Raw genomic sequence first — 72,089 nt, 5'->3', positions numbered from 1 at the left:
CTAAGTCGCATCCAGCTAAAAAGTTATCCAACTAATGTAGCTGAAAAAATGCGGGTATTCAGCATTATTTGGTTTAGTTAGCCAGGTATTTGGCTGTCCTAAAGTTAGCTGGATAAACTTATCAGGCTAACTATAAGATAGCCAAGTATATTCAGCAGTGCTGCTGTGCTGCTTAGTTTTTGGGTACTTGCCAGGTTCTTGTGGCCTGGATTGGCCACTGTTGGAAACAGGATGCTGGGCTTGATGGACCCTTGGTCTGACCCAGTATGGCATGTTCTTATGTTCTTATCTGGATAACTTGACAGAAATATTTATCTAGATAATTTGCGCAGATAGCTAAATATCAGCTCCATATAAAATATTTCATGCAGGGTCAGACCAAACATCCATTGAGTCCAGCATCCTGTGTTTGACAGTGACAAGTCCAGATCTGTAGGAAGTACCTGGCAGATCCCAAAGAATAGATCCATTCTTTGTTGCTCATTTCCAGGGATAAGCAGTGGCTTTCCCAAGTCTGTCTGGCTAATAATGGTTTATTTAATTTTTCCTTTAATTCTAGCTATGCTGGATGCCTTGATCATATCTTCCTACAACAAATTCCACAGCTTGATTGTGCATTGAATGAAAATATACTTTCTCTGATTTGTTTTAAAACTACTACATGTTAGTTTCAGGGAGTGACCTCTGGTTTTATCTACCTATCAGGGCTGTTTACTCTAGGCTGGCGCTCTAGGAAAACAACTATCTGAGCCATGGAGGTTTGGGAGAAACAATGGCATCATCAGCTTCCCAGGGGTTGTGGGCTGGGTTACACCCAGCTAGGCACCCATTGGCTAATAGGTAGACCCACCCTTACCTCACAGCTGTTCAAAGGTTCCAGTCAGCCGAGAGTCCCTTGCTGGCACAACCTCTTCAAGGCTGCATTCAGACTGAATTAGGTTTTTCCTCCTGCTTCCTCAGTAAGGGAATTCACATTTTGAAGTTCTTTGGTTGTTTTCCCTGCACTCTGTAAGCCAGGAAATTTGTTATATCTTTTTCTTCATTAGACCTTGTTGCAAGCATGGTTCCTGAGTTGCATTAATAAGACCCCTGACACTACCTAGCCATCCTCCTTCACCCTCCAGTTCAAACAGAACCATGCTAAAATCTGGCACCATGTTCCTTAATTCACAACTACCTGGGGATATTGTGCTTATTTCATATCCCCTCCCAATTTAATTTTAGTCCAACTATTGCAGTGATGATTCTGAGCAGAGGGCCATACACCAAAGCTCCTTCCAGGACCCAGTAATTATGGGCCCTGAATCCAGTCATTATGTGTCACCTTTTAAGCAATGACCATGTCTCTCTCTGCCCAGGGGACTGTTAATGCTACCTCCAGCATCCAGCATCCAGATAACCTGATCCCAGGAAACTTTCAACCCATGTCAACTAAGATCTATGACTTTGCAAAAAGAAGCAAATGGGCAGATTGGATGTGCCTTACTGTCCTTATTTGCCATCTTAATTTCTGGTTTTCTAGTTGATGATTTGTTCCAGAAGCTGGGCCTCAGCAACTGCTTAGTCTGTGCTTCTAGGAGGTCACATGACTGTCAGATGAAGGGTTCTGTCTTCTGGTTATGCCTGAGGTACAATAGGCAGTTGTGAGAGTTCCTCTTTTGCCTCCTCTCTCCTTTTGGGTCCACATCTGCCTTCTATATGATACAGACTTTCAGATACTTGAAAGGTTTTAATGATCCAAAGACAACCACAAACCTTTTCCATCGGAAAAAAGTCAACAGAACCAGAGGTCACAATTTGAAGCTCCAGGGAGGAAGACTCAGAACCAATGTCAGGAAGTATTTCTTTCGGAGAAGGTGGTGGATGCCTGGAATGCCCTGCCGGAGGAAGTGGTGAAGACCAGAACTGTGAAGGACTTCAAAGGGGCGTGGGATAAACACTGTGGATCCATAAAGTCTAGAGGACGTGAATGAAGAGTGGGTGGCTCGCGGGTATGACGGCTACTACCTGGAGATAATAACCTTATTCAATAAGGGGCGGATTTTCAGCGCCCTGCTCGCCTAAATCCGCCCAAAACCGGGCGGATTTAGGCGAGCAGGGCCCTGCGCGCCGGTAAGCCTATTTTACATAGGCCTACCGGCGCGCGCAGACCCCGGGACTCGCGTACGTCCCGGGGTTCTCGGAGGGGGGCGTGTCGGGGGGCGGGGCCGGAGCCCGCGGCGTTGCGGGGGCGTGTCAGCAGCGTTTTGGGGGCGGGTACGGGGCGTGGCTACGGCCCGGGGGCGTGGCCGCGCCCTCCGTACCCGCCCCCAGGTCGCGGCCCGGCGCGCAGCAGGCCCGCTGGCGCGCGGGGATTTACGTCTCCCTCCGGGAGGCGTAAATCCCCCGACAAAGGTAAGGGGGGGGTGTAGACAGGGCCGGGTGGGTGGGTTAGGTAGGGGAAGGGAGGGTAAGGTGAGGGGAGGGCAAAGGAAAGTTCCCTCCGAGGCCGCTCCGATTTCGGAGCGGCCTTGGAGGGAACAGGGGGAGGCAGCGCGGCTCGGCGCGCGCAGGCTATACAAAATCGATAGCCTTGCGCGCGCCGATCCAGGATTTTAGTGGATACGCGCGGCTCCGCGCGTATCTACTAAAATCCAGCGTACTTTTGCTTGAGTCTGATGCGCAAGCAAAAGTAGGCTGATCGCGCTTCTTTTAAAATCTACCCCAAAACATACACATGGTTAATGTGACTCCAACATTGCTCTAAGCTTCAACGGCAAGAGGAAATGTGGAAAAAAGCATTTGCATTCACAAAAAAGCGGGGAGTAGCTTGCTTGTTTTGGCGGTTACTACCCCAAACCAAATAAGTCTGATACTACATCCAGTATAGCTCTCTGCTTCAACGGCAGGGGAGAAAGACCGATACTTCACTTTCAATGCATATCCAGCATAGCTCTCTGCTTCAACGGCAGGGGAGAAAGACCGATACTTCACACATATCCAGCATAGCTCTCTGATTCAACGGCAGGGGGAAAGAAGAAAAGTGGATCTATATACAGAGAACAACCAACAAGGACTGAATTACATAATCTGGGTAAACAAATAAGCATGGGTGTGGCTTGCTTGTTGTGGCGATTGCTACCCCTAACTAATTAAGCTTGATATTTTGCTTAGATGCGGTTCCACTACTGCTCTCTGCATTAATGGTGTGGGTGGAAGGGAAATAGAACCAAAAGGTTACTAAGAGCCAAGAGAAACAGATAAGTATGAGAAGAAAAAAAGTGTGAAGCTTGCTGGGCAGACTGGATGGGCCGTTTGGTCTTCTTCTGCCGTCATTTCTATATTTCTATGTTTCTATGGTTTCACAAAATCCTGTCCAGCCATTTAAAAGATCTATGTGGCTATCATACTAGGCACTACCGGTATCAATTACTTTCATTTGCCTTACATATAATCATCAGCCAATATTCAATAGTTACCTTGTCAATTTTTCAAGCTTTTTTTTAATGCACATAAAACTTATCTTCTGAGTTGAAACTCCCCAACATGGGTCTGTGTTTCCTTATCTGCATCAGGGAATGTTCACATAATAGCCACTCTCTTCTTATATAAATTCTTTCAAATGTCAGCCTGATACCTTCATTGCCATAATATTCCCTTGGTGCCAAAATCGGAAAGCCTGAAGTTGCCATCATATTGGCTGATGATTATATGTAAGGCAACTGAAGGTAACTGATATCGGGAGTGCCTAGTATGATGGCCACATAGATGGTTAAAAGTTGCTGCTTTGAAAGGTGGTTCATGGTTATTAGAAAAGATAAGGCCATCGCGGAAAGATTAAATTATTTCTTTGCTTTGGTGTTTACTGAGGAGGATGTTGGGGAGGTACCCATACCGGAGAAGGTTTTCATGGATAATGATTCAGATGGACTGAAACAAATCATGGTGAACCTAGAAGATGTGGTAGGCCTGATTGACAAACTGAAGCTTGGTAAATCACCTGGATCGGATGTTATACACCCCAGGGTTCTAAAGGAACTAAAAAATGAAATTTCAGACCTATTAGTAAAAATGTGTAACCTATCATTAAAATCATCCATTGTACCTGAAGACTGGAGGGCGGCTAACGTAACCCCAATATTTAAAAAGGGCTCCAGGGGTGATCCGGGAAACTACAGACCAGTTAGTCGGACTTCAGTGCCAGGAAAAATAGTGGAAAGTGTTCTAAATATCAAAATCACAGAACATATAGAAAGACATGGTTTAATGGAACAAAGGCAGCATGGCTTTACCCAGGGCAAGTCTTGCCTCACAAATCTTCACTTTTCTGAAGGAGTTAATAAACATGTGGATAAAGGTGAACCAGTAGATGTAGTGTATTTGGATTTTCAGAAGGCGTTTGACAAAGTTCCTCATGAGAGGCTTCTAGGAAAAGTACAAAGTCCTGGGATAGGTGGCAATGTACTTTCGTGGCTAAAAGACAGGAAACAGAGTAGGATTAAATGGACAATTTTCTCAGTGGAAGGGAGTGGGCAGTGGAGTGCCTTAAGGATCTGTATTGGGACCCGTATGTTTCAATCAACCTAATAAACGAAGGTTGACAGACGTGCCGCAAATGCGCAGTAGAGAGCAGCTCTACCGCGCATGCGAGCACGTCGGTCACAGTGTGCCTCTTAAAAATAAAAATGGTGCTGTAGGAGCGGCGGCCCGAAGACCCAGAGCGGCAGGAGCGGCGGCCCGAAGACCCGGAGCGGCAGGAGCGGCGGCGGCGGCACCGGCCCGAAGACCCGGAGCGGCGGCGGCGGCCCGAAGACCCGGAGCGGCGGTGGCACCGGCCCGAAGACCCGGAGCGGCGGCCCGAAGACCCGAAGACCCGGAGCGGCGGCGGCGGCCCGGAGCGGCGGGAGCGGCAGCGGCGGCCCGAAGAGCGGCGGCGGCGGTGGCACCAGCCCGAAGACCCGGGCAGGAGCGGCGGCCCGGAGCGGCAGGAGCGGCGGCCCGAAGACCCAGAGCGGCGGCGGCATGCGCGCGAGGGAGGGACAGACGGACGGAAGGAAGTCTGTCCCTCCCTCGCATGCCGCCGCCGCTCCGCGTCTTCGGCGGAGATCGACTGAGGGGAGGAGGGGAGAGAGGAGTGACTGAGGGGAGGGAGGAGGGAGGGGGGAGTGACTGAGGGGAGGAGGAGGGAGGGGGGAGAGAGGAGTGACTCAGGGGAGGAGGGAGGAGTGACTCAGGGGAGGGAGGAGGGAGGGAGGAGTGACTGAGGGGAGGAGGGAGGAGTGACTCAGGGGAGGGGGAGAGGGAGTGACTCAGGGGAGGAGGGAGGGGGGGAGAATAGTGACTGAGGGGGAGGGGGGAGGGAGGAGTGACTGAGGGGAGGGAGGAGTGACTGAGGGGTGGAGGGGGAGGGAGGAGTGACTCAGGGGAGGAGGGAGGGGGGGAGAGAGGAGTAACGTAACTGGGGGGAGGGGGGAGTGACTGAGGGGAGGAGGGGGGAGTGACTGAGGGGAGTGACTGGGGGGGGGAGGGGGAGATGGGAGAGGAATAGGAGGGATGGGGAGGAGAGGGGGGAGTGCCTGAGTGGGAGGAGGGAGGGAGAGAGAGGAGGGACTGAGGGGAGAGAGTGGGGGAGGGTGGGAGGGAGAATGAGGGGGAAGGAAATGATCCAAAAAAAATGTTAATGTAGCCCGTTTTAACGGGCTTAACGGCTTGTATATTTATAAATGATCTGGAAAGAAATACGACGAGTGAGGTAATCAAATTTGCAGGTGATACAAAATTGTTCAGAGTAGTTAAATCTCAAGCAGATTGTGATAAATTGCAGGAAGACCTTGTGAGACTGGGAAATTGGGCATCAAAATGGCAGATAAAATTTAATGAGGATAAGTGCAAGGTGATGCATTATAGGGAAAAATAACCCATGCTATAGTTACACAATGTTAGGTTCCATATTAGGAGCTACCATCCAAGAAAGAGATCTAGGTATCATAGTAGATAACACATTGAAATCATCGGTTCAGTGTGCTGCGGCAGTCAAAAAAGCAAACAGAATGTTGGGAATTATTAGAAAGGGAATGGTGAATAAAATGGAAAATGTCATCATGCCTCTGTATCGCTCCATGGTGAGACTGCACCTTGAATACTGTGTACAATTCTGGTTGCTGCATCTCAAAAAATATAGTTACGATGGAGAAGGTACAGAGAAGGGCGACCAAAATGATAAAAGGAATGGAACAGCTCCCCTATGAGGAAAGACTAAAGAGGTTAGGAATTTTCAGCTTGGAGAAGAGATGGCTGAGGGGGGATATGATAGAAGTGTTTAAAATCATGAGAGGTCTAGAATGGGTAAATGTGAATCGGTTAATTACTCTTTCGAATAATAGACTAGGGGGCACTCCATGAAGTTAGCATTTGGCACATTTAAAACTAATCGGAGCAAATTCTTTTTCACTCAACGCACAATTAAACTCTGGAATTTGTTGCCAGAGGATGTGGTTAGTGCAGTTAGTGTAGCTGTGTTTAAAAAAGGATTGGATAAGTTCGTGGAGGAGAAGTCCATTACCTGCTATTAATTAAGTTGACTTGGAAAATAGCCACTGCTATTACTAGCAACGGTAACATGGAATAGACTTAGTTTTTGGGTACTTGCCAGGTTCTTATGGCCTGGATTGGCCACTGTTGGAAACAGGATGCTGGGCTTGATGGACCCTTGGTCTGACCCAGTATGGCTATTTCTTATGTTCTGTCTTTTCCTAATAATAGGATTGTAATTATAAGAGTTTTTATCTGTTTCCCATTTGGTGGTATAGGCAGTGAGCATTAGGAAGGTCTCAGCAGCAGATGAATGTTTTGCTTTGACAGAAAACACAAGAGAAATGATCATGTGATGATATCCTGGCAGGATGAAAGCACCTGACATAGAGACCATAGAACGGATATTACAAGACAATGCAAGGCAATTGATTATAATCTTGGAGAGCAACTCCAGATTTGTGTACCATGAAAAGCTATACCAGTATTGCATTATTGTCACTGTGAAAAATTGGAATAAAATTGGACCCATGTAAATGAATGGCGATAGCAGTCATGGGAGCCAGAGTAAATATATTTGAGACTGATGGCTCTTAGAGATGAATAAAAAGCACATAGGTACATATTTGAGTAAATCTGCAGGCACAGTTTAGGGCATTAGTGAAACATCTGTACTGATCCTTCCTCAACAATAAGGTATGTTTTTTTTCAGGAAAATGCTTCCCTTCCTCTCCCCACCCCTTCTCCCCATGAATATCTTGATATTACAGCAGATGCAATTCCCTGATATTTTCCTTCCAGAGGCCAAAATAATGAATCTGGGCGAATTTATTTCATGGTTTGAGAAATATTGGCACACATGCATATAGGAGTCAATCATTCCAAATTCTTTTTGGCCTCTGGAAGAAAAAAAAAAGGAAAACAAATAGCACCTGCTGTAAAAAGATAATCAGAATATATTTGAGAAATATAGGAAAATATTTGTCATGGCCTGGGAAAAAATATTGAAGCAAATAGGAGAATGTGTCACCATATATGCTCCATTAATGCTTGCCATGCCCACAAACATCCATTTACCCAAATACATGTCTTTTTATTTTTAAATTTTCTTTTATTTTTGACCAGTAGTTTCCTCCTATTGCTTTGGGCAGGCAGCTCAGTCAGAACCGGGTTTGGGATCTGGCTCCATGATCTGGGGATTTTTTTTCCCCTATTCTATATTTGGGTTTGGATTTTTTTTTTTTTTTTTTTTATTACTCTCCTTTCCAAATCAAAGCTCAAGACAAATTACATTCAGATACAATAAGTAGTTCCCTACCCAAAGAGGGCTTACCATCTAAGGGGGTCATTCGCCAACCCACGTTAGCCATTAATCATGCAAAAAAATAGCTAATGCGGGGATAACGCTAGATATTTGTAATATCTTGCATTAAAAGAGCCCCAGTACCATGCATTTTAAAATGAGCTCACTCTAAACTATGCTAATCAATTTAATACGGCTTGCCGAAAAATTTGCAAGCCACCTTATTTGAAATTAAATTGAGTTTTAGCTAATTTCCCCTGGGTTCATCAGGTCCTGTGGGTCAGCCCTCCCCCCCGCCCCCAACCCCCTTCTGAGTAGAAAAACCCTTGGGGGATCTGAATAGATCCCCTGTCCCACCCCTCCCCTGCCACCTTTTGCAGGTAGCCTGTAGTTGTATTAAAAAAAAAAAAAAAAAAACATCTTTTAAAGAAGGATGCAAGGCATCCCCATCCCCAACCCTGTCTCTTCACTCAGAAAACCTTAACGCCTGGGATCCCCAACCCTCCCCCAACCTCTGCTGTGTTTGAAAAAATGCTCCCTAGTGTTCCAGTGGACTGCCCCGCCTCCACCCTTGGAACCTCCTCCTTACATCTAAAAAGATCCCTGCTGGTCTAGTGGACCACCAAACCCCACTCTCTCCTTTTACTTGCAAAAGTGGCATTGGTGGTGCAGTGGGGGCACAGAGCATTCCATAGGCTCTGAGCCCAGGGAGCAGCCATTTCCTAAAATGGCCCTGCCCGGCCTTTGAGGGGATGCTTACTCGGGGCCAAGTGGCCCCTTTATATATAGTGACCCCACAGTCCCAGGGCAGCCATCACACGTTGACTAGGGGGCTTTCACTGCAGTGGTATTTTTCCATGGGAAAATACTGCAGGCTGTCGTGTTTTACCATGGGAAAAAACCTACAGCAGCCACAAATCCTCAGGGTCGTTTACTGCAGCTTTGCCACTCCTGCAGTATTTTTCCCCAAGTGAAAATCCTATGGCTTAGTGAATGATCCCTTAAGTTTGTTCTTTGGAGGGTTTAGTGGCTTGCGCATGGTCACAATGTGCATCCGTGGGAGAAGCAGGATTTGAACCCACTGCTCTAACCACTAGGCTACTCCTTCACTCCCCTTATTTTAGTTTGTTCATTGCGGTGAATGTCCTCGGCCAGAGTCCATTTATGAGGGTTCTTTATGGAACCCTTCAATCTTAGGCCCTAAATCTGGTCAGTGGTGTTTTCTTTGCATAATGACTTATGACTCCCTCATCCTAATGGGTGGAAAAATTGAAAAGCAGTCTGGAACAAACCCTCTTCTTTTACTCTATCGGGTAATACCCCTAGAAATATTTTAACAACCCTCCACTATTTTTAAATCCTGAATAGTACCAATGTTCACTGTCAGGGTTGGTGGTGCTTGCCATTTAAAAGCTGCTTTGGTATACCTTATTCTCCTAGGTCAAGCAGGATTGTAGTTCTCACACATGGGTGACATCATCAGATGGAGCCCGGCACGAAAAATTTAAGTCAAAATTTCTAGAAACTTTGACTGGCACACTGAGCTTCTAGAAACTTTGACTACCACACTGAGCATGCCTAGCATGCCTCTATTCATGCGTCCACGCGGGGTCCCTCTCCAATTTCTTCTTTTCCGCGGAACTGTTGTCTCGCAGTTGTGGAGCTCATGTTTTTTCTGTGTGGAAAGCTTTTCCCGATTCGTTGATTTTCCTCTCCTTTCCCCCAGCTTACAGCCCGATCCAGTAAAGTCCGTGGGAGAGCGGACGAACGCCCGCTCTCCCGGCGCGCGCACCGGCCCCTCGCCGGTGCGAGCGATCCAGTATTTAAATGAGGCGACGCGGTGCAAACGAGGAAAAGGAGGCGCTAGGGACACTAGCTAGGGAGGGTTGGGGATCCCAGGCGTTAAGGTTAATATCGCTATGATATTAAGTCGGAGGGTGCACAGAAAAGCAGTTTTTACTGCTTTTCTGTGCACTTCCCTGGTGCCGGAAGAAATTAGCGCCGACCTTTGGGCAGCGCTAATTTCTTAGAGTAAAATGTGCGGCTTGGCTGCACATTTTACTTACTGGATTGCTCGGGCATACCTAATAGGGCCATCAACATGCATTTGCATGTTGAGGGCGCTATTAGGTGCCGCGGGTGGGCCGCGTGTTTTCCTCCCCTTACTGAATAAGGGGTAAGGGAAAACACGCGTCCAGAGCAGGGTGACAGTGCGCTCCGACGGAGCACACTTTACTGTATCGACCTGTTAGTTTGTTGGGCGGCATGGTAAGTTTTGGTTTTTTTTCTCCTTCTGTGCAGTCAATTCCTGATGGCGTTTCCCCTCAGTACCCGCTGCTCAGACTGCTCGCCAGGCTTTTTGGTTATGGTGTTGGGTTTTTGTCGGTGCCCCCAGTGCTCTGGGATCATGTCCCTCATGGATCCGCTCGGTGTGTGTATCTTTTCTCTGGGGGCATCGCACAACATTCGGGGGTGTCTTTTTTTTGCGACCAGATCACTCCCAAAAGCTGGTGCACCGGCCCGGATAAAATGAAGAAGCTCCTTGGTTCAAAGAAGATGAAATCCTCGACTCTGGCATCGGGGGCATCAATGCTGAGAGGCTGAGGAGAACCAATGGACAACGAGCCTTTGCTGTCTATCTCTCCACTGGGGCCCCCCGATGGAGAGAGATGCTGGGGAGCGGCCATCGTTGCTGTCTTCACGCTCCAGGACGTTGGGATCATCTCCTTCCTCCTCGGTGCTGGGGAAAGATGGGGCCGAGCACCTTGGGAAGTCCAGGAAACATCGCCACCAATCTCAGTCTACGCACAATGCAGGGCTCCGGTCAGCATCGGTGCCTTCTGTGATGCCCCTGAAGTGACCCCACAGAGAAGAGGCACCACCCTCTATCGAACCTGGGAGTCCCAGGCGTTCCTCACCGATATTTGTGCCAGGCACCGATCCCCCTTGGGTGGATCTGGTGATGCCTCCCCCTCCTCTGTCTGTCCTGTCTTCAGCAGATTTCCAGGAGGAGTTGGAACACAGAGTGCAACTGGTGGTCATCTGAGCCCTGTAGGGTATCGAGCTGCTGGCCCCACCGTTACTTACCGGTGCTGGAGCCTGTGCCCTTGATGCTGGCACTGCTGCTGGAGCTTGTCAATGTCCTTCTTGGCGTCCTCCCTACGCAGCTGCTGCCGGTTCCCGGGGGTCCATCGATACCCCGGCGGCCACCGTTGCCTCCTCCATCTGGTGCAATCCTCACTGTGGGTTTCTCAGAGGAGGAAGGCCCATTTTAGCCTGCAGCACTGTCGAGGTTCTTGGTGCTATGGCCAGCGTTGCCCTGTCTGGTCCCGGGTCCTTCAAGGGCCTGGGCGGGGAACCGCCATTGGTGTTTCCAAGTGATCTTTTTGAGGGCAATGCCCCATATGACCCATGGGGGGATGATAACTCTGAGTCTTCATCTGATGACTCAGGGGATCTTCCCTTGGATCAGTCTCCTCCGGAGGAGCGGCGTCTGTCTCCGCCCGAGGACCTGACCTTTGCAGGGTTTGTCTGGGCCATGGCAGAAACCATTCCATTTCAGCTTCTGATGGAAGAGAATGCCAGGCATAAGATGCTAGAGGTTCTCCAGTTTTTCAGTGCACTGAAGGAGGTGGTGGCTGTTCCTATCCATGAGATCTTCAGGGAGTTACTTCTTAGAATTTGGGAACATCCCATCTCTGTGCCTCCGGTGAATCGGAAGGCTGATGATGTTTATTTAGTGCAGCATGCCTTGGGGTTTGAGAGGCATCAACTCCCTCATCATTCAGTTGTAGTGGAGTCTGCCCTCAAAAAGGCCAAGCATTCCCGCACCCATGTCTCCACCCTTCTGGGTCGGGAGCACAGGGCACTGGATGCGCTGGGTAGAAAGGTGTTTCAGGGCACCAGGTTGAAAGCCCATATTGCTTCCTACCAGCTATACATGACACAATACTCTAGGAACCTCTGGAAACAGGTCCAGGAATTCTATGAATGCCTTCCCCAACAGCAGCAGGACGCTTTGTTGGCAGTTGTCCAGCAGGGCCTGGAATGCAGCAAACATGAGGTGCACTCCACTTATGATATGTTTGAAATGGTAGCTAGGGTAGCAGCAGCAGGCATTGGTGCCCGCCCGATGGCCTGGCTTACGAGCCTCTGATCTCTGGCCGGAGGTCCAGGAGAAGCTTGTAGATTTGCCATGTACTGGCGAGAACCTCTTTGGTGATAAGGTGAGGGATGCTGTGGCTCAGTTGAAGGATCACCATAAGACCCTTCAGCATCTCTCTGCCAGTACATCAGACTCGCTGTCCTCTGCCAGGAACTCCTTGCGGCAGGGAAAATATTATCCTCCTGCGTCTCAGCGTGTGGGCTCTAGGGGCTGCCCCAGAGAGCAGTGGACCCCTAGGCCTCAGCCTGCGCCCCAGCTGAACCCCACTATGGGGTTTTGACTGGCTGTGGGGGAGTATAAGCCAATCGGCCAGGCCCTCCACTTGGAGACAGGCTGCCCAGTGTCACCTTGGACCGGTGGGTCCTGTCTCATCGATCGTTCATCGAGGGTATCAGTTGAACTTCCTGGGTGTCCCTCTGTGCCCCTCCTGGGATCTGTCCTTGCATCAGGAAATACTCTTGACAGAACTCTCCACCCTCCTAACAGCCAGGGCATTCCCGAAAAAGGTAGTGGCTGTTCCCATCCTGCAAAGATCAGACAAAGACATTGCTTCCACCATGATGCTGCTGCTTCCAATCAGAAATGACAGCCTCTTGCTGCTGGGCAGTGGGACTAAACTCACTGCCACACACCAGATGGAAACCTTTCATGGGCTATAGTTTGCCCACCTCTGGTACAGATAAATTCGGGGGTACTGAGAGAGAGAGAGAAAATGGATCTGATTTAATTCATACATCTTTCATCCAGTTTTCCTAGGGTCGTTTTTCAATAGACAGTCTGCGCCTGCCTTCCAGAATGTGTATTTATTCTGGTACAATTGTCTATCAAAGCTATCTAAGCAATTAACTTCCCGATTAGGTGTCTAGATCATTTTTTAAAATTGTTTGCTTATAAATGAGTTTTCAAAAATGCTGCAGAACAAATGGTCTCAGAGTACAGCAAATATAAAAACTGCTGCAAATACTGATCGATTATAGAGCTGAGTCAGTGAATGTACTATGGTTTTGTGAAGTCAACTACGATATGTTCAACACCTGAGACATTTGTACATCTCAAAGGAGCCCTATCCAGACTGGGTGTTACTGAACTGAGTAGGGTAGAGACTAAGCAGTTGCTTCCAAAGGAAAAAATAATCCATTCATATTAAGATCTAGATGAGAAATGCTATTTTTAGCTTCACTTAAGTGGTACAAACTTCCTATTTCTTTTTAATTTAATTTTTCAAAATATTAAGCTACTTGTTGTTCTCTAAAATAAAGCAGAACCCTATAACTACTTATTAATGATAGAAGATGCAATTAGCTGGTTTCTAAAACTGTAAAATAGAAATGTGAGCTCTGGTTTAGTCCTAAATCCTGCCCATTGTCTCACTTAAATAGTGCAGTAGATACTGGATTCATGAGACCTTGCTGCCAGGAGTTACGGATCAATGGCAGCAAAAGGTTATACAATGTGTTTCTGTACTTACCAGCCTGCAAATGATACCAGCTATTAGACTCCACTGGGTGGTGATATTGTATGTTCTTGCTGGCACTGGTTGGACATTTCTTTAACTATTAGCATTGCAGAGGCTGCCGGTGATTGCTAGCACTCCCAAGATCATTTAACCTCCCTGACATAATTATAACATGTCAATGACTCAAGCTCCCGCAACTTGGTCATCTCTTGAGGTCCTTCCGGAGGGAGTTAAAGTTGCTAGTTTAGAATTAATTTGAGCTATTTGTTTTTTAGCTTTACAGCAAAATAGGTCTGTAGCTATATTACTTCCTCTCATTTTTTTAAAAGAATCTAGTATTTGTGAAATTAGGATAACAGATATATTGTAATATTTTAGCTTTCGGATTTGGATACAAAATCTTTCAACCCTGAAGAATGATACTATGTGCAGGTCAAAGGGCTAATATACAAGCTGGCATAATGAACTGATTTTATCCCATTAAGTCAATTGATATCTAATTTATATATATATATATATATATATATATATAATGAACTGTATGTCTGTATATACTGTATATGCTCAAGGACAGCCAGTTTTTATCTTCTCTGAGCTTACCAAAAATTACTGCATACCACCCAAAGAAAATTATAGAGTGGCATTTTTTTTTTTAACTTGAACCTTTTTGGGGCTTTCAATAACTGGGATTACTTTGCTTTTCAGAAAACACTCTTGTTACTGTTGTGTTCTTTCTAAATAATCTAGGCAAGAGGCAGTATTTGGGTGGATGTATTTGCTTGAATCAGCTAGCTGGTATAGAGGATTTGAGTGGAGTGGCTTGGTTTATCTCTATATACTGTTTTGTTGTATTGTCTTTTAATGATTTAATGGGCTATCTGAAATTGCTTTTATAAACTAGTTTGAATGATTTTTATATCAGGAAGGCGGTATATAAATTCTTTTAAATATAAGGCTGAGTAAGCTTCATTGGGGTTTTTTTTTTTGTTTTATTTTGTTTTTGTTTTTTTTGTAGAATGTGAAAAATTCCAGCAATGGGAGGTTCCAAGAGTGTAGACTCAAGGGTTGAGTGATAGTAAGGGTCCATCCTTTAACAGGATGGTTCACAGGTCCCCATCCATAAAGCTGACTCCATGAGTCACTGGGAGGAGGTCATCAGTGAAGGGAGCGGCAGCAAGGGCTGTGGCTGTTTTACCACCAGGAGGGGAAAGGAATGTTGCCTTTCCTTTCCATTGGGAAAGGTGCTCTCTCTCTTTTGAAGCAGTTGGAGGGATTCCAGGAGCAGGTCCTTAGTCCTCAGTGCTCTCAAAAGATGTTTGTCCCCAGGAGTCGGGGCAGAGCAGCTTGTCTGGGAGGCTGAAGATAAGATATTGCCAGACTTTAAATGCGGGTAAAGAGAATTCTCTGGTTTCTAAGGGGTGTGAGCTTACCCCATTGGAGGCTAGATGATGACCCATTTTCCTACTAATTGACTCAAGAGGCATGAGAATCTGCAGACTGAACTTTACAACTTGCCTTTTTATATTTTTGTATTGCTGACACAATTTATTCTGGAATTATACCCGGTTGTGGACATTCAATTTTTGAGAAACTGTGTGCATATTCTCCTTGGTGCCTTACAACTTTGCTGTCCCCCATGGAAGAATCCTGATCCGGAGCTGCAGCCCAATTTTCCTTCAGTCTCTGCCACGACTGTAGTTGACCCTTTGCGTGTTTTTAGGGAATGATTTGAGAAAGGAGGGGAGGGATTTATATAAATACATTTAAAATATATATATATATATTTTACTAAATTCTTTGAAAATAAACAAATTGAGAAATTAATTATCTGATAATTTCCTTTCCTTGATTTCTTTCACTGGTCCAGACAAAAGGGTTTTGCTTCCCAACCAGCACATGGAGACAGAGATGTTACCACTTATATATAGTGGCTTGCAAAAGTATTCAGCCCCCTAAATAATCAGATTTCTGTGCATTACAAATGACATTTGCACCGATTGTTCTAGACAGTATGTTTATTGCAAACTAGTATGCTCTTAAAGTAAATTTGCAAAGTCACAATTTATTATTTCTCTGCATTTTTTGTAAAAGAAAATTAAAAACTGAAAAATGCTGCTTGCATAAGTATTCAGCCCCAATGCTGTGAAACCTCCAAGTTTACACAGATGAAAGATACTACCCTAACAAACAAGCCGATTCAGTAAAGTCTGCGGGAGAGCAGACGAATGCCTGCTCTCCCGGCACGCGCACCGCCCCTTGCCGGTGCGCGCGATTCAGTATGCAAATGAGGTGGTGCGGAGCGGCGGCTGTGAGCGGGTTTGACAGCCGACGCTCAATTTTGCCGGCATCGGTTCTCGAGCCCGCTGACAGCCACGGGCTCGGAAACTGGACGCCGGCAAAATTGAGCGTCCGTTTTTCGGCCCGACAGCCGCGGGCCGAATTCAAATTTTTTATTTTTTATTTTTTAAACTATTTTTCTCTTCAGGACCTCCGGCTTAATATCGCCATGATATTAAGTCGGAGGGTGCACAGAAAAGCAGTTTTTACTGCTTTTCTGTGCACTTTCCCGGTGCCGGAAGAAATTAGCGCCGACCCAAAGGTCGGCGCTAATTTCTGAAAGTAAAATGTGTGGCTTGGCTGCACATTTTACTTTCTGTATCCCACGCGCATACCTAATAGGGCCATCAACATGCATTTGCAATTTGAGGGCGCTATTAGGTGCCACGAGTTGGATGCGTGTTTTCCTCCCCTTACTGAATAAGAGGTAAGGGAAAACGCGCGTCTAAGAGCAGGCTAACAGTGCGCTCCGTTGGAGCGCACTGTACTGTATCGGCCTGAAATGGTTTACAACTGGCCTCTGCCTGTAAATCCATTAAAAAAGATCCGCTTTTCTGGATAAAAGACCTCCTAATTCCAGAAGCAGTGTCAGGCTGTGGATCTGAAGGAAAGCTGTGAAAATGAAGACCAAAGTGTATTCTAAGGAAATTAAAGATAAAGTTATAGACATGCACAAGATAGGAAAAGGCTATAAAATAATATCCAAGTGCTTGGATATCCCAGTGATCACTACTGGATCAAGTGTGAGTTCAGTGGCTGAGACTGGAATGGAGGTACACCAGTCAATCACAGCAAGAGCGCTGCATACAATTGGCCTGCATGGAAGGGGGTTAGAAAGAAGCCATTACTGAAGAAAAACCACATCAAAGTACATCTAGAGTTTGCCAGATAGCATCAGAGCGAGCCATCTAAAATGGGGGATATGATTTTGTGTGGTCAGATGAGGCAAAAATGGAGCTTTTTGGCCAAAATTCAAAATACTATGTATGGTGCAAACCTAACACTGCCCATTCCTCAACAAACACAATTCCAACAGTAAAGTATGAGGGTGGCAACATCATGTTGGGGGGATGCTTTTCCTCAGTGGGAGCTGGACATCTTGTTAAAACTGAAGTACAGATGGATGGTGCAACATACAGGGAGACATACAGAACGACAACCTGCTGTAGTCTGATAAAAAACTAAAACTTGGGGGAAAGTTCATTTTCAGCAGGATAATGATCCCAAGCACAAGGTCAAAGCAATACAGGAGTGGTAACAACAAAAAGGTGAATGTTGTACAATGGCCAAGTCAAAGTCCAGATCTCAATCCAATCAAGAATCTGTAGTATTATTTGAAAATTACAGTCCAGAAGCTAGGGGTGTGCATTCGTTTTCGCCGTATTGGTGATCCGCAACATATATTGCACTATTCGTAGTATTTGTGGGGAAGCGAAATGTATCGCGATTCCCCACAAATACACGAATCTTCCGCGAATTATACGGCCACCTAAATAAAAATTTAAACAAACCCCCCACCCTCCTGAACCTCCCCAAGACTTACCAAAACTCCCTGGTGGTCCAGCGGGGGGTCCGGGAACCATCCCTTGTACTCACACCCTCGGTGCCGGTTTCATCATGGCGCCGATAGCCTTTCTCACAGGGGCTACCGGTGCCATTGGTCAGCCCCTGTCACATGGCCATCGGCGCCACCTTGTGCTCCTACCATGTGACAGGGGCTGACCAATGGCACCGGTAGCCCCTGTAACATAGTATGGGCAAAGGCTATCGGCACCATTTTGAGTAGTGGCATCGGACGGCCGGCGTGCAGGAGGTCACTCCAGGACCCCCGTTGGACCCCCAGGGACTTTTGGCCAGCTTGGAGGGGCCTCCTGACCCCCACAAGACTTGCCAAAAGTCCAGCGGGGGTCCGGGAGCGACCTCCTGCACGCCGGCCGTCCGATGCCAGTACTCAAAATAGCGCCGATCGCCTTTGCCCTCACTATGTCACAGGTACCGACGGTCGGCCCCTGTGACATAGTGAGGGCAAAGGCGATCGGCGCCATTTTGAATACTGGCAGCAGATCGCTTTTGCCCTCACTATGTCACAGAGGCCGACCGTCTGATTAGAGATGTGCATTCGTTTTTGCCGAATTGGAAAATTGCAACGAAATTGTCCAATTCGGCATGTTTCAGGGAGCCCGAAAAAAATCAGGATTTTCCTGTTTTTTCGCAAAAATTCGTTTTTCCGATTAATGCACACTAACGGGAGTCAGTGCGCGCTAACTCCCCGTTAGTGCGCGCTATCTCCAGTTAGTGCGCACTAACAAAAACTATCAAAAAGTAACAAAATCTAACGGTTTTTGTTAGTGTGCGCTAACAGGAGTTAGCGCGCACTAACCCCTGCTGGACTTTTGGCAAGTCTTGTGGGGGTCAGGAGGCCCCCCCCAAGCTGACCAAAAGTCCCTGGGGGTCTCGGAGCGACCTCCTGCACTCCGGCCGTCCGATGCCACTACTGAAAATGGCGCCGATAGTCTTTGCCCATACTATGTCACAGGGGCTACCGGTGCCATTGGTCAGCTCCTGTCACATGGTAGGAGCACAAGATGGCACCGATGGCCATGTGACAGGTGCTGACCAATGGCACCGGTAGCCCCTGTGACAAAGGCTATCGGCGCCATGATGAAACCGGCACCAAGGGTGTGAGTGCAGGGGATGGCTCCCGGACTCCCCACTGGACCACCAGGGAGTTTTGGTAAGTCTTGAGGGGGGGGTCAGGAGGGTGGGGGGTTGTAGTTAATTTGAATTTTAGCTGGCACACGAATAGAAATCGCTGTATTAACGCATCGGGGCGCCATACGGCCGAATGCAACGTATGGCGTCCCTCTGCACATCCCTACCAGAAGCATCATCCAACCAATCTGAACAACCTGGAGCAAATCTTCCAGGAAGCTGGTAGAAACTTACCCTAACAGACTTAAAAGCTGTTATTGCAGCAAAAGGTGGTTCTATCAAGTACTAGTCTGAAGGGGTTGAATACTTATGCAAACAGCACTTTTCAGTTTTTAATTTTATTTTACAAAAATGCAGAGAAATAATGAATTGTAACTTTGAAAATTTATTTTAAGAGCATACTGGTTTGCAATAAATATACTGTCTGGAACAATCTGTGTAAGTGTCATTTGTAAGCCACACCAATCTGCTGACATTTTATGGAGTCAAATTCTTTTCAAGCCACTGTACATCCATGCTGATCTCAGCCTGCTAGTATTATCTGTAATAAGCTAACTATGGACAACTTTAATTCTAAAATCCATCATTCCTGTTTTTCTTTTGTTTTAACCAGAGGACTTCAAAAAGGAAACAAAACAAGGAGAAAAGCAGAAAGGAAACTGTTTACAAACTCAGTAAATCACTCACCTGCTTTACAGAAATATCTGAGAAATAATCCATAATTTTGCAACACGACCTGAAGTGCATACAAGTTTGGCAGTACAAAGAGGGTTCAGGAATAATGGACTGATGGAAAGGAAATTATCAGGTAATAATTTCTCCTTCCTCATCATTCGGTTAGTCCAGTCCAAACAAATGAGTTATACCCAAGCTACTCCTGACTAGAGTGGGAAACTGCCAAACCAGCTCTCAACTCCTCAGAGATGAAAGAGGCCTCTTCTCTAGTACTTATATCCAAGGGATAATGCTTCAAAAAAGAATGTAAGGAGAACCGGGTTGCTGCTCTATAAATCTCCAAAGGAGACACCAATCATAAGTGTGCCCATGAAGCAGTTTGAGTTCTCATGGAATAAGAATTCACCTGTTTAGGTAAGGACATACCGCCATCCACATATGTTCCCGTAATGACTTTCTTAATCCAATGCACTATTGAAGCTTTGGTTGCTGCTTCACCTTTCCAAATGCCATTGTACAATATGAAAATTTGATCCAGCTTCCTAAAGGCATTTGTGACTTTGAGATATCTCCAAACAGCAAAGCAGTCTACAATCTGCTACAAACGAAGACACAGACAGCCTGATTTAAATGAAAGGCTGTATCCATCCTCAATAAAAAGGAAGGAACCATAGAAATTTTCACCATTTCTGTTGCGACCATCAAAAAATGTTCTCTGCAAGAAAGTGCCTGCAACTTCAAAATCCTCCTAGATGAATAAATAGCTACCAGAAAAATCGCCTTTAAGGTGAGAATTCTCAGCAACACCAAATTCAGGGCCTATAATGGGACAGGAACTGAAAGCAGAGGCCAAACGTGCTTGAGACACATCTGAATATGAAGACAAAGATCTATCTAAAATGCGTCCTTTGGAGTAGTCAAGAGCTGCAACCTGCACCTTCAAGGAATTAAGCACCAAACCTGTGAAAAGGCCTTCCTGAAAAAGACTAGAATCACTGGCACTGATGCCTTGTTAGGGACATAGAAACATAGAAACATAGAAACGACGGCAGAAGAAGACCAAACGGCCCATCCAGTCTGCCCAGCAAGCTTCACATTTTTATTTCTCATACTTATCTGTTTCTCTTAGCTCTTTGGTTCTATTTCCCTTCCACCATTAATGTAGAGAGCAGTGATGGAGCTGCAACCAAGTGAAATATCAAGCTTGATTAGTTATGGGTAGTAGGGGAAGACCAGCTGAATATTGGCACCCCAAATTCTCACATACACTAAAGAGACATAAGGCTTCCTAGCCCATAAGAATATTCATGATCCCTTGAGAATAACCTTTTTTAGCTAGTCGAGCCCTCAAGGGCCAGGCCATAAGACAAAACTGAACCGGATCTTCATGTAGAACTAGAGCCCTTGAGAGTAGACCCTTTTGACAAGGAAGACTCAACTGCCTTCCATGCAACAGACGCACAAGATCTGCGTACAAAGCCACTAGAATTACCAGCCTAAGATGTACAGAAATTCTTTGAATCACTTTTCCTATCATGGGCCACAGAGGAAACCTGTATAGAACCACTTCTGTATGCCAACTCTGAACCAGAGCATCAAATACGGCTGATCGACTGTCCCTCTTCTGACCGAGAAATCTTTGGAACTTTGCATTGCTGACAGATGCCATCAGGTCCATCAATGGAATTCTCCACCTGACCACTACTTGATTGCATACAGTCTGTGACAGGAAACATTCCCCTAGGTTGACAACATGGCGACTGAGGAAATCTGCCTGAACATTTTCCACTCCCACATATGTGAGGCTGCAATTATCTTTAGATTCTTTTCTGCCTATATGAACAGAGAATCTATCTCTAGAGACACCTGAGGACTTTTTTCTCCTCCTTGATGATTCACATAAGCCACTGCTGTAGCATTGTTGGACAATATCTTGACTGCCTGGACCCTTTACAGAGGTGGAAAATGCAGAACAGACAACCAGATCACTCTGGTTTGCAACTAATTAATGGACCACCATCAATTAGAGATTATTCTCCCTTAGCCATTTTCCCAGACAGACAATGTGCCCCCCATCCCTTTAGACTGGTATCTGTTGTCACAGTTACCTAGGCTGGAGATTCGAGATCCATTCCAGATTCCTGCAATTTAGCCACCATTGCAAACTTATCCTGTCAGACTCCAGCACTGATAATCTTACGGAATAGTTCTGAGACTAGGGTCCCATCTCAAAAGCAACGCTTTCTGAAGAGGCTTTATGTATGCTTTCACCTAAGGCAGCAGAATCAATAAACTGAGAACTCGTAGTTAACTCCACACAAAAATATCTGTTAACTCAGTTTTTGAATTCTCTGCTCCATCATTCAAACATAGCCTACCCTCCATATGGATCAGATCTCTAAGATACTCCAGGATCTTGGAAGGCTGCAAATTGCTTTTGGAAAAACTGACTATCCAATCCAACTCCTGCAGAAACTGAAACTCCCTCCGGGTGGCCTCTGTACTTTCCTGTACTGACTTCATCCATTATAAACCAGTCAATCAGATAAAATTGCATCAAAATTCCTTTCTTGCACAGTTTTAAGAACATGCAATACTGGGTCAGACCAAGGGTCCATCAAGCCCAGCATCCTGTTCCAACAGTGGCCAATCCAGGCCATAAGAACCTGGCAAGTACCCAAAATCTAAGTCTATTCCATGCTACTGTTGCTAGTAATAGCAGTGGCTGTTTTCTAAGTCAACTTAATTAATAGCAGGAAATGGACTTCTCCTCCAAGCACTTATCCAATCCTCTTTTTTAAACACAGCTACACTAACTGCACTAACCCATCCTCTGGCAACAAATTCCAGAGCTTAATTGTGCTTTGAGTGAAAAAGAACTTTCTCCGATTAGTTTTAAATGTGCCACATGCTAACTTCATGGAGTGCCCCCTAGTCTTTTCTATTATCTGAAAGAGTAAATAACTGATTCACATTAACCCGTTCTAGACCTCTCATGATTTTAAACACCTGCTGTTATCATGACTATCAATAACTTTGAAAAGATCCTTGGAGCAGTGGCTAGTCCAAAGGGCGGGACCTGATACTAACAATGCCCCCCACTAACACGCATGTGTAATTCAACAAACACAAACATGGAAATTTTAGAAAAAATGTAGCACCTAGTGCTAATACTCTAGGTTTTAGAGTCAAAAATGTCCTCCTCCTAGCCTGAGTGGCCCTCGCCACATCAGGATAGATTTGGACACGATGTCCACAGAATAATATATCTTTAACTGAAAAATATTTCCTGAACAGCTTCTCTTTATCCTGTTCAGCTAAACAAGATATTATTAAGGTAGCTCTCTTATTTATCAGATCTACAGACTCTTCCAAAAGTGTCGATAGACCTGGTGAGGACGGTTCTTCCCCTTCGTCCTGACCTCTAGTATCTCTAGAGATTTTCTTAGGTAAATAAAAAATCTTAGAAAGTTTGGGGATTTCTTCCTCCTCATATAAGAGATTCTCCTTAAGATATTTTTTAAACAATTCCCATGGGGATAGAAGTCTTGTCACAGGAAAATATATTATTCTTAGATTTTTTACTCTTATTAAATTTTCCATGTATTCCAAATCTTTATGGATGATCAAACTATCTTTAATAAAAGCATTTTCAGATGTTTGTATCGATTGTAACTTGTTAGTGACCACCACCATATCTTTTTCACACTTCTCTATTTTCTTTTCATGAACTTCTATGGACATCTTATTTTCCTTAATAATTGACAACAATGAATCATTCATCTTTATAATGTTGCTATCCAACTTCATTATCATTTTCCCTAGATCTTCTAGGGTTAAGTTCCCCTGGATTCCCCCAGGGGACAAACTACCCTTACTACCGGTAGGATTGCACTGCTCAACTACAGAAGAAATACTTTTCTCAGTCCAATTGGCTTCAGCCTGATTACTCAGGCTAATGTCCTCTTGGACCAATCCTACCGGGACTTTTACTGGATCCGATGGTGATAGTCCATCTGGCTGTAGGGGAGACCTCTGGCCGTCGCCGGGACTCAAGGAAGCATAAGAATCTGCTCCCACACTGTCCTCTCTAGGCTGGTCCACCATTCTTACCACGTGGTGGTTCATGGGTCCAATGCGTGGTAGTTGACTGGGGGAGGAGGTTATAATCTGGGCCTTCCTCTTTCTGCCCATGAAGGGACACAAGAAAATCCAAGAGAAAACTGGCAGAGTTTCTCGCCGGTTCCCGGCCTTCTCCGGTCTAAGCCGGAAGGGGCCCGCGGCTTAGGTGTGGCGCGGGCAGCAGCGGGGCACCACCCCTTTGAAGATTTTATAACAAGGGGGTGGGGGGGCGTCCAACTGACGTCACCACCCAGCGACACCATCCTCCGCCCGAAAGTTTCTCACCAATAGCAAAGCTAAGCACAAGTCCTCAGAAGGAGCGGACTTCTCCTCGCTCCTTCGCGCCTCAACCCAAAACGTATTTATTTAAAAAACATAAACCGCAAACTTTCAAGAAATTTGGTGTTCAGGGTGGTTTACAAGATACATACATAAAATAGTTCTGTTTTATGTTTGTGTTTTACAAATCTGTTCACATTTGGCCGGATTTTAAATGCCCTGCGCGCGTAAATCCGGCTGGATTTATGCGCGCAGGGCCCTCGTGTGCCGGCGCGCCTATTTTGCATAGGCCGCCAGCGTGCGCAGAGCCCCGGGACGCGCGTAAGTCCCGGGGCTTTGTAAAAGGGGCGCGGGTCAGGGGGCGTGTCCGGGGTCAGGACCAGGAGTGTGGCGTCGGCCTGGGGGCGTGGTCGAGGCCTCCGGACCAGCCCCTGGGTCGGGTGATGGCGCGCCAGCAGCCCGCTGGCGCGTGCAGATTTACGCCTGCTGAAAGCAGGCGTAAATCTGGCATCAAAGGTAGGGGGGGTTTAGATAGGGCCGGGGGGTGGGTTAGGGAGGGGAAGGTGGGGGGAGGGAACAGGAAACGCGCGCCGGGATCGGCATGCGCAGGTTGCACAAATGTGCACCCCCTTGCGCGCGCCGACCCCGGATTTTATAAGATACGCGCGTATCTTATAAAATCCAGCGTACTTTTCTTCGCGCCTGGTGCGCAAACAAAAGTACGCACTCGTGCAATTTTATAAAATCCAGCCCATTATTTACACACAGAATTATTTTTAACCCTTAGGACTCTTGAGGTCCTCTACTCAAGGAGAAGAATGGATATCTCTGCTAGTCTGGGATATAAACAAGGAAGAAAGAAATGCTACATCTTAACATTCTGAAGAAAACTAAGCCAGTATTGATTGAGAGAGGCATTGTTGTAGATAGAGTAGGATTTAATTCTCTCTATATGTCAGTCTGAGTTCAAAAGTTTAAGTTATTGACTTGGAAAGTAGATTTGAATATAGTTCACCTGGGTTTAATATTGTGCTTGCATGCGTTTGACAGACCTAGCCAAATATTACATTGCTGTTATTTGGAGTTTGAACTAATGAAATGTTTAATGTAAAAATAATCAAAATAAGATATTTAAAATAACCATCCAACGTTTCATATGTGCAGAGTACCCTTCATGCCACCAGGCATTTCAAAATTTGTGACAGAAATTAGAATAAATAAGCAAACTAGAAAAAAAAATGGCCACTTAAGAGTATTCACTTTCAAAGCACTCCTAGCTTAAGTGCAATTTTAATGACAGGCAAACATCTTCCCAGCAGTATCTTGGCAGTCACTCAAAAGATGAAGATCTATATTGCAAGGTTCTATCACTGTACCATCAATGACTGCTAAACAATATCTCTAATTTGAGTTTTTACCTAAACTGTGTTTTTGGCTGCTGTGTCTGGGTAACAATTAATAATCTCTAATGTCTGGATTTAAGTAGTCCACTAAGATCAGACAGGGGCAGACAGGCCCACCACAAGGGAAGCATCTCTGGTAAGAAGGCACAGTGTGAAAAGAATCCACTCCAGCCTCTGCCACTAAAGTAAGCGTGTGAAAGGCCAGGTCTGTGGGTATGTAGGAACACCAGGGCTCAGCCAGAGAGGGGAGCTTGCACTGTACCTCCTCCCTTTCCCCAGCATTCTGCAGCTTCTCCAATGGTCCCTGTACTAGTGCGAGAATCCCAATAATGTGGCAAAATTGCTGAGCAGAACCCGTCCTGAGGCCACTGCAGGGAGGAAGGAATGGGCTGGGAAATGAGTACTTGACCTGGGCTTTAGAGGAAAACAGTGGAAAGGTGTCAGACAGTAGGGATCATTTCCCCCCTAAACTGCTCCCAGAGCAGAAGGATCTCTGTGCCAGGCTTGGGCTCTATTTTGGGATCTTTAAACCTGGAACCTTGACACGTACAAACGTCTTGACTTTTTTGTATTCCATTGGAATGAAATCAGAGTTAAAAAAAATTTGTTGTACAGGAAAACGCCCATGACTTTCCATGGGAAGAAAAGAAAATGAAAAATACATTTTTCCACCTCTAAGAAATAATAAGCTATACAGGCAAATAGCAGACTGCATCAACTTATTTCTACTCTCAGGTGTACGGGAGCTGGGGCACATTATCCTGTGTAGGGCCCCTCCACTGCCCCACACATACTCATGCATTTCTCTCTTTTCCCACTCCCACCTTTGCAGGATCCTCTTCCCCCATCCTTCCTGCCAGCAAGAGAGCAGCACTTATCGGTAACTGTCTGCCTCCTCCTCCTCCTCCTCTGCTGACTTCAATCCCAAGTCTTAACATGCAGAATCCCATAGCCTCACGGGATCCACTGCCACTGAATGTTCACACTTTAGACTGAAGCTGGCAGAGAAGAAGGCAGCTACCAGAAACACTGCTCTCTTCCTGCTGGTGACAGAAAATCATGCAGCGGGAGGGGAAGAAAAGGTTAGGGGGAGGGCCCCCATGGAGCGAATAGAAACCCCACACACACAACAGAGAGCACAGGATCCAAGGCAGTCACCCTGGTTCATCCTGGCCTTGGGTCAGCCATGCCTACTCTGACCTGGGATAAATATATTTGGGGTAGAGGCTCCAGAGAGGTGAATAAGAGCCTGGCCTCTAGGACAATTAATACCTATTTGTGGGTGGGGGTAGGAGAGGAGCCCAATAAAGGAGAGAATATGCAAGCTCCACCTTGGGGCTGTTCCAAATATCTTTAGTCAGGCTCTTTCAAGTAACTTTTGAATTGTTTGAAAACACATCGAATAGTGGTCAAATACCTTATTTTTTCAAGAATAAAACAAAATGTAGTTGCTGTTTGCCTTTTGGAGTCAAAAGCTGCTAGGGGTTAATTGCGCTTTCAATGAATTGCCTCACAGCTGTGACCAGCCAAAGACTATTATCTGTTAGCTCGGCTAGTGAATGAAATTCATAAGGAAACTGGCTGGTCAGTGGCTAGCATAAGTTTAACAAATTGATCTTACTGAGAGTGTGAAGATCTGTGTGCACTGCTCATCTCCCACCAGGAGGGGCTCTGTGGGACATGTTACTTGCTGCTCAGTCCCCTGAGCCCTGTGGCTTGGAGGTCCCCTGAGTCCTGTGGCTGGTGGCCTGGGAACTCTCGGGATTTGGCCCAGAGACTCTGGAATTGTAAAAGAATTGCACAGTCTCTGGGCCAGCATCAGAAAATAAGAGATGCTGCAATAGAAGCAGGCCCATAGGGGCCCACAAAGAAGTCAGACTTACACGGCTGAAGATGTTATGGACTAGAAAGTGGACTGACCGTTGACGGTCAGAACCAAAACACCAGAATAGAATCGGGCAGCAGAAGCAAAGTCAGACAGGCTGGGTCAAGGTAGGCAGAGTTCGTGAAATGTCAGAAGTAGGCCAAGGTCAGGGCAGGTGGAGATCAAACGCAGTCAAGAGGCAACAGCTCAGGACAGGCAGAGTTTGTACAGCGTCAAAAGGCAAGCAATGGTCAGGACCGGCAGCAGACAAGGAATAGGCAGGGATCAGGCTGGATCATAGGTAAAAAGCAGCAACAAGAACATCAATGCACAGGAACACACAACCAAAACCTGTACTCTGGCATCAGCTTAGGACAGCCTCCTTTTATAGGAGAGTCATGATGATGTAATTGGGCTTGCCCACAGGAATTCCTAGCTGTTGGACTTGTAAAAGTACTGAGTTGGCGAGAACCCTTAGACAGAGCTGCAGGATACATCAGATGATCAGGACGCAGGGGACCATGCTGGATTCGAGACCCCGAGGTACAGGATGCGATCCACTGTGCAACACCCCCCAGTCAGCAGTGTGTTTACAGGAGAGGTGAGCTGCGTGGAGTGGGAAGAAGAGGAGCCAGCGACAGGTCTGCATGGCTATAGGAACATCGACCCTCACAGGCTAGGAGAAAGAGATGTGGATTTGAGCCCATGCAGCTGAAGGAGGAGGAAAGCAGTTCTCTGTGTCAGCTTAAAGGAAGAGGCTTCTTGTCTGTGGTGGGTTCTGGGAGAGGGGAAGAGAATGAGTGAGTGTGTTTGTGTAGAAGGAAGAGGAGTGAGAGTATGAGTAAGAAAGTGTGTACGCATGTGTGTAGAAAAGAGGGAAAAGTGAGTAAGTGCGTATGTGTGGGAGAGTGTGTATGTAGCAGAATAAGAGGAGTAAAGGTGTAAGCATGTGAGAATGTGTGAGAGAATAAGGATTGATAGCGTGTGTGTGTGTGCATCTGGTCCCACTTGTGCTGCCCCCTTCCCTCTCCCCCAGCACTAATCCGTGGTCATCTCAAGGAGGCTCAAAGGTTCCTTGCACTGCCACTTGATATAAGCCTACTCCTCAGTGAGTTCAGTGTCTCAGCTTAAGGTTCATGATTCTTGTGGGTCTTGGTATTTGTGTTCTTGCCCTGCCCTGCCTTGCCTTGTATCTTATACTGGCTAGGGTTGCCAACTGGCTTCTGATTTTCAAGACAGGTTGATCCAGTCCTGGTTTTACTGCTCTACATGCAGGTACTTATAGTCTTGCCTTTCTTAGGAAATGCAATAGGGAAATCAGAATAAGTCCCAGCATGTAATAGAGTAAAAACAGAACTGCGTCAACCTGTCCTGAAAATCTGGAACCAGTTGGTAACCCTAGTTCTAGCCAAAGTCTGTGGCCTTCTGATATTCTGTCTGTGTTTGTTCTTGCTTTGTATCCTATTCTGCTTAATCTCTGTTTGCCCTGTATTTGGCCCCAATTTGTGGCCTTCTGTCTTTTTAAGTTTTTCTCTTTGCCTTGTTGTGCACTCCCTTGTCAGGTTTTGGCCACCTTTCAGTTCCCTATAGCCCAGCTCTGCCTTAGTGGATGTCCTTTTGTACCTGTTCCTGAGTGCACCTCCTGCTAAGCCCTGCTGGCCACTGGAATCTGAAGGCTCAAACCCAAGGGGGTGGTAGCCAATCCAGGCAGAAGATCCTGATGCCAGGACAGTCCTGTCCTGCACAAGCCTACTCTATCTGGATCAGGCCTGCTCCTGCTCTGGGTGGTTTCAAATGCTGACCACCATGCCATCACAGGGGGGTAATTTTGGAACATCGTGCATACATTAACAGGCAAATATGCACATATGTGACAATTTTCAAAGCCAATTTATGCACATAAATCGGCTTTGAAAATTATCCCAGCAAAAGTACGCCCATACAATTCCACCTGCTATTTGGTGTGCATAGTTTTGCGGGGAGAATTTCCATGCACACTTTTTAAAATAAAGTATGGGCATGAGTCCTAATCCCACCCAGCCTTTGTTATGGTGAGCGGCTTGTAGCATTCCCCGCCAGCCCCCACACTCACCTGCTGCCTTGCCTAGCTCCTGATATCACCCGACGCTGTGGCAGTGCCCCCAACTCAAGCTGCGGCTGACCACCATGTTGCCAGTTGCCTCCCTGTGAGCACAGCCACCACGAAGGGCCTTCCTCTCCAGTTGCTTCCGACGCCACCACTCACCAGCCCCTCTCTAGGCATGTGCATGCTCATCTCTTGCCTCTTTAAAGGGCCAGTGGTGGGAACCAGAGAATGGCACCCTCTGATGACATCATTAACCCTGCATAAATAAGGCTGCTCCAGACTGCGTACCAACGCCGCGGCAATAGGTCACCTACCTTCCTAGGTTGTGTTAGTTGCCTCAGCGTGTTCCTGCGATCCAGTCTCTTGTTCCTGTGTTCCAACATCCCTGTGTTGGCATTCTGGTCTCATCTTTCCCGTGGTCAGTCTCCTCCTCGTTGGTCTCCATTTCCCGTCAGCATCCTTCTGTGGTCCTTCTCCTTCAGTGTTCTTCATTAGATTCCTGATTTGACTCTTGGCTCTGGACTTGATGCTGCTTGACCTCCACCTGCCACTGACCCCTGCCTGGATTTCATTACTGAATATTCTGTCTGCCACCAACCTCTGACTGGATTATGACTCTGCCTACTTCTGGCTGCCATGGATCTCGTCTCAGCTGCTTTTCCTGCCACGGGCCACAGCCTGGATCTCCTCACCTAGGTGGACCGCCTGCCACTGACCTCAGCCTGAATCTCGCTCCTTGTCTCTATCATCTTCCTGGCAACCTCCTCTGACCTGGCCTGTTTCTTGTGCACCACTCACCACAGAGGCCCATACCTAAGACCAGCCGGCCCCGGCACCCAAAGGCTCAACTTAAGGGGAACATGGGCTGGTATTGGTGAAGCTCCAGTGGGGCCTCTGCATCAGCCAGCTCCGCCTGCCAATAGTGGGGACCTGCAGGGCTCTTCCCCACAGGTTGCGCCAACTCCCCTCAGCCTTCAGTCAACAGCCTTCACTCCCCCCCTGGAATGCTTCTTGCCTATGAACATAAAAGTGCACACATAAAGTGTACATACTTGTAATTTTAGGCATGCATCAGTTGTGCAATTTTTGAGAGGACCATTTCTGCAGGTAAAGTACCGTACTTCTTTATCCACAAAAGTGCCTTTGAAAATTCCCCCCCCCCCCCCCCCCAACTGTTCCCACTCCTTTCGCATTAATTCCTGCCCTAAGAATGTCTTGAGAAGATTAGCTGGAGTTTTGCTGTGCTTTAGCTACAGCTAATTGCCGTACCACTAAAATAATTCGCTATACTTTATTTAGCCATTTTATATACCGTCGTTCCAAGATAAGATCACAACAGTTTACATTATGACATACCAATTACATTCACTTGATGTGTTCATATATCTATATACCTCCATAAAACCTCAGATACCAGCTCTGTTTTACCACACACATCTTCAATTAATCTGAAACAGGTTTTTTTTCCCAGAAAGTTGTAACAAATGGACTTTCACATATTTATTTTTTTACTTTAAAAACATGAATGTAATAAATTTGATTTCCAATATCATACAAATGCTTTATTAGAGTGCCTGAAAGTTTTTTCACTTCTAAAAATTAAGACTTAAAGCAAAACCAATAGCAAAGAATTTTTTCGCTATTCAGTTGGCATTTAAATGAAACAAAAACAAAATAATCAAGATCCCCCTTTAATACTCTGCTTTATATTTCATTCCTGAGACTTCACATTTTAGAAAGCATCTCCTACTTTGCTACTTCTACCACCATACTGAGATCAGTTTTCAAAGGGATCTAACCCAGTAACTACTAACTAACAAGTTAGCCAATTAATTCCCCCCCTTATCCCTGAGGTGAAACATGCATTCTGCATAGTGGCCAAAAATGCATGTGGACAAGCTTTCATTCACACACAGGTTCCCACTCCCCCTGACATATACAGGCTCTCAAACTCACATGCTCTTACACGCATGTTCCCATTCTCACAAAGACACACACAGGCTCTTACTCTCACCTCAGGCTGCCACTTCCTCACACATACACAGCCTCTCACTATCATATGCTGTCTCTTACATGCAGGCCCCCATTCCCCCCCTTATAAACACACATTCTCTCACACATCTTCATAATATGGATAATACTTTAAAATTGTCGGCTCAGTGTGCTGCAGTAGTCAAAAAAGCAAACAGAAGGTTAGGAATTATTAGGAAGGGAATGGTTAATAAAACAGAAAATGTCATAATGCCTCTATATCGCTCCATGGTGAGACCACACCTTGAATACTGTGAACAATTCTGGTTGCCGCATCTCAAAAAAGATATAGTTGAGATGGAGAAGGTACAGAGAAGGGCAACAAAAATGATAAAGGGATGGAACAGCTCCCCTATGAGGAAAGGCTGAAGAAGTTAGGGCTGTTCAGCTTGGAGAAGAGATGGCTGAGGGGGGATATGATAGAGGTCTTTAAGATCATGAGAGGTCTTGAACGAGTAGATGTGAATCGGTTATTTACACTTTCGAATAATAGAAGGACTAGGGGGCACTCTATGAAGTTAGCAAGTAGCACATTTAAGACTAATCGGAGAAAATTATTTTTCACTCAACGCACAATAAAACTCTGGAATTTATTGCCAGAGGATGTGGTTAGTGCAGTTAGTGTAGCTGGATTCAAAAAAGGTTTGGATAAATTCTTGGAGGAGAAGTCCATTAACGGCTATTAATCAAGTTTACTTAGGGAATAGCCACTGCTATTAATTGCATCAGTAGCATGGGATCTGCTTAGTGTTTGGGTAATTGCCAGGTTCTTGTGGCCTGGTTTGGCCTCTGTTGAAACAGGATGCTGGGCTTGATGGACCCTTGGTCTGACCCAGCATGGCAATTTCTTATGTTCTTATGACATTTTAGCTGCCTTAAAAGGTATTCCCAGGTGGATGTGTTTCAATTGGTGGGGGAAGTAAACTACATATGTAAATTTATTTTTCAAAGCGTATATACTATATATCGTTTTGCCCCAATCCTATTCCTGCACAAAGAGCAGGTGCAAAGTCCACAGTTTACATTGGTATCCATGTAACTATTAATCAGATGTTCAAAGAGAAGCTATCAGGATAGTTTCTTTTTGAAAATATAAACCCTTTCAACTGCAAGGTTTTACCATCTCATCAACTCTATCAAACCCCCCCCACCCCCCACTTCTTTTTACTGAGCTGTAATGCCACATGAGGGAAACCTAAGACCTACATGACTCTGTACTATTTAAACCTGGTGCAACTGCACAATTTCTTCACGGACCTGATAAAGAGAAGATAACTCTCAAAAACTAGTCCCAGATGTATTAAGTTAGTCCAATAGATTTATTTATTTAATTTAGATTCTACCTTTTAAACACTTTAAAGTGGATTACATTGCAGGTACTGAAGGTATTTTCCTGTCTCCAGAGGGCTCACAATCTAAGTAAAAATGTATCACTTGCAACCTATTTGTTGATCCTTAATTGCCCTATAAATCTAAGAATATAAAATGTGTCATACTTGATCAGACCAATGGTTCATGGAGTCTAGCAGCCCTGTCTCCAACAATGGCCAAACCAGATTACCAGGAATAACCTGGCAGATCCATTCCTTGCTCACTCCCAGGGTTGAACTGTGGTTTTCCCTAAGTCTACCTGTCTAATAATTGTTTATGGACTTTTCTTCCAGGAACTTGTCCTTACTCTTTTTAAAGTCAGCTATACTAAATGTTTTGACCACATCCTCTGGCAACAAATTTCAAAGCTTTACGTGAAAAAATACTTTCTCCAATTTGTTTTGAATCTGCTACCAGTTAGTTTCATAGAGTGTCCCTTAGTCCTAGTACTATTTGAAAGGGTAAATAGCTGTTTCTTATTTACCTGTTCCACTCCATTCATGATTTTTATAAACCTGTCATATCATCTCTCAGGTGTCTCTCTTCTTAAAGCTGAAGAGCCCTAACCTGTTTAGTCTTTCCTCATAGGGAGCTGATCCATCCCCTCTATCATTATTGATTTCCTTCTCTGTACCTTTTCTAGTTCTACTATATCTTTTTTGGGATGGGGTAACCAGAACTGCACACAATACTCAAGGTGTGGTCTCACCATGGTTCAAAACAGAGGCATTATGATACTCTCTTCATTTCTTTCTGAATAATCCCCAATACGCTATTTGCTTTTTCGACAGTCATCACACGCTAGCCTGAGAATTTCAACATATTGTCCACAATGACTCCAAGAGCCTTTTCCTGGATGGTAACTCCTAATATGAAATCCAAGATTGTGTACTAGAAATGTGATTCGTCATGGTTTGGGAGCAAACTAACACAAGATTCAAGAACCACGAAAAAAAAATCCTGAACCACGGAAAAAACGAGATTACCTGCGGGGGGTCCCGAACCGAACCACAAAACAGGGGGAAAAAAAGATACACTTGTGTACCTATAATTAGGATTATTTTTGTGCATTTGTTTACATTAAATTTCAGCTCCCATTTATCTGGAGTGCTGCTGTGCTGTCATCAGAAAACCCATGTAGGCATCACACTGACAGATGTCAAGTAGGAGTATAGCGCAAACTGAAGTACAGACTGAGGAACAGAAATGAAAAAACAAGAAAAACAGGGAGCATGATTATAACAAAGGCACACATTTTATTTCTAAGCAAATGGAACAAGATAACAGGTGATTAAAATGTAATAGCAGAATATAATATCAGGCACTGAATATTTTGAGGAATGTAATTAATACTGCTGCTTTAACTAAAACCTTCTCGTGATATCACAAGATGTACCATATCAGTAGCATACCTAAAATATTTAGCACCCGGGGCGGATACTACTTTTGGTTAACCCCCCACCCCCCAACATACATATATATAATTTTAAAATTTCCTAAACATCAATAAAATATTTCAAAACAGAAGACACATCAAATAACACACGCTCTCCATATCTATCATCCTAAGATTGTCATAGACTGGAGGCACACATGCACACACAATGGGGCCGATGCAATACAGTGAACGCACTGTATAACCCACACTCTGATGCGGGTTATATAGGTGCTAATCCACCCCCTAATGCAATAGTGGGATTAGCACCTATTTAACTCGCATGGGACGCGGAGTGAATGTAATAGGGCTCATCACATGCAAATGCATGTGAATGAGCCTATTACTCATTCACTCTGCACGCAAAAAAATAAATGTGTGTCCCAGACGCACATTTATTGCTCAGCTATTAACGCCTGCCTGGAGCAGGCATTAATAGCTGAGCGCAGGTAAAAGAAGTACAGAAAAGCAGAAAAAACTGCTTTCCTGTACTTCTTTTTTTAAGTAAAAAAATAAATAAATAACTCGGCACACCGCCAAGTTATGAAGACCGACGCCGGTAAACTCAGGGGGGGAGCGCCATGCAATATCCAAATTAGGGGGTCGCGCTGAGTTTACCAGAGTCGGTCTTCATAACTGGCAGCCGCAGCGGGGTCGCGTTAGCTAGCACGACCCCCTAATTTGGATAAGTCAGCGCACATTAGGAAAGCGAGCGCTGACTTTTCAGTGCCCGCTTACCGCGATTTATTTTGCATCAGCCCCAATATGCGCCCTCTCGCTCAAACACATACATATACATATATACATACATATATATAGACATACATGCTTGGTGAGAGAGAGGGAACTTGTGTGTGTGTGAGAGAGAGAGAGAGAGAAAAAAAGAAAGGAAGTGTGTGTGTGTATGTGAGGCACACACAAACTTCCTCTGTATCTCTCTTACGCACACACACACACACGTGTTCCTCTCTCACTCACTAACACACAGACACTTACACATATATGCAGACAAAAACTGAACTGGAAACCACAACAAGCCAGATTCTGTATGCACTGCAATACACCGCACAGTCCGGCTCACCTACCGCTCGATACTGTATTCAAATCGCATGCAAATTCAAGCCGCGTCCAACGCGCGTCAATGAAGCGCAATCCATTTTACTGTATAGGCGCTTTATACAATGCCTATACAGTATCCTGGGTGCGCTGGTACCTGTCATTTCAAATGACATTTGAAATGACAGGCACCAGGAAGTGGATCCCAACTTTAACCAAAGAAAACCTAAAAACCTAAAATCCCTTCCTCCCGAAGCAACTCGACATAAAATATGTGACTAAGTGTAACCAACTTACTTTTTGTTTCTTTTTCAGCCCTTTCAGCCTTCTCTGCCGTCCTCCGGAGGGGGCAGCTGGCGGGGGCAGCCGGCGGTGAAAGCGGCTTCCAGCGGCCCCCGCCGGCGAAGACGGACGAACGCACGCCTGTAGTGCACGGGCGTTCAAGCCAGCGAAAGCACATGGACGGGCGTGCATGACGTACGCCGTGACGTCACGCACGCGCGTTCATGTGCTTTTATTGGCTTGAGCGCCCGTCAATTTGGGCGCTCTAGCCAGCGAAGCGCATGACGTCACGGTGTACGTTCATTCGCTTCGCTGGCTAGAGCGCCCAAATTGACGGGCGCTCAAGCCAGCGAAAGCACATGGACAGGCATGCGTGACATCACGGCGTACGTCACGCATGCCCGTCCATGTGCTTTCGCTGGCTTGAGCGCCCGTGCACTACGGGCGTGCGTTCGTCCGTCTTCGCCGGCGGGGGCTGCTGGAAGCTGCTTTCGCAGCCGGCTGCCCCCTCCGGAGGACAGCAGAGAAGGCTGAAAGGGCTGAAAAAGAAACAAAAATTAAGTTGGTTACACTTATTCACATATTTTACATGTCGAGTCGCTTCGGGAGGAGGGGATTTTAGGTTTTACATATTTTACATGTCGAGTTGCTTCGGGAGGAGGGGATTTTAGGTTTTTAGGTTTTCTTTTGGGGGAAAGTTTGCTGTCTACCCTTACCCCTGCCTCTAAAGCAGGGGTAGGGGTAGGCGGTAAATTAGCAGGTTAAACGCGCAGCTAAACTGCAGGTTAAAAAGGCGATAGTTGGGGCGCGTGTTACTGAATGGGGAGGGAATAGCTAATCCGATCGTTTACATCTCATATACATGCCGCGGGCGGAAAGGGGTACCCGTTGATTTAAAGAAGCGGTAAGGATGGGTTAAAAGGGATAGTGAATCGCGGGTTGGGCTAACACGGCCAAATTGTGACTAGAACGCGGGTTAGAAGCAGGATAACCGCGGCCGCACTTTACTGTATCGGCCTGTATGGCTGTTAAAATATACTATATAAATACATGCGTATCAGCACAATATTACAGCCACTTGGCTTCTAAATTAAAACTCACAACCTACAGGATCTTGGGAGGTTATTTACTATCCAGAAGCACAAGAATGCTTAGGGAAAAAATGGATCAATCTGATTTTCGTGACAGCATTAAAATTCAACTCCTTGCAACTTTCATGGGCAAACAATGTAGTTTACAAGCACAAGCCAAGAGCAACAAAAAAGGCCTCTATGTAAAATTTAAAAAAAACAAAACATATAGAATATTTCACGCTTGACAAATATATTTGATTTTAACAACTTTTTCATTACAATGCAAAACAGTTTTTATATCAAGGCTAGAAAGTGAATATTACAGTGATCCTTTTGTGGAAGTTCTGTTTTGTTTTTTTTATGGAAACAAAAATCGTGTTCCAGTGGATCTCCTTATGGAATGATCTTCCTAAATCCTATTTTGTACAGCTCTGCGTAGTTCGAGTCGCGTTACGAAAGTGACAAGTAGAAAAGTAGAAAATAGTAGTATTACTATTCCATGCCGAAGGAGAAACCGTGTTGTATTGAGCATTCGGGTTGCAGTGCAAGGTGTCCTAACACAGCCAACACTTGTAATAAAAGTCCTCTGCCATCTATTCTGCCTATTACAAATGTCATAGTTTCCCCATTAACAAAAAGAATGAAGGGGAGGGGCTGCCGGAGATTTGCTGACGCTGAAGTACTCGGGTCTGTCGCTGTGGCGGAGAGTGGATCCCGGAAGCGCGCATCCTCCCCTCCCTATTAAAACAGACCCCGCCTCCCCCCATCATCGGTCGAAGAGCACGTTCTATTTCTAATCGTTTACACGGTACGTTCCGATATTTTGCATCGCTTCGCCTTGAGCGTCGGGATAAAAAAAAAAAAAAAAGAGGCAAGGCGAAGCGCTTCCTTTCTGTGCCGCCCGGCCATATGTCCCTGGTTGTAAATATAAAAAAAAAAGGGATCCCTCCGCCTCACCCTCACTGAACAAGGACTGAGGAGGTGCTAAAGGCAAATTTGTTAGGAGGGGGAGGAAACCGAAGGCAATGCGAAGGGAGGGCACAGAGCCGATGGCCCCGGGAGAACAGAGGAGGAGGAGGAGTCCTCCTTCCCGCTGCAAAAAAAAGAAAAAAGAATCCATCTCAGAGCTGCAGTTTGTTTTCCCCAGTCTTTGCGCCAAACCTCGGAGGAGGCGAAGCTCCGCGTTTCAGGGCAACCATGGGCACATTACAACTGTGGCCGACTGTTTGCCTTCTTACTTCTCTTGCCCAAAAGCAGCAGTTCCTCCAGAGAGGTTTTTTTTACCCCCATTAATGGGGAAACAAAAAACACCAACATGCCTGACCATCTTTTGCTTTCCATTTTAAAAGCATCTCCTTAGTCACTCTCCCCTTGCCTTGCTGTGAAATGTAAGTAATCGAAGAGGCCGCCCCCTGCCCCGTCTAGGATATGACACAACAGCCTAACGGGCATTCATTAAGGACCAGAGGGCACGGCTCAGGGGCAGCTCAAGGCGATCCTGCCGCCTGAGACGAGGGATGCCCCGCCCTTCGGCCGCTGCCAGCCTGGCCTCTGGAGGCAGCGATCCTCCTCCCTTCAGCCGTCGCCGGCCTGGCCTCTGGAGGCTGCAGCAGCAGCCACGGTAGGGGCAGGCAGTGCGAGGCGGACGCCACAGCGGCGTTTGGAGAGGGGCTTTTTTTTTTTTTTATTGCTGCCTCAAAATTCTTATTATAAAACCGTCTCTTGCATGGCGACAGGAAAGGGCAGGCATCTGTGATTCCAAAAAGAATGTACAAATATAAAAGATAACCATGATCTTCACTTTTAACATTATACTGGGACGGGCCAGCCTGGGGACTCAGGGACAGTGCCAGGCAGCAGGGGCTGTGGACTGCCTTGTTACAGTTGAGGGGGCCAAGCTTCACCCTAATCCATAACCCACGGGTCTCTCCCTCTCTCTTCCCCCCCCCAAGCTGATCAGGGACAGGAGAAGAAGAGCAGTGGGGCCTCAGGTGGCCAACTGCTGCTTCCAACCTTGGGACTGCACAGAGTCCCTTGCAGTGAAAAGCAGACCCAGAACTGCACAAGTGGAGGACACGGTCCACGCACACTTCCTCGTCTGGCCCCCAACCCAGCCCCGGATATCCCACAGAGATTCTTTTTTTTTTTTTTCATTTTATTTTTATAAATTTTAACAGATACAAGCAAGATACCACCTTACTTTACAAAACAAAAATGGTGTATCAGAAAAAGAAATCTTCAAATTATACGAATAGGAAAACAAATTCAAAGATACATCACTTTTCCATAAGGAAATTCAAGCAGGGCCAGGAAAATAAAAGGGAGATATAAGAAACCTCTAAATAGAAATAGGCATCAACATGCTACAGCAGACCAAGTTCTATAGATCATTGGACCTTTCATTCCCCAGGTAAATTAGATGGAATAGACCTGGAATTAATGAGAGATTTTAGCTGCTCTGGTAGAAAGAAAACAAAACATTCATTCAAAGAGCGAATAACACATTTACAAGGATATATTAATACAAATGAGAACCCCAATGAAACAATCTGAGATCTTAATGCAAGAAAATCATGCCTCCTTTCTTGAGTAGGTCTAGCAAAGTCAGGAAATATACATACCAATTGACCATAAAATGGAACAGAGATGTTCTTAAAGTACCTCTTAATAACTTTGCTCAATTCTTGTTCTGATATAAACGAAACAAGAAGTGTTGATCGATCTAATATTTCATCTGTAGAGTCCTCAAGAAACGGAGTTACGTTCGCAATGGCATCAAGTTATCCTCTAGATAATGCCTCTTTAGTAGTTCCCTGAAGGAAAACAATTTATTGATCGAGGGAACTTTCTCCGCATCAAATTTCAAAATTTCAAGGAAAAATATTTTCAAAGTAAGATAGTGATCTTCCCCTAACACTTTTGGAAAGTTCTAGAAGCGGGGGATTTAAATGCCTTATGTGATTCTCCAGAAATTCCAATCTATGAGAACAGTTGCCATAATCTTTGATCAATTTAAAGTTGCAGGACTGAATTTGAGAGAGACACGCCTCTGATGCCGAAATTTGAGATTTAAGATCATGAATTTGGTCATTGATTTTAACCTCTGTAGAGTTCACCTTAGTAGTAAAAGTCTCAATCTTAGTCTGGCATTCTTTCAGAGACCCTACAAATAGGTTCCATAGGGATCAAGGAATTGTGTTATTCCATCTATCTCCTACCCAAACCATGGCTGGTTTGGGTAGGAGATGATAAGACTCACCCAAAAATCCAGGAAAAACTACTGAAATACCACTCGCCGATGCTACAGTAATCCTCTCCCGATCCCCCTGAGTATCAGCTGGAGAAGAGGAAGCCAAAGAAGGAGCAACATCTGAAGAAAACAAAATCCCCAACAAGCTCTGAAAGAGCGGAGAAGACGCCAACAGAGCTCCACTCCGACCCCCGCCTGCAAATGCTTGGTTTGCGTCATCTCCATGCGCTGCAGGGCCGAGAGTGAGATCAGCAAAGGTCGGTCAAGTGGGAGCCGAAGATCCGGGGGACTCAATGTAACTTCCCCAGACGATACCGGTGCTCCCTCACCAGATATCGCAGTGGGCTCAGTACCCCCACATTTACTGCAGCTTCAGACAAGTAAAATGTCATCAAATGCTGTCCGCTAGGGAGAGAAGTGTCTGAAGGGAAGACATGGACTCTCCTCTTTTGTTTGGACGGCATTATTAGGTAAATCTGAGTGAACGGGAGAGCGTTTAAACCTCGTCTGGTTCATGCCGCCATCTTGGCCTGATCCCACAGAGATTCTGTGTGAAAGGCAATTTTTTGATCTGGCCACGGACCTCATGCTTATGCCCATGGCAGGCACTGCTATGCAGAGAACCTTAGGTCTTGCTCTCCAAGCTAATCAGGCCTTAGGATGCTGCAGGGGCAGCAGTGGTCACATCCCCTGGGGAGGAGAGGGGAGGAAGAGAATCCCAGTCATCAGCACCCTGGAGAAGAGACAGCTGACTATAAAATAAAAAAATGCTTTGGATCGGGTAAATAGGGAACTGTTATTTATCCTTTCCAATAGGACTAAGGCACACTCCATTAAGCTAATGGGTAGCACTTTTAAAACAAATCGGAGAAAGTAGTTTTTTAAAGGGCAATTAAACTGTGGAATTTGTTGCCAAAAGATGTGGTGAAAGCAGGATAGATGGGTTTAAAAAGTCCATAAACCACTATTAGCCAAAGATATGGGGAAGCCACTACTTATCCTGGTTATGAGCAAGAAAAACTGGACATCGGCTTTATTGTGGCAGCCTCACCATACAGGTGTCTGGTTAAAGAGTATGCGAACCTCTTTACACATTTGGAAGCACTGGCGTAGTAGGTTTGTGGGTAAAAAAGACTACTTTCACTTAGTTAACACTAACTTTTCTCAATGTTTATTGTCTGGTGCCTTTAAAGCTTGGAAACTTCGTGGAATAACACAATTCTAGCATATTTGGGATGCAGGGGAGATATATGTTGGCAGGGCTGTTCTCAGATGAGCACCTTTTTCCATATCTGGTGGACATGTGAGTTCATTCAAAAATTTTGGATTGATGTGGCTAATTTGATTAATGATATCATCTAGAAGTCAGTTACTTTGAATCAGCGCTATGCCTTACTATATCTACCTGATGAAAATTTCACTCAAGCTGTACAGTTATTAAAACAACAAATATATCTTGCAGCTCGCTGTGAAATTGCTTGTTGCTGGAAGCACCTGCATGTCCTCAAGATGAAGTAGGTGGTTTTACAGTTGGAAAAGATATATATACAATGAGCAAATTAATGGGCATTAAGTATTACAATATGTGGAAATTCAAATCGATTTGGGGAGTGTACACAAGGTGGAAGGATGGTCCGGGGAATGTTTATTTTTGTTAAATGTTCTGGATGGGTACTTCCTGGGTGGGGTTTTGGGTATGCATATGCTATGCGGAATTACCAATTATTCATAGTAGGGCTATACTTTCACCACCTTCAAAATACCTGTATTTAGTTTATTTGATAGTGCCTACATCATTGATTGCACTTTAACACTGTTGATAAATTTCATTAGGATGGTTACTCCAGTATTTCTCTTATTATACTATTCTGTGTTGTGCTGTGTCTGACTGAGTGGGAGGTTCAGGAGGGAGGGAGGGAGAGAGGTGGAAATTTGAGAGGATAGTGGGGAGCTAGACTTGGATATTCTACTGTATTTCCTATTATGTACAAAATCTTTGTATCATGGTTTGCTACGGTTATGTTTAAGGCGAGTGGTTCTTTGTCCATTCATTTGTACTATTGTAATATGATACAATAAAAATTGTTGATTTAAAAAAAAAAAAAAGAAAAGAAAAACTGGACCTATTCTTTGGGATCCTACTGGGTACTTATGACCTGGATTGGCCACTGTGAGGAAACAGAAGGCTGAGCTTGATGGACCTTTGGTCTGATCAAGTATGGCATTTGTTATGTTCTTATGTTTAAATGTGACACCCAGTGGCTGCATATACGGTCAACGATTGCAGGGTTGCAGAAGGATCCTTGGTGGATGACTGTCACTGCAAAGAATAAACTAAATGAGCTTATTCATCTTATTTATTTATTTATACAAATGTCTAAACTGCTTCCCTGACCCACATGAGTCTCCCAAAACGATGAACAATAAAAACTGCAAATCAGCAAGACATCCAACAAGTTAAAAAAAAAAAGACACCTACATAGCTACACAAAACAAAAGTTGCACTGTTTGATTCCCAGTTTTGTGTTATGTCCACTTCCCTCCTCCCTCATACCACATATACTGCAATCTAATGGGACTGACTTTGGCCAGTGTTTCTCTGGTGATTTTTAATGGGGCCATCTATTGTTAACGATAACTAAATGACTGGCAGATCCTGGAAATTGTCATGCCCCTCCCTCTGGAACTCCCTACCTAGAGAACTCCGATTAGAACCTTGTCTACGCAATTTCAAAAAAGGACTCAAGACCTGGCTTTTCAAACAGGCTTACCCAGACTCGAACCAAACCTAGGCAGATGATCAATTTTGTACAGCCCCTCTCATGCCATCCTTTAGTCCCCCGTAGCTCTCCCCTTGTTTTTCCTCCTCCTCTAGGATTAACATTGCTGGTTTTAATATAGCCTACTTTTAATATTGTTTTCTTCCTGTTTCCTCTTCCTCTGAGTTTAATACTGCTGATGTTTAATATTGCCTGCGTTTCCCATAGCCGTAGAATACACAGTGTGTAAATTTGCCTATACCTGTACTTATATCACGGTCGAAGCTTGGCTGAAATAACCAGTCTTATCCAATGTATGTACCCCTTACTAGGGATGTGAATCGTTTTAGGACGATTAAAATTATCGTCCGATAATTTTAATATCGTCTTAAACCGTTATGGAACACAATACAATACAGATTCTAACGATTTATCGTTATAAATCGTTAGAATCGTGAGCCGGCACACTAAAACCCCCTAAAACCCACCCCGACCCTTTAAATTAAATCCCCCACCCTCCCGAACCCCCCCCAAATAACTTAAATAACCTGCGGGTCCAGCGGCGGTCCGGAACGGCAGCGGTCTGGAACGGGCTCCTGCTCTGAATCTTGTCGTCTTCAGCCGGCGCCATTTTCCAAAATGGCGCCGAAAAATGGCGGCGGCCATAGACGAAAAAGATTGGACGGCAGGAGGTCCTTCCGGACCCCCGCTGGACTTTTGGCAAGTCTCGTGGGGGTCAGGAGGCCCCCCACAAGCTGGCCAAAAGTTCCTGGAGGTCCAGCGGGGGTCAGGGAGCGATTTCCCGCCGCGAATCGTTTTCGTACGGAAAATGGCGCCGGCAGGAGATCGACTGCAGGAGGTCGTTCAGCGAGGGTTCCGGCGCCTCGCTGAACGACCTCCTGCAGTCGATCTCCTGCCGGCGCCATTTTCCATACGAAAACGATTCGCGGCGGGAAATCGCTCCCTGACCCCTGCTGGACCTCCAGGAACTTTTGGCCAGCTTGTGGGGGGCCTCCTGACCCCCACGAGACTTGCCAAAAGTCCAGCGGGGGTCCGGAAGGACCTCCTGCCGTCCAATCTTTTTCGTCTATGGCCGCCGCCATTTTTCGGCGCCATTTTGGAAAATGGCGCCGGCTGAAGACAACAAGATTCAGAGCAGGAGCCCGTTCCGGACCGCTGCCGTTCCGGACCGCCGCTGGACCCGCAGGTTATTTAAGTTATTTGGGGGGGGGGTTCGGGAGGGTGGGGGATTTAATTTAAAGGGTTGGGGGTGGGTTTTAGGGGGTTTTAATGTGCCGGTTTTTCGATTTTTCGATTTTTAACGATTTTTCACGATATTTTACCCCCCCAAACGGCAACAATACGATTCCCTCCCCCTCCCAGCCGAAATCGATCGTTAAGACGATCGAGGACACGATTCACATCCCTACCCCTTACTACTGTATCCCCCATAATGTGGTGCACTCTTTGTTCCCTCAGAATAGTACAGTTTTGTAAAATTATTTTTATTGTACATATCCCATGACAATTATTGGACCTCTACCATGGTTTTACTTTGTTCTCATTATAACTCTCTTCACTAACTCTCTTGATTTCCCAGCTGCCGCTTCCTTTTTCTTCTAGCCTGCTCCTCTTTTCCCCTCTCCCTGTTCATTGCTCATTGTACTTTCCAATCTTTTTCAGTTACTTGTAAACTGGCGTGATGTTCCCACGACTGTCGGCATAAAAAAGTTTATAAATAAATAAATGAAGGGGCTAGACAGTTGTTTCTGGGTAATGATATTTTGATAATGGGATTTTAGGAATATATTTTGTTCCTCGCCTTGAATCTGATAACGCAGGATTTATAAATGGAATTGATTCACATCTTTCTTTGTAATCTGGCTTGTGTCTTTTTAGGAAACGGCAAAATATCAAAGGGGAATAAAATATGTAAACAATAAAACCATCAGAATATATTGCAGGAAGAGCAGCAGCCAATCACAGACATTTAAGCTACAACTCAACTTTTTTTCTAAAGCGCAGCTAGTTCACCTCTTGCTTGACCTCTAATGGCAGACCATTCCAGTGTTAGTACTGTGACTGAAAAAGCCTAATCTGTAATAGGCATTGTGGGAATGACCAACAAATGTCCTTGACTGGATCTGAGCTTCTGAATCTGTTTGTACCACACCAACCTAAGTACCAAATATGGTGGTCTCTTACTCCTCAGTGTCCAAAAACACAAAGTCAACAATTTAAATGTTAGCATGTGCTATGACCAGCAACCAGCATAGCTTTTGAAGAACTGAAGTAATAGATGTCCATGTAAGATTCCCAGTAACTACTCTAGCTTCAATGACCTGTAGCAACTGGAGCCGCGCCGGCTATACGGAATCGATAGCCTTGCGCGCGCCGATCCAGGATTTTAGCAGATACGTGCGGCTATGCGCGTATCTGCTAAAATCCCGCGTACTTTTGCTTGCGCCTGATGCGCCAGCAAAAGTACGCCAAATCGCACGGTTTGAAAATCTACCCCTCAATGTATAATTAAACTCTGGAATTCATTGCCAGAGGATGTAGTTAAGGCAATTAGTCTAGCCTGGTTTAAAAAAAATTTAGATAAATTCCTGGAGAAGTCCATAAACTGCTATTAAATCGATAAGGAATAGCCAATGCTTGTTATCAGCATTAGAAGCGTGGGATCTATTTAATGTTTGGGTACTAGCCAACTACTTGTGACTTGGATTGGCCACTGTTGGAAACAGAATACTGAGCTTGATGGACCCTTGGTCTGATCCAGTATGGCATATCTTATGTTCTTATGTTCTTAGATCTGCAGAATCTACAAGTAGAGAGATAGTGGATGCTTTTCAAGGGGCTCTGTTCAAACAAATGGTAATGAAACCCACAAGGAAAGGTGTGATACTTGACCTGGCATTCTCAAATGGGGATAATGTCTCAAATGTCCAAGTAGATGCCCACCTGAGCATCAGTGACCATCAGACAGTATGGTTTGATATTGGGAATAAGATACAAAGAAGTCACACAAAGACCCAAGTTTTGAATTTCAAATATGCGGACTCTGTCAAAATGGGGATGTACCTGGAGGAAGAACTAGAGGACTGGGAGAAAATGGGCAAGATGGAACAACAGTGGGCTAAATTAAAAGGAGCTATTACAAAGGCAACAAATCTATATGTTAGAAAAGTAAACAAAAGTAAGAGGAAAAACAAACTGATCTGGTTCTCACAGGAAGTGGCTGAAAAAAATAAAGGCAAAAAGAACAGTATTCAAGAAGTATAAAGGATCCCAAAAAGAGGAACACAGGGAAGAATGCCTGGTGAAACTGAGAGACATGAAGTAAAAATCAGGAAAGCAAACAATCAAGCGGAACAAAAGGATTGTCAAAGAGGTAAAGCAAGGTGACAAAACATTTTTCAGATATATCAAAGAAAGAAGGAAGGTCCATAGTGGTATAGTGAAATTGAAAAGTGACAAGGAACAAAGTGTGGAGAGAAACAAAGAAATGGCAGAAATATAAAACAAATACTTCAGTTCGGTGTTCACTAAAGAAAACCCTGGAGAAGGACTTTTGCTCATAGACAAGATCGTAGATGGAAATGAAACTTAGTTTACGGAATAGAATGTATGGGAAGAGATAGGCAAGCTGAAAGAGAACAAGGCCATGGGGCCAGATAAGATACATCCCATGATACGGAGGGAGTTCAGAGATGTACTAGTGGGTTCGCTGAAGGATTCTTTCAATAGATCCTTGGAAATGGGAGTGGTGCTGTCGGACTGGAGAAGAGCGGTGGTGGCCCTGCTTCACAAGACTGGTAGCAGAGAGGAGGCTGGAAACTACAGGCCAGTTAGCCTCACATCGGTGGTGGGAAAATTAATGGAGGAAAGGATAATGAACTATCTACAATCTTGTGGGGTCCCAAGGCAGCATGGATTCACCAGGGGAAGGTCCTGTCAGACAAATCTAATTGATTTTTTTTGACTGGGTGACTAGAGCATTGGATCGAGGAAGAGCATTCGATGTGATCTACTTGGATTTTAGCAAAGCTTTTGATACAGTCCCGCATAGGAGGCCTGTGAATAAAATGAGAAGCTTGGAAGTGAGTGCCAAGGTGGTGGCGTGGATTACAAACTGGATGACCGATAGGAGACAGCATGTAATGGTAAATGGAACCTACTCTGAAGAGAGAGCCATGTTACGTGGAGTGCACAGGGATCGGTGTTGGGACCGGTTCTTTTCAATATCTTTGTGAGCAACATTGTGGAGGGGATAGAAGGTTAAGTTTGTCTATTTGCGGATGATACTAAGATCTGCAATAGAGTAGACATGCCTGAAAGAGTAGAGAGAATGAAAAGAGATTTAAGAAAGCTGGAAGAGTGGTCAAATATTTGACAGCTGGGATTCAATGCCAAAAAGTGCAGAGTCATGCATCTGGGATGTGGTAACCAAAAGAGCTGTATGTGATGAAAGCTGTATTGGATGAAAGACTGATATGCACGGACCAAGAAAGGGATCTTGGGGTGATAGTGTGTGGGGATCTGAAGAAGGTAAAGCAATGTGACAAGGCAATAGCTAAAGCTAGATGAATTCTGGGCTGCATAAAGAGAGAGGAATAACCAGTAAGAAAAAGGAGGTGATGATGCCCTTTACAGATCCTTGGTGAGGCCTCACCTGGAGTATTATGTTCAGTTCTGGAGCCCGTATATCAAAAAGGATAGAGACAGGATGGAGGCGGTCCAGAGAAGGGTGACGAAAATGGTGTGCGGTCTGTATCGGAAGACCTATGAGGAGAGGCTGAAGGATCTGAATGTGTATACCCTGGAAGAGAGGAGATGCAGGGAAGATATGATACAGACCTTTAGATACCTAAAAGGTTTCAATGATGTATGGACTTCAAACCTTTTCCACTGGAAAGAAAACAATAGAACTAGGGGTCACGAAAAGAAACTCCAGGGGGGGACAACTCAGAACCATCAGAAAATATTTCTTCATGGAGAGGGTGGTGGAGGCCTGGAATGCCCTTCTGGAGGAGGTGGTGAAGAAGAAAACAGTCAAAGAATTCAAAGGGGCATGGGATAAACACTGTGGATCTCTAAAGGCTAGAAGAAAGAAATGAGATAAGTGTGCGGGGGGGGGGGGGGTAACTTGCTGGTATGGCGTTAGCAGAAGGCATGGAGATTACTACCCTTGACCAATATGCTTTGATGCTTTTAATGCAGCTGCAACATTGTTTCCCACTTAAACGGCAGGGGTATAAGAGGAATTTGATTCAGACAACAACCAAGGGCCCCAATTTCCATGGTCTGGTATACTGTTTTGCGTACATAAGGGAAAAAGCACAGGACTGCATCTATGGCCAAGTCCTATAGGAAACGAAGAAAGCGTGCATAGGGTTAACTTGCTGGTGCGGCAGTTACTACCCTTAACCAAATAAACCTTGATACTTTTGATGCAACTCCAACATTGCTCTCTGCTTCAACGGCAGGGGAAAAAGGTAATTGGATTTAGACAGCAATAATCGAGGGCCCCAACTTTTTCGGTTTGTGGAACTGATAAGCATGGTGGTAACCAGCACAGTGCAACGTTTACTACCCTTAACTGAAGCATGGGATTACCACCCTTAAACAATAAGCCTTGATGCTTTTGATGCAACTGCAACATTGCTCTCTGCTTTGAAAGGGGGGGGGGGGCTGAAAAGAAAGAGAAATTTGGATTCAGGGACAACATGAGCTATGATTTTTTTTTTTTTACAGACTGGGGTACTGATGCTCAGACATTAAGAAAAAAAACCCACAGGACTGCTTCTACGGCTATGTCCATAAGCAAAGCACGTCAAGCAAAACTGACCAATGCATGACGGTAACCTGCACGGCGAGGCAGATACTAGCATGGGAAGCTTGCTGGGCAGACTGGATGGACCATTGGTCCTCTTCTGCCGTCATTTTTATGTTTCTCTGTTTCTATGCATCAAAGGGTGGATGCCCTTGGTGCACATTTCCTTTTAAGATTTCCTTGTAAATGCTTAGTCAAGCTAGAGGGTGTAAGATTTACTTTTTTGGATCCAAACACAATTAAAAGGCTTAATGAAAAATAGGAATGTTTCTACCCTCAGATGCTGGTCTACGATTTGAGAAGTCCCTAATAATAACTGTGGGATTGATTTTAGTATTTTTTCTTGCTTCTTTGTAATGCTCTCCCTTCCATTATGTGGACTAAATAGGTAATTACTAGATTCATTTTTGCAGTATTATGTGGGTGTTTCCTAAATTTGCTAGGGTTCTTTGTTATCACTAAGTTACGATAATCAGAGTTTCCTGAATGTAATATTTGAAAAATTACCGTATTTTTCGCTCCATAAGACGCACCTGACCATAAGACGCACCTAAGATTCAGAGGGGGGAAATTAAAAAAAAAAAAAAAAATTGTGCTAAACCGGCTCTGCGTCTGGGCGTCTTATGGAGCAAATTAGGGGAGTGCATAGCTTTTTTTTTTCTCCCCATTTTGTTTTCGGGTCTGGGGAGGGCCATTTCGGTCCACTCCCCAGATCAGAAAACTTTTCTTTCTCGGGGAACCCCTCCCCCCAAACCCCCCCCCCATCCCAACCCTTTAAATTAACAACCCCCACCCTCCTGACTCCCCCAAGACCTGCCAAATGTCCCTGGTGGTCCAGCGGGGGTCCAGGAGCGGTCCGGGAACGATCTCCTGGGCGTGGGCCGTCGGCTGCCAGTAAACAAAATGGCGCCGACGGCCCTATGCCCTCACTATGTCACTGAGACCGACCGCTGCTATTGGTCGGTCTCAGTGACATAGTGAGGGCATAGGGCCGTCGGCTGCCAGTAAACAAAATGGCGTCGACGGCCCTATGCCCTCACTATGTCACTGAGACCGACCAATAGCGTGGTCGGTCTCAGTGACATAGTGAGGGCATAGGGCCGTCGGCGCCATTTTGTTTACTGGCAGCCGACGGCCCACGCCCAAGAGATCATTCCCGGACCCCCGCTGGACCACCAGGGACGTTTGGCAGGTCTTGGGGGGGGTCAGGAGGGTGGGGGGTTGCAGGAAATTAATTTGTCAGGTCTTAGGGGGGGTCAGGAGGGTGGGGGGTTGTAGGAAATTAAGTCGGCAGGTCTTGGGGAGTCGGGGGGGGGGGGGGGTTTGTTAGATTTTTGTTTGGGTTTTTTTTTTATATTCGCTCCATAAGACGCACATACATTTTCCCCCCACCTTTGGGGGAAAAAAAGTGCGTCTTATGGAGCAAAAAATACGGTAATAAAGATTAAATTAAAAAATAAAAAAGTAGGGGGGAAAAATGCATGGGTAGTGTTGGGGAGCGCTAGGAGAGCGATCCCACTCCTGAGAGATGTGTGTGTCCTTGGGCCGCGGCTCGACCCCAGAGGACTCCAAGGAGGTGCCGCGGGAGGCGTGGCATGCCCGAGCATGGGCTGGACAGAAGCAAGGCTGGAGTGATGACTGGAAGACAGGCCCTCCTCGGGGCCTGCACGCTTCAGAAGACCCAACAACGCTATGTTGGTCTTGTGAACAGTCCTCCGACCGTTCCCAGCCCTTTCGGACCTACCGCAGGGTACGGCACGAAGCAGCAGGCCGGATGGAGGCCAGGGCAGCGAAGACTGGAACATGGAAGCAGACGAGACTCAGAAACTAGGTAGGCTCAGGCAGAGACGTGGACTCAAGAACGAGGTACTGGAAGTGCAGATGAGACTCAGGGACGAGGTACTGGAAGTGCAGACGTAGACTCAGGAACGAGGTACTTGAAGTGCAGACGTAGACTCAGGAACGAGGTATGATGCATACAGGAGATTCAAGGGCGAGGTACGAGACTGGCAACATGAAGCGCCCTACACAGCCCGCCCGTGGGGCTGGTCACGGACCACAACAGGGGTTGCCGCAGGATACTAGGTTTTCAGAAAGTTCAGGATCAAGGTAAGGCTTTCTCAGAGACTCGGAAACGAGGTGCATGGCTTGATTCACGAAGCGCCCTACTCAGCCCGCCATGTCGTGGTCACGGACCACGACATGGCTTGCCGCGAGGCACCAGGACACCTTGAAGACACAGGAATGAGGTGCTAGCTTTCAGGAGATTCAGGAACAAGGTAAGGCTTTCTCAAAGGCTCAGAAACGAGGTGCATGGCTTGCATCACGAAGCGCCCTACTCAGCTCGCCCGTGAAGCTGGTCACGGACCACGACATGGTTTGCCGCGAGCCACCAGGACATCTTGAAGACACAGGAACGAGGTGCTAGCTTTCAGGAGATTCAGGAACAAGGTAAGGCTTTCTCAAAGGCTCAGAAACAAGGTGCATGGCTTGCATCACGAAGCGCCCTACTCAGCCTGCCCGTGGGGCTGGTAACGGACCACGACATGGCTTGCCGCGAGGCACCAGGACATCTTGAAGACACAGGGAAGAAGTAGGTTGCTGCACTCCTGGCAGCCTAAAGCAGGGTTGCTGCACTCCTGGCAGCCAAGGCAGTGTTTGCTGCACTCCTGGCAGCTAAAGGCAAGGATAAGCATCATCTGGACTGGAACATGGGTACCGGATAGGAAGAAGGCCAAGGGCAGGAACATGAACAGGCAAGCATCAGGGCTGGTACATCAAGCAGACATCAGGACTGGAACAGCAGGTAGACGTCAGGACAGGACGAGGAGCTCCGACAGAGAACAAGCAACACTGGACCTTGCAGAAGGCTGGAACACGGACAACTCCTGGAGCAAGGATGGTAGAATCCCAGGAGTGACCAACTCCTTGCGAAGGCCACGACAGACTGAATACCGAGCTCTTTAGTAGAGCTGAGGTGGACAACGCCCAGGGAGGGGTCAGCAGGGGGCCACACCTGGCTGGCCCTTGAAGAGGAGTAGAGAGGTGCGCGCCCACGCCCTAGGAGGCTGGAGAGAAGAGAGAGCTGGGTCGTTGGTGGCATTCCCAGCCACGTGGAAGGCCCAAGGAGAAGCAGGCAGACAGCGGGAGCAGCCCTGCCATGGGCTGAGGTAAGGAGTGATGGCAGGCTGCAGGAGCGGCTCCCAGCCGCGGAGACATCAGGTAAGAAGCAGAGGTAAGACTGCAGGGAGCTGAAGTGGCTGCAGGCACCGGCAGGGACGGCCTCCCTACCGGGCGAGGACCCGGACTGCAGCACGGGCACCGGCAGGGACACCCTCCTTGCTGGCTGAGGACCCCAGGAGCGGCAGAGCACGCCGGGGAGAGCCAGAAGCAGCAGCGGGGGTCCTGACCACGAGGGAGAGCTCGCGGCGGGTCGGCCCCGCTGCACGGAGCAGAAGGAGGCCGGAGGAGAGCCCGGAGGCCGCGGAGAGACAGACGCAGTGGCAGCAGCGTCAGCGGCCCGACTGGCCGCACGAGGTAAGAGCCTGCCCGCACTCCTCGCGGGCAGGATCGCAACAGGTAGTTGCAAATTATGTCTCATGATCTCAGATCCGAGCCCTGGCTTTAATTGAGGTGGAAGCCCGAAAAGAAGGAGGAGGAAACTACCAAGCCCAAGAAAGAACAAAGAAAAGAAAATTATATTAGAACATAAATAAATCTGAGCCCCAGCACTCTTTACATCAAGAATGAAATGAATTGAGCCTAGACATTCATTACATTGCTAAATCATAGGAACTGAACCCTGGGCCTCTCTGCCATGGACTCTATGGGATCGATATACCCATTTAGAATACCTATTCGGAGGGCTCAGACAAATATCTTACCCAGATTTTATCATTCACCTTCCCAATAATTCTTTTGCAATATAATTTCCAAAACTGTTGAAAAGAGCCGGTCCCTGTGACACACTACTAGTATTGTTCCTCTTCTTGGAATGATCTCTATTTCTACTATCCTTTGTCGCCTCCCATTCAACCAGTTTCTAATCCATTCAGTCACTTTAGGGCTCATACCAAGGACCCTTGTAAGCCACCTATGTGGAAACATGTCAAAGGCCTTATTTAATTCCAAGTACGCTACAGTTAGTGCTCTTCCCTGATCCAACTCTGAGGTCACCCAGTCAAAGAAACTGATCAGATTTATCTGACAAGACCTACCCCTGTAAACCATGCTGCCATTGGATTCCAGAAATGCATTATCCTATGTTTTAGCAGTGATTCAATTAATCTACTCACCACAGAGATCAGACTAACAGGCCTGTAATTCCCAGCCTCCTCCTTACTTTCACTTTTGTGAAGAGGAAGCACATCTACCTGTCTCCAGTCCACCAGAAATACTACCAACTCTAAAGAAGCATTGAAAAGGTCAAGTAGTGGACCTGCCAGAACTTTATCTAGTTTTATTTTAGATATCTCCTCATAAACAATCTTCTGAAAATCGTTTTGAGTTTTACCTCACTTCCAATCCTATTTGTGTCTGTTTTCTGTAGTCCTACTTCTGGCTCTTCCTCAAAGAACACCAAACTGAAATATTTGGAAGTAGCTCCGCTGTTAACTTGTCAGCCTTGACATGTTCCTCCCTTTCACTTCTGAGTCTCAAAATGACACTTTTACCCTTCTTTCTATCACCTCATATTTTTTAAAAGTCTTGTATCTCCGTTTTACCATTAACTTTTTTTCTTCCATTTGCATCTTCTCTCTCCTGACTACTTTCCCAGCTTCTCTTAGTTCTTCCAGATACTGTCCATGGTCTTCCTCTTTCTTTTATCTCTTGTAGCTTATGAATGCTAACCTTTCCCATTTACCTTTTCAGCTACTTCTTTAGAAAATTATAGTGGCCTCTTTTTCCTCTCACCTTCATTTACTTTCCTAACAAAAAGGTTTAGCTGCCCATACAATATCTCCTTTTAGTTTTGGCCACTGCACTTTACCTCCCCTAGATTTTCACATCCAGCTAATGACTCCTTGAAGTACTCCTCATTTTAACAAAGTTAGTTTTCCTGAAGTCTAGGTCTCTTGCCTTAGAATGACCCATCACTGCCTGCATTCTAATACTGAGCCATACCATCTGGTGATCACTGGATGCCAAATGATTATCCACTACAACATCAAACATTCTCCCCATTGGTAAGAACCAGGTCCAGTATGCCACCCCCTGTTTGTATGGGTTAGTTTAGTTTATTCTGTTTGTTATACCACCTTTCCCATTAATCAAAGCTGTTTACATTAAAGTTTTAAAAACATCATTATAGATGTTACCAGTTGACAGAACAGTTCTCCATGCAGAGAATTCAGGATCTCCCTGCTTTTAGATGACACCGTAGCTGAGATGTCCCAGTCAACATCCAGCAGATTGAAATCCCCTAGGAATAACACCTCATCTTTTATATAAATTTTGTGAATACCCTCCATTAAATCTCTATCCATTTCTTCTGCCTACAAAGAAATAGATGTTCCATTCCCTCTTTCCAGATTGCCTTCTCCTCAACTCATAAACCAAGCAGTGCCACTTCTCCTGTTCTTCCTACCATCTCTCCTGAATAGATTGTAGCCCAGTATAATTATATCCCACTTATATTTTCCATGTACCAAGTCTCCGTGACAGCCACTACATCCATAAGAACATAAGAAATTGCCATGCTGGGTCAGACCAAGGTTCCATCAAGTCCAGCATCCTGTTTCTAACAGAGGCCAGACCAGGCCACAAGAACCTGGCAATTACCCAAACACTAAGAAGATCCCATGCTACTGATGCAATTAATAGCAGTGGCTATTCCCTAAGTGAAAATGATTAATAGCCATTAATGGACTTCTCCTCCAAGAACTTATCCAAGTCAGCTTCTCCCTTGACTGCCTCAAGATCCAGGACTTTATTTCCCATACTATGAGCATTAAAGTATATAGTTTTCCCATTTCTCTAAAAGTGTTTAAAGATCTACTTATATGACTGCTTTTACTTATCTTAGGGCTTTGTCCACCCTCCCTTACGATCCTAGTTTTACATCTTTCTCAGAAGACTTGCCAGTCTGTTCTGGAAGATGCTGTGCTGCTCCTTTGTCAAGTAGAGCCCATCTCTGCTCAACAGTCCTTGAAACATCATCCCATGGTTCAGGAAGCCAAAATGCTCTTGTTGACATCATCTGTACATCCATTCATGGATCTCCAGAAAGTGACCTTTTTCCTGCCTGAGCCTCTATCCTTGACTTGGAAGTCTGAGAAGAATAGCACCTGTGCACCTATGTACTTTATCTTCTCTCCCAGAGTCATGAAGTCACTTTTCATATGCTTTGTGTGGTACCTGACAGTATCATTCATGCCAACATTGATATGCAGTTTTGGGTAGTGGTTATAGGCTTGAGGATTTTTGGCAATCTCTCCAAAATGTCCTGGATTTTGGCACCTGGCAGACAGTACACATCACAGGACAATATGTCAGGTTGGCAGCTGGATACCTCCATGGCCCTCAGATGCGAGTCTCAAAGCTTCCAATAGAGCAGTATATGCAAATCTATCTCATGCATATTCATTTTAGACATCCTGAAAACCAGACCAGCTAGGGAATACTTTAGAATTTGCTAGAGAACCACTATTTTGGACCATTTAAAACATTTTTTTTTCTGGTAACACTATTTTTTGGCAAAACTCTTGTAAGTGAGTTGTCATTTAGGTGGATAGGACAACAGAAAGTTCCCTACCAGTGTCCATACAAAAAAATGAGTTTGCTATTAGAGCTGATATTTGGAGGCAGTTACACCACAAATATCAGCACACTGCCTCAACAATGGAAAGCTAATAGATACCAAGTTGCCTGCACCTCATAAGAGGTGCCTACACGGAAAGCTAATCTGCTGAACTCCATGAAAACAGGAAATTCCCATGAAAGCAGGGGATCCACTTCCTACCCACAGCAGCAAAGCTGCACATGATTTGGCTAAGAAACAAAAGGAGATCATATTTGTAGCAGGCCTGGGATTTATAGGGCAACTAAGCAAGAAAGCGTCTGATGCACAATGCAGCAAGGAAGATTCGCAAGCCTCCTGCACACCACAGCCAAGCCACAATTGAGAGGAGGAGCCCAATGAGGGAAAGAGGCAGAGGAGAATTGGAACAAGAAAGGTGAGAGAGACAGATAATAGAAAAAAAAAAAAAAAAAGAGTGCATATAAAACCTTGTTCCACTACTCTCACCCCCAGATCTCCCACTTAGCTTAGTCCACATGCATGCACCTTTCAGTGCCTGACTCACAACCCCTCATCCCTATTCATTTTTATATCCACTCTAATCACTCAGGTCTCCAACTATTAGAAACCTCCAGTGAACATAGATCTCCGATCTCAAACATAAAATGGAGCTATAAGGATCAATTGATTTGGGGTGCACATTTTAATACTGTGCTAGACTGTGCAACCCCTTGATCAGTTTCTGCTTTGCCTGGATTCATCACCTTATTGGAGCACATTTTGGATTAAGTGATGTTTCTTATTACGAGGCAGACTCATTAGATGGAGAGAGATGGTACCCACTGATTTTACTCCACTAATGTTTAAAAAGAAAGACTTTTCAATCCTGGATAAAGGTTCAGGGCTTCTGCATTCTAGAGGCAATATTCACATCATCCACTTCCGGACGAAGCCCCTGGATTCTTTTATAATCCAAGAACTTTGTGCAGAATTTCTAGGAAGAGGTCCACGCCATCCCTTCACTCTGAAACCTGCCGCAGGGGACAAAGTTACCTATGGGTTTGACACCAGCTTTTTCAAGTGTGAACTCTTGGTCTGGCCACCAGATGTCCCTGTCCCTGTCCTTAGAACACACTTTGTAAGGAGCCGTCCATATCCCTCAGTCCCTCCCACCTGGAGAGTCTGGATTGGATGCCTGAAGACTGTTTAGCTGAGCCATGTTAATACACCCAAGGGTTCAGTTTGAGGAAACAGTCGAGAAGTAAAGATTATTTTTTCACACTCTGGTGGGGCCTGCCAGTTTCCCCCAAAGGAGTTTATTTTAGAAGTGACTCCTCCCAGTGCGCTCCCTGTCTGAGGGTCCTTCTTATAATTTACAGAGAGATAAAGTTTTAAACCTGGTACCCTCTAGAGTCAAAAGGGCTCTCACCAAGGGACCAAAGAACTGTGACCCTACTCAAAACCCTAGGTGGGCAAGCACCAGTGATGGATCCTGCTGAGAGAGAGAGAGTGAAGGCTGAAGTTTAAGCTTTAAAGTATTTTTGGACTTAAGAAGAGTGAGGAGGTTTTTGGATCCCCCCTTCCCCACTAGGATTTCAGAGCAGAGAACTTGCCTGATCCTACTGACTTTTTCCCAAGAGAAGTTCCCCACAAAGATCAGAGGATAAGGATGAAAGAATCTTTAAAGAAGGAAGAATAAGAGCAGGAGACCTCATCCGTATCTCTACAACTACAGGACCAGGATGGGCGGGGTGTCTGAGAAGAAGATGTTCAAAGGTAGGATTTTCCCACTAGGATTGCCGCACAGCCATTGGGAGAATTTGTACAATTAAGATCTCCAAGGGTTCTACCTAGAAGTCTGGTAAAAGGACACTTACCTACCCAGAATCATATCTGTACCTTCAGTCAGATGTAAATTCCCACTTCTGGATAATGGACTTTAATTTATGAGTAAACCTTTAACACCCAGACTTGGTCCTGTCTGAATTCTTACAGCCTTTCACCTCAAGGGAAGCATCAAATGACTGCACACACACAGCATTTTTTCTCAGCATCTGAGCCACAAAAGAGAGCTTACTCCCATAAAAAGTATTCTCCCCCCCCCCCCCCCAAGGGAATGAGAGTTAAGCGTGGGATGGATTTGCTAGCCAGAGCAGCCCTGAAGAAATAAATGAGTTATGTGCCCTTAGGAGCAAAAAAAGGGGTTTTGCACACACACACACACACACGGCTCAATTTTCTACAGAAAATAACCTGGACTTGAAACTGCAACTTACGCACGTTTTATTTTCTGATCCCACCCAAAACACGATCCTGGGAACATCTCCACTTACACATGCCTCCTCCAGGTCTATGCCACAAATCCCTCCTCCAGGTCTATGCCATATAATACCTCTTAGCTCAACAACTAAAGAATTAATTTTCCAATCCCTCTTGTCTATTTTGCAGATATCTTATTCATAACTGATTCATTTTAATCGCCTGTATATAACATGTCTATTACTACTGTTTTTGTTTTAATGTTATTTGTTATTAGTATTTATTCAATTGTCTCCAAGTTCATTTTCCTGTTCCATGTAAGACTCGCATTTTAAGTCACTCCAATGTTATATGTAAACCGAAATGATTAGCAACATTGTTGCTAGAATTTCGGTATATAAAAAATGTTAAATAAATAAATAAATAAATGCCTAAACGTTAATCACGTCATGGATCCCCCATGCCTGCTTTTAAGAGGATTAAGGAAGGGACAGCCAGTCCATACATGTAAACTGCTTTTTTTTCCCCACCTGCATCAGTGGCTCTGAAAATTGTCTTCTCAGTACAGAACTCAAAATCGCCTGTCCAAATTCAGAACAGCAAATCGGTTTGGCTATCCATCAAGGTCAGTCAAAATGGCACCCTGATATACATGTGATCCTAACAAGAGTTCTGAAAACACATTCAGCTGCACCTTTCTTGGTTTTTATTGAGTCCTTACATGGTCTTAATGCCTGAGCCTCCATTCCCTGCCCCCTCGCATATTTTATCTATTTAAAAAGGACGTATTACCTGCACACATCACAAAGGTTCGCAGCAATGTACATAAAGAATATTCATAATAAAATCATAGAAGCAAGTGATAAAACAATAATACAAAAAAACAGTTGTAGCCCAGTCTTCCAGAGGTAAAAATAGCCGATAGTTATGATAAGACTTCGTGACAGAAGGCCAGCTTAAACAAATGGGCTTCCAAGGTCTTCCAGAATGTTCTGGGGCAAGCTGATTAATGGAGCAGCTCAGGGAGTGAGTTCAGATGCTCTCTCTTATATTTTCACAGTTCTTTTTAAAAGTAATCTTTTTTTCAGTTCCCTTCCCAGCTGTTTCTGCCCAGAATCAGCACATCAGCATGCCAATGTTCTTAACATGAATGACTGAGGAAGAGTTTTCAAAAACTTTAAAACACTATTTCATCTGGTATAAAATTTACAGAATGAGACACAATACTTAAATGATTTTAACTGCCAACTGAATGCTCTAAAACAATTCCTCACTAGTACTGCTGTTTTTAAACTTTGAACTAAATCAATTGTCAGCTAGATAGTTTTTGACACAGAGGAGGTTAGAAAAACAGCTGTTGATAACTCAGGCAGGTATGTTTGGTTAGTGTGGATCATAGGCCATGATAGCTTCAGTACATCAGTTTTACGATGGTTTAAATCATTGACTGCCTGATTCACTAAGCCCTTCTTTTTTTCTATAGCCACAGAATGGGGATTTATTATCGAGCCCTGAATCCATTTTAAAAGATTTAGGGGTCTGGCTATTGAAGTGTGTTAAAAATTGGCAAACACCCCCCCCCCCCCCCCCATTAAACTGCAGTTTAATTTGATATCAACAAAGCTAATGAGATGCAGATTGCATCTACATTAAAACTGGGCATGTTAAACTGGACAAGGCCAGTTTAACATGGCCAGGCTCGGTGTGATCCCCTGCAGCCCCCGTTAACTGACCTGGCTGTAGGCCTAGTTAGATTGGACTGCAGGATATCTGGTGTGGGCAAGAGGGGGCACCAATATGGGGGATCTCTGCCCAACTATACATCATCCCTCCCCCTGAATCCTTTGAACCTCTGAGTCAAGTTACCCACCTTGAAGCAAGCCAGATCCCTCAGGCCCCATATATAAAAGACCCCAGTCCCTCCTCCCCCTATACTAAAAATCCCCAGAGACATAGCAGATAGAGCAGGAAGGCGGCCTATCTTGCTCTTCATCTGTCTTTGCCTGACTGGCAGTTTTGCCACCTCATAGTATTACCAGCACTTGTAATGTGGCCAAGGCAAATTTAATGCATCTTAGCAAACACTACAATAATAAGCAATGTACTCATTACCATGGCTTTGACCTATTTCAGTTTCCAGTGGCCACATTGGGTACTAGCAGCAGGTTGGTACATGCATACTTGGGAATGTGTGCATGAAACACATCAGCCACGATGAGCTTTAGTAGACAGCCCCCTGCCCCCTAGTGTGAACAAGGTCACTTAGAGGACGATGTAATAAAACCTCTGCTAAAACCAAGAGTTACATTTCAGTGCAGGCTTTACTTAATGCACTTGTTAAAAGCGGGGATCCCCACAGGGTGCAGTAAGCTAATGAGATGCAAATCAATCAGGAGGTTAAAAAGAGTGCTAAATGAAAAATGTGCACTAAAATTGGAGTTAAATTTAAAAATCCGCACTAATGCAGAAAACTATATTAAAACTGGAGTAAGGAGGTTAAGTGCTAACATTTGAAGGAGTGTGACCAAAATGACCTTGCATGCAAGAGCATCCTGACTTGGGAACAAGCTCACATGCAAGACCATTTGGGCAAGGCCTACCAAGTGAAATCAAAGGGTAAGCTCTCTAGGGAAGGCACCTACAGCTGAACAGTATGCACTTTGATGCTGTGCATCTCAAATGGCTGTAGTTGCCTGTTCCAAAGGGCTTACCCTTTGATTTCACTTGGTAAAATGGCCTTGCAAGCAAGACTGGCACTGGGCATCCCGACTTAGGCACAATCTTGCATGCAAGTGCATTTTGGTCACACTCGCTCAACTTCAAAGGCTTACCTTTGTACTCCTGCTTTAATGCACTTAAGTGGATTTTCAGGTTAACTCCTTGGCCTGAGGTGAAATAAAAATGAACTCACATTTCTGATGGCCATGATATTCTATGCTGTCCCCATGTGGGTGTCGTTTTCTACCAGACTGAGCGCAGCAATAGAATAACTTTGGCCACCAGAAATGTGTTTACTCCACTTCAGACCCCAGAAGGCGTAAGCTCTCTGGGGCTCACCCTTACAGCTGAACAAAAAACATAAGCTCTCTGGGGAAGGCACCTTCTGCTGAAAGGTATGCACTTGGTGTTGCGCATCCCAACTTTGGCATCCTGTTCAGCTTTAGATGCCCTCCCCAGAGAATGTATGCGTTGTTAAGCTAGCTGCAATACTCCTACCCCCGGGAGCTTATGCTTTTATTTTACTTGCCTTTTTCTGCTAAAAAGGCCTTGGATGCAAGAATTTGCTCTTTGGAGTGGGCACTTAGCAGCTTGCTGAACAAAGTGTAAGCTCCCTGGGGTGGGCATCTACAGTTAAACAGTACGCCAAAGTTGGATGCATAATGCATAACTGTAGGTGCACGCCCCCAAGAGCACTGGAATTGAAACCCCTAGGTTCAACGTGGAGTAAACTCACATTTTTTGGTAGCCAAAGTTATTCTATTGCCCACACTGGGCACAGCAATAGTATAATATGGCAACCAGAATATGAGAGTTAAGTTTTACTCTTGCTCTGACTCAGGTGTTAAATGTCCAATGATAAGAAAATGTGCTTTAAAGTTGTTTACCCTTTTAATACACCTCCCTGCATTGTTTAGGAATAGCTGATACCTTCTTTTACATGGGATTTGATTGCACCCATACTAATCTTAGCACTGGTTTTCACTCCTGATTTAGTGCATATTTTGTAGGAGTTAAAACCCCTGTTATATACCAGAGTTAGCTTACACCAGAAAAATGCACACTAAAACAGAAGAAAAAACCTATGTTAGCATTAGCACATCTTATTATATCAGCCCCTTTGAACCTTGATCTGGGGCCACTAGAGGTACTGAATAATATTGACGCGGTGGTGCTAGCACAGGAATATTTTTAATTCAGGCGGTTATTATGATTCCCCTTTTCTTTCTGGCTATTTCAGGCCCGAGAGAGAATAATTCTTTCAAAGGTCCTCCCACTAAGTCAGTCCCTCCAATGTGAATCAAAGTCAATAAAGGTGCTGTTGTACTGATAGTCATCAGTATTATGACCCTGGTATATCCACAGATAGTGCTGCAGACCATTCCTGAAAAGCCATAGAAACATATCCAAAGAAACAGAGCATAATTGCTGAACTGATGACTCCCATTCATCAGACTGGCAGGGGCTGGGAGCACAACTGAGGTGCAATTACAGCCTCCTGAGGTAAAGTCCCAGTCATTGTGCAACAGTAACACTAATGTACGGGGTTTATGGTGCACATGCACTTTTACTTTTTATTGTGATACTCGGTAATCATACCAGCTTCTAAATGGGGGGTGCAGTCTATAGTCCCCGGCTCAATCCTCTCACTGGGATAGCTGCATTACAAAGGAAGCTAGGATGGGGCTTAGTCAGAGAAAAACAATTGACGGCCACAAATGAAATCGCGTGCGGCCCTAACCACACCCACTTCCCCCCCCCTCCCCGCCATCACAATTGTAGCAAATTAGCTGGAGGCATTTTCCCCTGCAGGGTTGAAAGCCCAGGCATGGAGGAAGGTGAGCTCGAGGAACCAAAAAGATACAGTGTAAAGAGCTGAAAAAGTATCCTTAACAGAAAGTGTCTGCAAATAAGTGTCACTGCATCCCATCTTACATTCCAAACAACTGTGTAAATATGTGATACATTACAGGAGGCCCTTGCAAGACTGGAAGATCGGGCATCCAACTGACAGATGAAATTTAATGTGGACAAGTGCAAGGTGTTGCATATAGGAAAAATAACCCTTGCTGTAGTTACACGATGTTAGGTTCCATATTAGGAGCTACCACCCAGGAAAAAGATCTGGGCATCATAGTGGATAATCCTTTAAAATCGTCGGCTCAGTGTGCTGCAGCAGTCAAAAAAGCAAACAGAATGTTAGGAATTATTAGGAAGGGAATGGTTAATAGAACGGAAAATGTCATAATGCCTCTGTATCGCTCCATGGTGAGACTGCACCTTGAGTACTGTGTGCAATTCTGATTACCACGTCTCAAAAAAGATATAGTTGCGATGGAAAAGATACAGAGAAGGGCAACCAAAATGATAAAGGGGATGGAACAGCAACTCTATGAGGAAAGGCTGAAGAAGTTACGGCTGTTCAGCTTGGAGAAGAGACAGCTGAGGGGGGATATGATAGAGGTCTTTAAGATCATGAGAGGTCTTGAACGAGTAGATATGAATCAGTTATTTACACTTTCGAATAATAGAAGGACTAGGGGGCATGCCATGAAGTTAGCAAGTAGCACATTTAAGACTAGACTAATCAGAGAAAATTATTTTCACTCAACGCACAATAAAGATCTGGAATTTGTTGCCAGAGGATGTGGTTAGTGCAGTTAGTGTAGCTGGGTTCAAAAAAGGTTTGGATAAGTTCTTGGAGAAGTCCATTAACTGCTATTAATCAAGTTTACTTAGGGAATAGCCACTGCTATTAATTGCATCAGTAGCATGGGATCTTCTTAGTGTTTGGGTAATTGCCAGGTTCTTGTGGCCTGGTTTGGCCTCTGTTGGAAACAGGATGCTGGGCTTGATAGACCCTTGGTCTGACCCAGCATGGCAATTTCATATGTTCTTATGTTCTAATATAGTACAATTCAAGAAATTGGGCCATCCCTTAGACATATTCAGGAATGTATGTTGTGCTGTTGATTTAAATATTTGAAAGAATCCAAGGTGCCTATAGAGTTACAAAATCTGTTTTTATTGATTTTTGTTACAGATCGGAGGTGGTCCAGAGAAAGGTGACCAAAATGGTGTGGGGTCTGTACTGGAAGACTTCTGAGGAGACCCGAAAGGATCTGAATATGTATATCCTGCAAGAGAGGAGGGGCAAGGGAGATATGATACAAACCTTCAGATACCTGAAAGGTCTTAATGATGCACAAACTTGAAACCTTTTATCTTGGAAAGGAAACTGTAGAAGTATGGGGTCACAATATGAAACTCCAACATCAGGAAATATTTTTTCACAGAGAGGATGGTGGATGCCTGGAATGCCCTTTCAGCAGAGGTGGTGAGGAGGAAAACAGTAAACGAATTCAAAAGGGTATGGGATAAATACTGTGGATCCCTAAAGGCTAGCAATTGAAAATGAAGGCAAAGGTGTATACATTTGCATTTATTAAAATTATGGATCACCTAACACAAAAAGGTCTAGGCGATTTACAAAGGAACGAGCATAAAAACAGCAATACTAAAACTGATAAATATAACAAAAGAAGATCATGTATGGGGGTCACCGACAAGGAGCAATAGTTAGTCCCCTTAACATAAGGCATGGGAATTACTATCCTTAACCAATAGGTCTTGATGCTTGTGATGCAACTGCAACATCGCTCTCTGCTTTGACTGTGGGGAAAAAAGGGGAATTGGATTCAGACGACAGTCAATGCTGGGCCCCAAGCTTTACTGTACTGATACGCAGATATTAGGGATAAATCACAGGACTGCTTCTACGGCCAAGTCCAAAAGCATAGCACGTTCAAGCAGCAGCATTTTCTGAATTATTAAGAAGACTGCTCACCCTGTAAAAATGTTGCTAGCAGTAATTTTGTGATGGGCTTGACAGTTGCTTGGTTTTGATTTTTATTACTACTACCCTTAACATAAGGCTTGGGGGTAACCTGCACAGAGCAGCAGTTACTACCATGAGAAACTTGCTGGGCGGACCATTTATTTATTTATTATTTTTATATACCGACTTTTGATCTGAGATATCTGAGGCAATGGAGGGTAAAGAGTCTTGCCCAGGGTCACAAGGAGCAACAGCAGGACTCAAACCCTGGTTTCCTGGTTCATAGCCCACTGCTCTAACCACTAGGCTATTCCTCCTCCCTGGTCTTTTTCTGCTGACAAGATTTTGTCACTATGCTATGTTATGTATAAGTTAGGAAATAAATGTTTAGATCCCAGTGTCTTTTTTTATGCCACTCAAGTGTTCTGCTAGCAGTCAAAAGCCATTCTACTCATCCTTCTCTTTCGTAGGCTCCTTGTACGTAGGTTTGCAGATAATGAGAGGGCTTCAAGAACAGGATACCAGGGCGTGGCTGGTGTTGGCCACCTTTGAGAAACGTTTCCCCAAGAACTCTGCAGTAACCAGTGACTGTGTCATGCCAGGTGCCATTCTCCCTAACTTTCTATTTTATTTTCTTACCAATTGTCTTTTGTTTTCTAAAATAAACTCTCACAAATTCCTAGAATATTAGAGCAGAGTATTTTTTTTTTTTTTTTTGGAGCAGAGAGTTTTGTTCCTATTGTTTTGGAAGGAATCTTTGCCAACAGTTCCTTGCCCGGAGGGGGGCAGGAAGAAAAGATTTTTGGATTTGAGTCTCTCTAACACACAGGTCCCCAGTAATATCAGAAGGAAGAGACAGGAGATCCCAACCATACTAGGAGCCCTCTTTCCACCATTTGAAAGCCTGGGTCATTTTCCTAATGGTGGCCACCAAAAAGGACACTGGCTCAGCCATGCAGGCCTGAGGCCATCAGAACATTTTGGATTCATTTTTGTGAACATCAATTGAAGATTTGGTTGCGGAGTGGGCTAGAAGTATATTTATTTGTAGTAAATTTATTTTGGAACACCCCACCGGAGTGTCTAGCATCTTTATTCAGAGTCAGAAGTGCCCTAAAGCCAGGGACGGTAACTTTTAAACAGGCGCGTGGGCGCTCATGTCCTCGCATTCGTTGGCCCGCACCCAGGGACGTGGCCATTTTATAACGCACGCGCGTACATGCATGCATATTATAAAACAGCCTGACCGTGCGCACATGTGCACGCAATTTTAAGTGGAGGCGCGCCTCTGCACGCAAATGCCGCTTCTACCGTGTAAGTGGGGGATTTTAAAAGACGCGCACCAACGCCATTACCAGTTTTTCCAGTTCGTTTCCAGCTCACCCAGGTCAGGGATAGAACTTCCAAACCCCCCTAGTTTAATAACCGCCCTTCTCCCCCGTTAGCTGCAACCCTTAAAACCCTGCCTGTCTATCTTTATTTTATAACTTACACATCATCCATAGCAAAAGTAATGTTATATGGCAGGAGACCCAGGCGTGCACCTGTGCACATTAATATTTACGTGCTAATTTAAAGTCGAAATCTATCTATATATATGTGCGTATATATAATATATACATATATAGATATATACACTAAACTAAATTGAAGTTGAAAAAAATGGTTCTATAAACAAAAATGTGTTCCCCAAATCTGGATCAAATAAGTCACTAAAACAAAGAACACCTAATACTAAAATTATCTTGTGATTTATACCCTTTAGATTCTGTATGGATTTTTTTTTTTTTAATCATTTTTCTGAAATGGCAATGTCTTAGTATGGCAGCACAATTTGAGCAATGACTATTTAAAAGTTTATGAGCTGGAATCTTTTGAGATCCCATACTATTATATGGTAAAGGCTTTTCTGAATACTGTTTTTGCTGATTGGATGTTTTTTTTATGCCACTAATGACTGGAAAGAGACTTCTGCCTCTCTGAGAGTGATGGCTGCCTTTGTGGCAGTGTTACAGTAAACTATGAACTAGCTTTTTCATCCCATTACAATTTTTTTGATATATTATATTATAAAAAAAATTCACTCAGACTCTAAAGGGTATAAATCATTTATTTTTGTATTAGGTGTTCTTTGATTGACTTAAAAAATATATATATATACACACACACACTGCATGTACATATGTACACTGTATTTTTTTTTTTAATGGCTAGAGATGGTACAGGTGTCCTGTACAGTAATCCTAAGCAATCTAGAAATACCTTTTCAAACATATTTACAAGAAGGAAACTAATACATACACTTTCTTGCCTTACCTGCCAGTTTAAAGTCTTCAGCCATTTGGCAACACGTGGACTCGTCTTCAGAAAGCTGGAGAACACCATAAAGACACTTGATGGTCTGTCAGTTCCTCTCATCTCCTCTGACCACGCTCCAGTTTCTCTATACCTCCGCCCATAGCGTCAGGAAACCACATTATCAACCTGAGAGAGAGCTGATAAGGCCCAGCTCCATGCTTCAAGTTCCAGACCTTTTACACAAAAGGACTAGGCAGACTCCATTCTTCTTTTTTAGCAAAGCTGCAGACAAGAAAGCCAATCTACTAATGTGCACTTAAACTTGCTAACGCCAAGTGCACCTGTAAAAAGCACCATTAGTATGCTCAGACAAGGTGTTCACATGCTAATGGTGCTCGTAATATGCATGTACTTTAGCTTTTGCGAGTTTACTTGCAAACACCATGCTGAGATAATGAGATGCAAAATTATGCAGGCCACCTCATTACTTATTAGAGCAGAGATAAAGTACACACACAAACTGTTTCGCAATGGTTTTATCTCAAGAAAATTAACTATGCCCTGTGAGATGTAGTCAAGGTTTTTGCTGTAAAGTATACATATACTTTACCATCTGAGCTCATTTGCATGTTATTAACATTGCCCATTAATACAAGCGTACTCAGGTGATGTTAAGCATGCTTTAGTATACTAGCCTCATAGAACAGAAACGTGACAACAGAAAACGTCCAGTACGGCCTGTGTTGTCTGCCCATCCATATGATTGCTGGATATATAATATAATTCTGGGGGAATTCTGTGCAAAATAAGTTATACATTCTGTGTACCCTGTTTAACATTCTGCAAAATTATGCCTATTTTATATTGGTCAAAATACAATATAAATCACACTCTTTTGAATAATTAATTTAAAATGCAATACAGAAAAGCTATTATTCAAAGATGCAGAATCTTAAATATTTTTATGCAGAATTCCCCTAGGAATACATTTTAAGAGTAGATAACAAGACTATTCCTTCCACTCTCTCTCCCCACTCCCCTGGCCTACAGCCCTCCCCACCAGGCCTAACCCCTTTCACTCTCTCCCCCCTCAGGTCCGAACTCTGCTCTCCTCTATCTCTCCCCTCCCTCTCCATCCCTTGGATTTACCCCTTCCACTCTCTCTCCAGCTCCTGCCCCAACACCATCAGGGTCTGAACCCCTTCACTCTGCCTCTGGGCTGAGCCCCTTCCTGCTATCTCCCCTGGGCCCCATCTCCTCTGCCCTCTCTCTCCCTCTAACCCCACCCTAGACCTAACCTTGATCTCCTCTGTACTTTCTTTCACTTTTCCCTGGGGACTGATACCTTCTGGGCCCAACCTACTCCATATTCCTACTCACTCCCTGCACTCCTGCAAGCCTGCATGTTCTTACTCATTGCAGGCCTGACCCCCTCTGTTCTCTCCCTCCCTCCCCCTACAGGCCTGATCACTTTTGCTCTCTCTCTCCTCCACCCTCCAAGATCTAGCCCCCCCTACTCACTTTCTTTCTTCCCCAAGACGTGACATTCTCATTGCTGATGCTATCACCATCTGATGTTTTTATGTATTTATATTATGCTGTTGAAGTTTACGATTAATTATGGGTGCTTTATTGGGAATCACCTACAAATGTTGATAGGTGGTCTATAAATACTAAATAAATAAATCTGCCTTCTTTTGAGCCGTTATCATCACCTGTGTCTCTCCTGTCTGCCCATTCGATGCCAACCATCTCCTTTTGTGCTGTGTGGGCCAACAATAGCCTGGCCTGCTCCCGCCCCCATGGCCAACGCTGACTCTCACTGCCTCCTTCCCGGCTGCATGGGCCCCCAGTGACATGGCTAATGCTGACACTACCTGTCTGTGGTCCACATGGGCCAAATGGCTGCAGGTATTCTTTCATCGGTCCACCTACCCACAGCCAAATTCTGCACAAAATACAAAAAGTCTGCACAGGAGGGGAATTCTATGCAAATTCTGCACTGTACAGAATTTCCCCAGGAGTAATAGTAGTTAATGACAAAATAAGACCCTAACAGTAGCTGTTTGAATAGTTCTATCACTCATCCATTTTTATATTGGGAATACAAAAGTAGTCACTGACATCAAGGGAGAGCACACAAGAGCTTAATTACAGTGGGTTGCTCTGGTAAAAAAAAAAAAAAAGAAATTTTGTGTGGAAGATACAGGTGTAAGCCCTGACCCACCCTCTTGACAAATGTGAAGGCTCTCTTGGGATTTCAGGGCCCAGTTGTGACCTACGCTTCTGAAGTTCTTTCCAAGGTGGGAATGGAAAAGGCTTTCAGGGCCATTAGGAGAGTGGCATATTCTCTAGTACCTCCCAGGGGAAATAAACACACTACCATACAATCTGATGTCCCAAAAGAATAGCTCCTTTTGAATCAGATGAATAATGTAGCAGAAGGAACACTTGCATCTAGTGCAATCCATACAGAAATCAAAGCCATTTAAACAGCACACACTGGAGAATTATAGTCTCAGAAATCCTTTCCTCCAGCACCCTCGACTTGTTCTCTTTAGAGATGCTTCCCGCTCTGGGACTTTCCCTGTATCGGTACCTGCTTTATGTAATGTGGACCTCTGTCATCCAGCAGATGAAAAAATCTCTTGAGCTGATAAATAGGAGCTCCTGCTGACTCTCTTTTAAGCCTGGAAATCCTTCCTCTGACTCCAGCCTGAAACTCCTTAGACACTTAAGGCAAATTTTCAGTTGACTCAGAATTGAGACAAGTTTAAGGTAAATCTCTACAAACAATATTGTTATGAAAAATTCTTAAACAAAATAAAACTACAGTTGGGTTGGTGGTCGGAGGTATTTATGACCAATGATTAAACAGTATGTAACATGTTTTTCAAGTTCAATGAACTAGATGTTTCAATTCTGAGGTCTTTTCCTCCATTCACTATATATAACAAATTCAGCATTGGTAGTATTTAATGTTTCACAATATAGGGTGAAAGTTATCTTCCTTTAGGTCAGTTGTACACTTTTTCTTTTATCTGCCCACATTGATTGAAATTTTCAGTGAAACCAAGGAGTATGGGACTGTTCCCCTTTCACCCCTCTTTACCGCTGCTCCTTTCATGCTCAGGATTCTCCCTAATCGTGGAGGCCTGGGTGCTCCACCCTTGAGTCCCAGCCACCTTCCCAGGATATAAGACTGGAAGAAAAAACATGAGCCAAAGTGAGCTCATGAGCTGCACAGAAACATTCTCCTTGCAAGTCTCTGAAACCCATTACACTTCTACATCACTGCCTCATCACCCAGTGTCTGTGAAGTCAATGATGCAACTAGTAAGGGGCACCCTTACACAAAGCACATATAGAAAGGAGGCAGATTCAGACATAAGAAGCAAAATCAGGATAGTGCATGTTATGATCGGGATTGTGAACCCTTGGACCAACGGGAGGATGGTACTACCCTTAGGAGGTGGCTCCTTAGGTTCCCCTGTCGGGTGGCGAGGCGGAACAGAAAGTGGGACTGGCTGACCCTCGGCACTGAAGACTGAGACAGCCTTTGAGAGAGCGAAGAGTCGTGATGTCGGAGTAGAGCCAATGGGGTCTTCGCCACTGGAAGCCCGCGGTCCCCCCCGGAAGGAGCCCGTAGGGACCCGGGCCGCTGGGACTTAGGTGGACCTTTGAGAGGTCAAGGAGTCGTGAGGTCGGTGCAAGAGCCAACTGGATCTTCGCCACTGGAAGCCCGTGGTCCCCCCAGGAGGAGCCCGTAGGGACCCGGGCCACTGGGACTTAGGTGGGCCCTTGGAGACGATGGTCCGGAAGAGGTCCAAGGTCGAGTGCCAGAGGGTCGTCGCTTACCAGTCCAAGGTCACACACCGAGGGATCACCACTTGCTAGTCCGAAGTCACATACCAAGGAATTACCGCTTGCCAGTCCAAAGTCACACACCGAGGAATCACCACGAAGACGCAAGAACCAGGAATCAGGAACTCAAGGAACCTGAGGACTCACCGAAGCAAGCAGACTCGAACAACGAAGTTGCAAGTCAAGGAGTGAGCGGAGGAAGTCTCCTTATATACTTCCCCTGGTCTGATCCATTGGAAACAGGTGCAGGCAATTAAAGGGACGAGGTCCCTTTAAATCAGTCAAGGAGGTGCGGCCTCGCGCCTAAGGGCAGGGTGGCCATCTTGGATCCCCGAGAGGCCTGCTGACCAGCCCGACACCGCGAGGGGAGGCCTGGGGCGTCTTCCCCACCAGCCATCGGCGCGGAAGGGTGCAGCAGGGTGCGGGGATGCCCGGGCTGGGTTCCTCGGCGCTGCAGCGGCGGCCCAACACCGTGGCTCAGGTAGGGGGTCGCGGCCGCGGCACACAACAGTGCAAAAGAAAAGGTCCTGCTTGTAGGCGACTTCAGTCTACTGGATGTGGACTGAAGGCTCCCTGCTGCATCATGGGCTAGTAGTGGAGCATTCCTCAGGCAATTAGTGGAACAGCAAGCACACTACAAGGAAGCTATTCTGTGGACTGACAGAGAGAGATAGTGACAATGATCTCATGGAAAGGGAACATTTTGGATCTAGTGATCATTGTAACATACCTAGCAACATAGTAATGATGGCAGAAAAGATCAAATGGTCCATCCAGTCTGCCCAGGAAGCTTCTTAAGGTAGTAACTGCTGCTCCATGCAGGTTACCCCCAAGCCTTATGTTAAGGATAGTAATATTAAAAAATCAAAACCAAGCAACTGTCAAACCCACAACAAAATTACTTCTAGCAACATTTTTACAGAGTGAGCAGCATTCCTGATAATTCATACGATGCTGCTGCTTGAACGTGCTTTGCTTTTGGACTTGGCCATAGAAGCAGTCCTGTGCTTTTCCCATGTCGTCTGTATATCAGTACCCTAGACCGTAAAAGACAGGGCCCAATGTTGGTTGTCGTCTGAATCCAATTCCCCTTTTCTCCTATTATTGTACTGGGTGGCGCAGCTTTAAACTCCAACCCGAACTGAACAATACTAAGACTAGGGTCTTGGACTTCAAAGAGGACTGATTTCAAGAAGGTGGGTGATAGTGCTGAGGAGGTCCTATTGGGAACCTGAGAGCTGGAAGGCACGAAGGAACTTTGGTCTGCAATAAAAGGGAGAATTGAAAAAGGCACCATGTCTTTGTGTAAGGCAGAATAACAAAGGTAAAAGGAGAAAAGACTGACATGGTTCTCTAAGGTTAGCAGTCACACAATACAAAAACCCCTCAGAATTTTTAGGAAAAACAATGGAAGGTGGTAAGAGGAGCAAAGGCTCAAACAAAAGAGAAAGTTGCCCGGTTGATAAGAGGATGAGATAAAATCTTTAGAAATATACAAGCCGATGCAATATAGTGTGCTCAGCTGAGCACACAGCTTTACACACAATTGGATGCACGTTTCAGAAGTGCGTCCATAAGCCCCGACGCAATACAGGGAGCAGTGCATCCAAACCACCGTGAAGCTAATAGTGCTCATCACATGTAAAGTACATGTGGATGAGGCTATTAGCTAATCCCCGCGATTCAAAACATTTCCTGCACTGCCACTGTGCTGGTGTAAAGGTCTGCCACACTCAAGGGCTCATCGGAAGAAACAAAAAATCCTGCTTTCTGTGCTCCCTTAGTATCGCTGGGAACTAAGTAGGAGTAATCACAGAAAGCAAATTCAGGTTAAAAAAAAAGTCTTGGGGGGGGGGGGGGAATTCTGGGCGCCCAATATACATGCATAAGTCACACGGTCCAGGCTGCGTATCTTGTGCCTGCAAATTGTACCAGCAGCGGGAGAAGACGGACGTTTGTACTGAGCATCCGTTTTCCTAAACCCACGCTGACAGCCACCGCTCCTGGGCGCTCGATGCCGAGGAGGTGCTAGAGACGCACAATTTTACCTAGCGCCTCCTTTTTTTTTTTTTTTAGCGCGACTCCCCCTCATTTAAATATTGGATCGCGCGCCCAGGAGAGGTGGCTGGGTACGCGTGGGAAAAGCGGGCACTCGGCGTTGAGCACCCGTTTTCTACACGTCCATGCTGCATCGGCCTGTTAGTGAGAGATGAAACACCAAAGTGCAACAGGCAAGGCAGAGAAAGCGGGATCCGCAAAGAGAACTGGCAAAAGGCAGAAATCCTAAAGAAGTTGCTTTACTTAGTAGTTTACAGAAGAAAGGGAAGGCGCCGGGCCGACATCAGGAAATGACATTGATAATGTGAAA

The sequence above is a fragment of the Rhinatrema bivittatum genome, chromosome 7 (assembly GCF_901001135.1).
Source record: "Rhinatrema bivittatum chromosome 7, aRhiBiv1.1, whole genome shotgun sequence".
In the NCBI taxonomy this organism is placed as follows: Eukaryota; Metazoa; Chordata; class Amphibia; order Gymnophiona; family Rhinatrematidae; genus Rhinatrema; species Rhinatrema bivittatum.
Note: the sequence above shows the minus strand (reverse complement) of the source record.